This window comes from Arachis ipaensis, chromosome B6 (genome assembly GCF_059453495.1).
Source record: "Arachis ipaensis isolate K30076 ecotype BB chromosome B6, ASM5945349v1, whole genome shotgun sequence".
NCBI classification, from domain to species: Eukaryota; Viridiplantae; Streptophyta; class Magnoliopsida; order Fabales; family Fabaceae; genus Arachis; species Arachis ipaensis.
This window is the reverse complement of record NC_142441.1, coordinates 149,682,533-149,754,621: the sequence shown is the minus strand read 5'-3', so window position 1 is coordinate 149,754,621 and position 72,089 is coordinate 149,682,533. Positions and strand designations below refer to the sequence as shown.

Below are 72,089 nucleotides of genomic sequence, written 5' to 3'. Positions count from 1 at the left end.
GTTTGCAATATTATATTTGTCGCCCTGTTTAGTTTATCGACAAATTTGCGGTATTCGACTTACTAATTACAAATTAGGAGAGCTTTAGTTTTTAAAATAAGAGTTACATACGAGTAAAGACGAATAAATTGAAATTTAAGAGTAAATTAATTAAAGATTAAAAATGCTATAGACATAGTTCTTGAAATCATAGAAGGCTCTCCATAGAACTCACATATTGTTAATCATGCTTTGACTAATAATGTTTTATATAATTTCATTTAAAAAAAAATATAGGATTATTTGATCAATGTATTACAATAATAGAATATATATTTCGTACATTACAAGCCCTAACAAGTGAGAAATAAATTCAAGTTATTAGGCATATATATTAATTAAGGCCTGCTACACATACAAGTCTTTTTTATTTACAAATCTTACAAGTTGCTATACATACGGGCCTTTTAATGCGTTATTCAACCGTTTCCTATTTTCAAAATGCTACACTCACCATGTATTATCAACGACTCTTCCTCTTCCTCTTCCTCTTCTTCCTCTTCATCTTCCTCTTCCTCTTCTTCTTCTTCGTTTTTTTCGATTTTCATGGTTTCTGAAATCAAGCTTTGAAATCGTTTTGAAGATAATGAAACTTCAGAAATACACCCAAAGAATTACATAAATACACCCAAAGGATTACAGGAATTCACCCAAACGATTACAGAAATACACCCAAAGGATTACAAAAACTACACCGAAAGGATTTAAGAAATACACCCAAAATTCGTTGAAGTACACCTTATGCATAATTCAGAACTCTTTCTCTTTCTCCTCCTCATCTTCTGCTGCTTCTTCTTCAAAAACGATTTCAGAGCTTGATGTCAAAAAACAATGGAAATTGAAAATAACGAAGAAAGAAAACAGAGAGAAAAACACGTAAATGAAGAAGGAGAAAGAGAAGGCAAGCAACGAAAGAAAAGAAGAAGAAGAACGTGCAGCAAGAAAAAGAAGAAGGTGCAGTGAAAACGTGCAGTAACGGTTGAAGAAGGAAAAAGATAAGGCAAGAAACGAAAGAAAAGAAGAAGAGAAAAAAAAAACGTGCAGAAAAAATAAGAAGAAGATGCAGTAAAAACAGTTCGAAGCATGTTAATATAGATGACTTGTAAAGATTTATATAAAAAAACGTTTGTATGTGGAGAATTTCTCATTAATTAATAATTAATAGGTTGCATAACAGAAAATAAAATAACTTTTTTTTTTCAAAAAATATTAGCATATCATTTAGACTTTAATTTATTATTATTTTTTTCATTCTTTTGATTAGAGGTTGTACTTTTGTATTGGTAGGGTTTGAAGCACCCTTCCTTTGTGCCTGCCACTATCAAATATAGTAAATCCTAATATTTTGATAAAAGAAAAAGAAAAATGATTCAAGAATATATCCTAAACAAGAGATTATCCTTGGAGGACCCATGTCTGCCATTAAAATCATATCAAATATGTTTAGCAGCCAACTTTTAATTTCCTAATTTGATTAGTCATCATACTAAAACATCTTTGTTGCGTAAAAAAGACAAAACTGAGGAATTAACGGATAAAATGTTAAGTTGAATATTATTTATAACTGGTTAAGCCAACCAAATCGAACTTTGTAGTAAGAATCCGAGGAATTTTTTTAATTTAATTTATATAATATTTTTTTCACTATAGAAGTTTGTTTAGAAATATATATATTGTTATATTAACAAGAATTTTGATTTAATTTTTTATTATTTTCAAAGTTTAATAATATATAAATATAAAAATTTAATTAAATAATACAAATCTTTACTTACGTAACCATTATAACAAAATCAATCACATTCCTTAATTAGCAGGTTACAATATATAAATCAACAAACTTTATAGGTAGGGCTAATAATTTATACCCTATCTGCGGATATCCAATCCGAACCAATTCATTCAGATAGAACTATTTATCCGATTTGTTGTAGGTAGGATAGGGTGCGGTGCGAGTTCACCTGCGGGTAGAGTAAGGTACAAATTCAAGGTATACCTTATTCTACCCTACCCGCAATTATAATATATTATATAATATATATGTAAAAGTTATGCATGTAATAAAAAAGTGAATATAAATACACAATCTTCTTCTTATAAAAATTTGAAATAATCACTAAGTTAGTTGATGATCATATTATTTGTAATTTTATGTTAGATTTCTATAAAATTTTATTGTTTTTAATTTGAACTTAATTTTTTATTTTTTATTTTATTAATATGTATGAAATTTGAAATGATTAAATTTTATATTTGCTTGAAAATTTTTTATTTTTCTGTGGATAGGGTCGAATAGGAAATGGTTTAGAACTTTAGGGTGCGGATAAGATTAGAGTTGAAAAATTTTCAACTCGCGAGTAAAATAAGATAAAATTTTAAAAAAGTTTTCAACTTACGAATAAAATTAGGATAGAGTCTGAACCCTACCCTACCTTACTCATTACCAGCCCTTTTGTATGATAAGCAATAACCAACATTACAGCTGCTAAATATTAAAATGTAATAAAAGAAAAAGGCAAATTTTAAAAGTAATAAGGATTTGCTTTGCTTTATTAGGTATATTATTTGTTTATTCCGCTTTGCTGTCCAACAATGGACATAAAAGGAGAGTTTAGTGTCCTAAGCAACTTAATTATTAGTCAATTAATAAAAAGTGTCTTTATTTTTTTTGGTATAAAAGGTGTCATTCTTCTATATTAATCAATTATGAAAGGAAACTTGGGTGATTTAATCACTTAATTAAGTTAATATTTGTATACAGTAGCAAGCACTATCTATTATTTGACTATAGTGTATGGCAAAGACCTAATATGTCTATTTAAAGAGATAAGCACATTGATTTGAGGGAAAGAGACATGAAAAATTCGTCTTAACTCTTAACCAAACTTGGACCTGGATTTCAGAAAAAAGAATAGTGAAGAAAGGTGTTATTCAATTTGAATCAACCAATAATATACTTTATTTGCACAACAAAAGGTACTATTTATAAATGCTACATGGTATGGTGGTTATTATTATGGTAATTATAGTAATTATAAACTATTGATAATATTTAAAAATATTATTAAAATTAAAATAATATTTTTGAATTAAAAAATAACAGTATAAATATTTTAAAATATAAAAATATTACTTTAATTTTAATAACACTTTTAAATAGAATATAACCATGGTAATATATAATAATAGTCGTCATAGATTCTACCTTATTGTTTTAAAAATATCTCTGAGAATATTTTTTAAAGTGGCTTTTTTTTCATTGAAAGTTACTTTTTTTATTTTATTTACCAAATATACAGGTGCTATGATATTTTGAAAATCACCTTTGAAAAGCCACAAAAAACTTTTAAAAAGAAAAAAAAAAAAAGAAACGGCGAATACACCATAATTTTATGAAAAACTATATATATTGAAGACTCTAATAGTATTAGTTTTTAATTTATCAACGTTAACTATTACCAAAAAAAAATTACAATTTAGTTTTATAAAAGGATCGTCCAAATAAGGTCAAAGCATGGTTTTAATCATGTATGACTGGAAATATGACTAATTGAGACACTTTTGTTGACATAATTTTACTTCAAATCATACACTTTAAATATTAAGATGAAATTAGATAAATGAATTTTAAGATATTAAAACGCTTGTATCCGTGGCGGTTAACCGCTGCAAAATGAATTTCTGACATTTTAAAATGGCCGCAAAACCTACAACAGCTCGTTGCAAATTACAGTTGTTGTTCTTGTAGAAATATAACTTAGTAACTTCCATAACTCCATAAGTACTTAATAACTCCTTTAATTATATTATATAATTATAATGTCATAAAATTGTGTATCTTAAAAATTTAACTTGATATATAAATAAATACACATGAATAATTTATATAGTTAACATCCTTTCTTACACAAGAATCTCTTCTAACTTTAATTTGAAACCTGTTGATAGTAGATTCTTTTTCTTTTTGTTTATTTTATATTTATATTCTTTCTTTTTAGCTAACAAGAATCAAATTTTAGAAATGCTATTTGTACATTAAAATTAGCTATTAAAATTAACCACTAATATATTTGTATCTAAAATTATAAATATATACAATTTAATTTATTTTTAATATGTATTTATATTATATTTTAATATGTATTTTATATTAATGACTAATTTTAGTGAATGATTTTAGTGTACATATAATATAATTGTAAAACTATTTATTACATAAATTTAGATTGATAGATAAAGATAGATTAAATTATTCTATCATGCATTTTTTATACTTTCACTAAATTTATAATTAATTTTTTGTAATTTAAAGTTTTTAATTTGATCTTTATACAATTTTAAATTTTATAATTAAGTATTTATTATACAAAAATATTAGAATTAACAAAATATTTAAAAAATGAGAGGACATTCAGATTTAGAAATTTAATTTTCAAGTGTAAATATCTTTAATTTGAGAAAATTATTTTTATTAATTCTAATTTTTTTTTGTAAATCAATAATTTAATTATAAAATTTAAAACAATATAGAAACTCAATTAAAAATTATTTATTACAAAAATTTAATTATAAATTTAATAAAATTATAAGAATTGACAAATTAATTTAATCATAAAGATTGAAGAATATCAGGCTCAAGCAAGAGAGAGAGAGTAATAGAAAGAGGGAAGAGTTTAAGAATGAAGAGAGAACGAAGAGAGAGTAAGAGCAGAGAGAAGAGAGAAACAAATTTTAAAATGTCTCCTCCATTACTTATCAGATGCATGCATTATTATATCAGTACGGCACTTTGTGATGTAACGTCCTTTGACCAGGTGTCCTCCTTCAAAGCACGAGAAAGGCGATGAGACAAGATGCATTATTATTATTATTATTATTATTATTATTATAAGCTCAGCGTGCCAAATGTGTGTGGTTTTTAGAAAAGTCTCGGATGCATGCATTATTATATCAGTACGGCACTTTGTTTGGTTTTTAGAAACATTTTCAAAATCAGGCATCCTCCTTTAAAGCACGAAGAAGGTTCTGAGTAATTCTCAATTGAATTGGTAAAGTGAAATTGATCTTACAATAGTTACCTCTAGCCACTTATAGTAGAGGAGTTCTAGCTGTCACAAGCTAAACTAACCACTGACCAACTAATTGACATGTGCTTAATTACAGCTAACTAACTAACTAACAGATTGATCACAAGCTAACTACTCACTAGCTAACTGATTCTGTTTGCACTAATTCAACATCAATTAGTATATCTATCATGACTGCTACTTCTTGCACTTCTTGAGTTTTCAGGATTTTCTGGTTTCCCTTTATGATCCTCTCTGCCGAGTCTGTTTTCATCAGTGGATGTCTCCAAGTCTTCAACCATCAGTCCTGTCCTGAACTCAAGAAATGCACCATTGGGCAGTGATTTTGTCAACACATCAGCTAGTTGCACAGCCCTAGGAACATGACTTACGTGAATAACCTCCTTTGTAACATAATCTTTTACAAAATGGAGATCAATTTCAAAATATTTTGACGTAGAATGTAAAATTGGATTAGCTGCCAGCAGCATAGCACTTAAGTTATCACAGTAAACTGATAAGGCTATTGAGAGTTTTGCTCCTATTTCAACCATAAGGTTCTTAATCCAAATTAGTTCAGTAACTAAGTCAGCCATATCCCTTGTACTCTACTTCAGTACTAGACCTAGCAACAGCACCCTACTTTTTTTAGCTCCATGAGATCAGATTGCTTCCAAGAAAGATACAAAAATCTCCAGTGGACTTCCTGTCATTTGGGTCTCCTGCCTAGTCAGAATCACTATAGACTTTGATGGTTTGCACCCTTGTTTTGTGTAAGTGTAAACCAAAGTTAAGTGTTCTCTGCACTTACCTCAGAATTCATTTTACTAACTTCCAGTGCTCATCAAAGAGATTTTGCATAAACTATGAAATTTTACTCACATAGCATGCCAATTCTGGACAAGTGACTGTGAGGTATTGTAAACTGCCCACAATTGATCTATAAAGCTGAGGATTCTGGAATGGAGAGCTTTCGAAAGCAGAAAATTTAATTGAAGAAGGTAAAAGTGTATGGCAAGGCTTACAATGTTCCATTTCAGCTTTTTTGAGTAGATCTCCAGCATATTTCTCTTGTGATAGTAATAGACCTCCATTAGAAGTCTTGGTGACCTGAATCCCAAGAAAATAATGAAGATCACCTATGTATTTCAACACAAATTTATCATTCAGCTGCTTAATGACCTGAGAGATTACTTCATATGAGTCTTCAGTGATGATTATATCATCTACATATATCAGAACAAACAGTGAGGAGCCGTTTTTGAACCTGGTGAAAACAGAGATATCAGATTTTGTTGAATTGAAGCCAAGATGCTAGAGAGTTGTTAACAGCTTATAGTACCAGGCCCTTGGTGCCTGTCTAGGGCGGAGCCACATATAACAAAAGGGGGGCAATGACCCCTCCCAAACTTCAAATTTTCTTTATAAATTGTGTACAAATTTTATTTTAGCCCTCCTTAAAAATTTTATTTTACTCTTTTTTTATTACAAGATTAATTTTTGGCCCCTCCTTCAACTTCAACCTAGCTTCGCCCCTAGTGCCTGCTTCAGACCGTATAGGGCCTTAGTGAGTTTGCACACTAGGTTGCCATTCCCAATTTCATAACCTTTTGGTTGTTTCATATATACATCTTCGACCAAATCACCATGTAGAAACGCATTATTCATATCAAGCTGCCTAATTCTCCAATTCCTTGATAGTGCCAAGGTGAGAACAATGCGAATTGAGATTGGTTTCACTACTGGGCTATATGTTTCAGTGAAATCACATTCAGGTCTCTGAGAAAAGCCCTGAGCTACTAGGCGAGCCTTGTATTTTTGAAAGCTTCCATCAGAGTTATATTTAACTTGAAAAACCCAGCGGCTGCCCACAGCCTCTCTGCCTTGAGGAAGAGGAACCAGTTTCCGAGTTTGGTTTTGCATAAGTGCGGCATATTCAGCATCCATCGCGGCTTTCCATTATGGTTTGGATAAGGCATCATTAACAGTTCTTGGTTCAATACTAGCTAGAAAGGATATAGGCTTGAGAATTTCACTCTTGCTCCTCGTGATCATGGGATGAACATTTAGGTTGGGTATTGCTGAAGTTGAGTGATCATCATCAAAGGAAAGAACTATTTTCAGGTCTGGGATAGGAATTGGAATGGGTGTGGCTAATGGTTCTGTAGGTAATAGTGAGGATGAGGTGGGGGAGGTGGCTGTGATAGACAAAGAAGAAGATCCTGACTCTAGAGTGCTTGGTATAGGTTGTGGAGGCCTTGACTCTATGGTGTTGTGTAAGGTTGAGGTGGGTTCATATTTAGTAATGGAATGGTTGGAGTTGAGTGAAAGTCAGGAGACAGATCAGGTTTGGGTGTTGAAGAGGTTGCAGAATTTTTGAAAGGAAATTGTTGTTCATCAAAGATCACATTGCTTGATATCACTATCTTCCCTTTTGCAGTGAGGCACTTGTAACCTTTGTGCATTACACTGTAGCCCAAAAATGTACATGGTGCTGACCTGAATTCCAATTTGTGCCTATTGTATGGTCGCAATGTGGAAAACACAAACAATAAAAAATCCAGAGGCTTGTATAATCAAATTTCTTTTCAAACAGCTTCTCAAATGGTGACATATCTTGCAACACTGATGTTGGTAACCTATTTATTAGATGAACTGTTGTCATAAAGACCTCTCCCCAGTACTTAATTGGCATGCCTGCACCTGCTAGCATAGCTAAGCCCTTTTCAACTATGTGCCTGTGCTTCCTCTTAGCATTACCATTTGCTGATGCTCATGAGGACAGAAAAACATGTGCAATACACCTTGTATACTTGTAGATCCTTAGCTAAGCTCAAGAATTCAGTAGCATTGTCAGATTGAAGTATTTTAATTTTTGTGTTTAATTGCAACTCAACCATTTGTTGGAAACAATTAAAAACTGATTTGATTTGAGAATGAGTTTTAATAAGATAAAACCAAATGTATTTACTATAAGCATCAATAAAGACAATAAAGTAAAAGTGTCCATTTAAGTCAAGAATGGGGCAGGGCCCAGATATCTTTGTATATTAGTTGTAAGAGAGCACTGTATAAGGTATTTAAAGGAGGATAAGGGAGTGTGTGGGACTTTCCAATACAATAGAAAGCACAAGAATTTTTATTCAATGAAGCAACAATATTATAGGATTTCAAAATATAGGAAACATTATTTACAAGGTGACCTAATCTGTTGTGCCACAAGAAAAACTTATAAACAGTAGACACATTTGAGTCAAAAGCAGCTGATTTATTTGATGAAGTGAAAGATGGAGTGAAGTTGAGGAACTTGTACATTCCCTTCTCAACTTTTCCATGTATAACAATCTCTTTAGTTTCTTGAGATTTCACACAGCAGCCATTAAAATAAAATTCAAAATAGACATCATTATCACAACATAATTTATATACACTAAGTAAGTTCTTTGTGATGTCAGGCACATGTAGTAATTTGTTCAACTTCTCTGTTACTCAAATCAGTTTTAAAGAAATATTTTTCAATAAGGTTAATATGCAAACCTGATCAGTTGCCTACGATTACTTGGTGTGCACCTTCATACTTCTCCCTTTCAATTAGATTTTGCTGGTCTGAGGTCATATGGTGTGTAGCACCTGAGTTTGGATACCAGCTTTAATCTTGCAGTGTTGCAGGTGTGGCCAATACATTGCTCAAGTTGGCTTGTAATCCTTGCAGAATTTGTGAGTTTGTGCCTTCATATTGATTTAGGGAGCTTTCTGGTGGATCATACATATACCAGCATGCCTTGGCAGTGTGTCCAGGCTTATCACATACTTGACAAATGGGTCTATCACTATTGAATATTCTTGAACCACTATAATGCTGCTGCCTTTCATTATTGACCATTCTTGCCCCTTCAGCACCACCAAAACTTGGATTATAAGCCTGAGTTCCAAATCTAGAGTTGTTCTCACCAAATTGACCATTATAGAAGGTTCTTCCACCACCTCTGCTTCTATAGTCTCCTCTGAAACCACCTCTGAAGTCACCTCTTGTGTTAAAATTTTGAGAGTAACTTGGTGCATTTTGTGCTATATTTGCTTGTATGAATGACTTTGGTTTTCGAAACCTCTCCATCATACTTTCATGAGTTAATAGCAGAGCCCCTAGTTCTCCAACCGAGATGCTCATTGGCCTTTCCACTACTGAGGTTATTACCGAGCTATACTCTTCAGTTAACCGATTCAAAATAGCATTTACATGATCACTCTCACGCATTGGTTTTCCTACTGAAGCTAAAGTATCAATTGTTTCTTTCAGAGCTAACACATACTCATTTACGTAATTTTCTATCTTAATACTGCTCAACCTGTGTTTCAACTACATTATTTTTGCTTTAATTTGTGAAGAAAAGTGGTCTTCTAACCTTTTTCAGATTTCATACGAATAGATGCATCCTACCATTCGAGTGGTGAACGGCTTGATCATTGAAGAAAGAAGCCACGATTTGAGTAACACATCTTGTCTCTTCCAAGTAGCAAACTCTGGTGTTACTTTTTCCGATTCATCAAGCCTTAACGGGATTCCTTCTCCGGTGATGTGATGAAGCAAATTGTGGCCCTCAATTATTAATTTGGCCTGGTCTTTCCACTGCAAGAAGTTGTCATCGTTGAGTTTCATAGAAATTAGGGAAGAGTTAAAATTCGGAGCTGTAATTGACTGATTCATTGTGTTTTCAGATCTCTAACTTTTATTTGCCATTGAATTGAATGAAGAAGAGAGCTCTGATACCATGACAGATATCAGGCTCAAGCAAGAGAGGGAGTAGAAAGAGGGAAGAGTTCAAGAATGAAGAGAGAGTAAGAGTAGAGAAAGAAGAGAAAGAAGGTTCTGAGTAATTCTCAATTGAATTGATAAAGTGAGATTGATCTCATAATAATTAGCTCTAGCCACTTATAGTAAAAAAGTTTCAGCTGTTACAAACTAAATTAACTACTGCCCAACTAATTGACATGTACTTAATTACAGCTAACTAATTAACAAATTGATTACAAGCTAACTACTCACTAACTAACTGATTTTGTTTGTACTAATTCAACATTAACTAATATATCTATCAAAGATATATAAATAATTATAAATTTAACATGTGAATTAAATTTTTAGTGTTAAATGAGCTGTTTTGCTCTAGGTAATATTTTTCTTGTAACAAAAAAGTATTATATAAATTAAAAAGTTTTTAATTTTTTATATAAAATTTATAATTTTCCTTTTATTAATTGAAAAAGTATCACATCATAATGATTACTAATACATACAAAACAAATTATTCTTCAACGCATACAAATAAACACAACTTATTATAAGTTAATTAAAGAACTATTAAATATGTACAATCTACCATCAGCAATCGAATACAAAAATCAAATTTTATAAAGGTTCAGGGTTCAGTCAAGCGCATTGATCAATTGACGTATAAAAGGGTAGAATAATCGTATAGAGTTTGGAAAACTATGAATTAGAATTTATTTAAAAATTAACATTTTTTATTTGAGAATAAACAAAAAAAAATATTTAAATTTTTTTGAAAATTTTAATTTTAACTTTTTTTATAAATAAAGTAAAAAAATTTAAAATTATTTTTCATATTAAACAAACTCAATATGTTAAATATAAAAAATATTTCTATTTATATATTTTAATAATAAGTGAATATTTAATAAAATAATTTTGTTAAAAACAAAATTATAAAAGAAAAATTTTAACTCATATAAAAATTATTTTAAATTAAAGAATTAAATTTATTTTAAATAACTAAATTGAGTCTCAAATAAAAATAAATTATATTAATTTTTAAAAAAATATAATTTTTTTTCAATTCAAATAAGTTTTAAATAAGTTCGTAGCAAAATGTATTTAATAATTAAAGCATATTTATATTATTGATGTCATGCAACTTCATCGTTATTTAGCAATTTGTATGTAATTGATATGATGGCCAGGTCCCAGGACTACTATAATAATAATGGAGCCACAAGGCTCCAAAGATGATGATACTAACTTTTACAACTTTATTTCTCATCATTCTTTTCAATTGAAATAAAGGTTTTGCAAAATAATATTAGTTGAATTTTGATCTACTGATAATAAAAGTGTTTTATATAATTATACAGTTACAGTTGTTTTTTTTTTTAATTATTCACACAGTCAATATAAAAAATAATTATTTTATTTTATTAATATAGTATTACGTAATTAAAAATATATATAAAATTATTTTATAATATCAGTACATCAAAATTAAATACAAATAATATTAACATTCCTCCAAAATAATTGATAGTGCGTTACGTTGCTTTTAACTGACTTGTATATGTATGAACCTTGAAAATTCACTTGTATTGTTCATCATTACCCATATATAGTAGATTTAAAACTTATTTAGTCTTTCTCCAACAATTTGAATACTTAATAAAAAAACAGCTCTTAATTAATATAGGACTCTCTCCATAAAAGTGAAAATTAAATTTTAAGATATCTTAAATTAATTTTCATGAAACATTTTTTTAATGTACATTATATTCTTTTATTGGCACTTTTTTAGACGGATCGGATAACATGATATCTGAATTTCACTTTTTATTTAATATTTGTATTTTTTGTCAAAAATATTTTTATTATTTAATTTTATTTCTAATATTTTTTTATTTGTGTCAAATTTATTCTTAGATATTAACTACATCAAAAGTAGTATTAGAGGCAAAGTTGTAAATATCCAGCGATAATTTTGATAAAAATTAAAAATATTAAGGACGAATTTAAATAAATCTAAAATATTAAAAATAGAATTAAATAAAATTAAATATTATAGATATTTTAAAAATATTACAAACGTTAAGAATAAGAAAAGTATATTTTATCCTATATTTAAAAAAAAAAAACCAACATTATGAACTAACACGAGTGTTAAGTTTCTATGCTTAGGACATTTAAAATTAATACTTATTATTTTCATTTTTCTTAAAATTAAACAAATCTCGCCTAAAAGCATATATATTAGATATAAAACCACATATATGTTTTTAGCCAACAACTTAATTAAAAAAGGATAAATAAATAAATACTTATAAAGAATCAGCTTTTCATAATGGAAGCAACTATATATATATATATACACATACACTCGTCACTTCCAAAAGAATCTGAAACTCACACTTATTGGCTTGTTCTTTCAACAATATCCCGAGTATATTTTTTAAGTAATGCATGCTGAATGGATTATTTAATATTTAATAATGCTTGATACTCTCCTTGATTAGTAATTAATCAACTTGCATGTTCGCCACTTGTCATTTTGAAGGTGGAACTTGATTAAAATTGAAGTCATAGATAGATAGATAGATAGATGGCGATGAATGCAATGAACTTGCAACTAGTAATAATAGTGCATGCCCTAGTTAGAAGCTATAATATATGCATTATAAAATATTGTTTAATTTTACTCCTTGTTAAATCTTAATTTTATTTCCATTTTTATTTTTATTTTAATATTTTATTTTGTTCTATTTTAAATTTTTATCAAAACTACAAATTTATTTAAAAATTATTTTTTTATTATGATTTTTTTAAGTAGCAACAAATTATAATTATAATCGTCACAGTGATAATTGTAATTATTTAAAAAAAAAGATAATAGTAAAAAAATATTTTTAAAAAAAAGTTTTGCTTTTGATCAAGAGACAAAAATAAATGATATACTTATACTATACATTTAGAATAAAAATATAATATTTTAAATATTAAAAATAAAATCAAATTTAACTAAAATATTAAAGACTAAAATAATATTTTATTTATATAAAATTCTTTTTGCATTAATAATTATTTAAAACAATAAAATTAGGTATTTAAGTATTTTTTGAATTAAGTCTCCAACTGAGTCGTTGTGCTTTTTTTTTTTTTCTTGTTCACATAAGTACGCATTACTACTGTTGTTTTTTCCTTCCTTTTCTTTTATTATCTTCTTTTTTTGCAGGCTTCTTTTTTAATATTGTTATCATTGTCGCTGTCGTTGTCCTCTTCTTATTTTTTATTCTCATCCTTTTTTATTATTATTATTATGTTCAATAAAAATATTAGGTACATAAATTTTAATGTATAATACAAAAAAATTAATACACAATACAAAAAAATTTATGTGCTATATTCATAAGACTGTATTCTATATGTACAAAATTTTTTGTGTTGTGTTTTATAACAAAATTTTTGTGTTTTGTTATAAAATTTCTATACTGAATAAGTGTAGAAATAAAGAACCACGTGATGAATATGTGTATTTTTTTTTTAAATTTATACCAATTTAATTAACTTTAATTACCAAAAATATTTGTATATATAACATCATTATATTTAAAAAATCATGTTTACAAATTAACGTGGAGGAAAGAGACCTGATACATACTTTTATGTATTTAAATAAATTTTATACATAATAATAGAATAAAATGTAAATTCAATTTTATAAATATAATATTTCATCATTTATTATTTTAACTTATTTATTATATATTTTTTTATATTTACCACTCAATATATTAAAATACAATTTATATCTAGATAGAAATTACATAAATATTTAATTAAAAGAGCATTTAATTTTTTAAAATACAATAATAATTTTAATTTCTTTGATTTTTCTTTTATATTTATATATATTGTTTTTAAAACAAAAAGACAAGCCTATAGCGAAAAACAGTAAAAGATGGTAGTATTTATTGAAGAAAAAAAAAACAAATATAATTAAAATCCTTACATTCAAAATGTGTTTGGACTTTGAAAAATGAGATGAAATATGAGAACACAGAGACACTTGACTTTAATGAATCTGTCTACACAATACAAATACACTATTTAACTATGTGTTCCTTAACTTTTTCTTTTCTTCTCTTTTGTTTTATATGAATTTATCAGTGCCAAATATGCATTACATAGAGTATTCTTTAACTCCATATCAATCCATATATTATCTTTGCTAAACAAAATATAAAAGAAAAAACAATAAATAAAATTATTATTTAAAAAAATGGCAGATTAGTATTTTTGTATTTTAAATTAATTAAGATCTAAATGAAAGATAACGTTAATTTAAAAAAGTTAAATTAAAATTAACTCAAACATTGATATTTAAATTATAAAAAAAATTAATTTTTATATTTTATAAAATATCATACTGTCGATAATTATAAATATGACGCTACTTAAAATTAAATATCGTAACACAGATAAACAAATAAAAATAAAAAAAACCACTTAATCTTATATAAAATTAACCCATAAAATTTTGTACCGAAAAATGAATTTAATTTTAATATACTAATAATATAAAATATTTTAGAATAATCATTCAATTCAATCAGATTTATCTATTTAGATCATTATTAAAAATAAATTTAAGATACAGACATACAGTTACTTTAAATTAAGCAACAATTACATATTTATATAAAAATTTGTACTGAAAATACATCAAATAAAATTATGTCCATAAATTAACTCTATTATTGTTCTCAATAATCTAATGTGACATGTATAAAGTACTAGATAGTAAAATTTTAAATTAATTTTTAATTGTTTTTAAAGTGATAAATGATTAATCTATTTATGATTAAAAAAAAACTAAAAACTAATAGATAATGGTTTAAACAAACTTTTTATTTTCTCAATGAATACAAAAATCGTATTTTACAGAAATATGGATAATACTATAATAGTGTAATACAAATATAAACAGTGATAATTCGTCAGGGATAAAAAAAAATATTTTTGTTGTTGTTGATGGATACTTTTCACACTAACACAACTCAGTGCTAAAAATAATTTTCACAAAAAATTGCTCTATTTGTTAAAATTTTGAAATTCATTAAAATTTTATTTTCACTCCCATTGGAAAAAGAAAATCATCCCTACTAAAAAAAGAATTTTCATGAAATCACTTTTTTAAAAAATATTTAAGATAATAAAAAAAGACACATAAATATTATATCTTTTATATTTTTTCATATAAATTTTTTTATTTGTATAAATTTTTATATAAGCTTTATTTCTTTTTTTAATGGATATTGTAAAAAATTTTTTGAGATAAATAAAAATTAAATTTTAGGTCTTTAGACCATAAAATTCTAATATCATATTATAAAATCAATCATTTTAAAATTAAAAAAAACGGTTAATAAATGATTATATGGCTACCAATTGTATACTTGCATTAACCACATTATCAATACTATTTTTAGACATATACATTTCATAATTCTCCCACATTTAAACTTTTTCAGCCTCAAACAAAATTTGGTAACAAAATATGAAACTTTACAAAAAAAAATGACAAATCGATCTCTGACTTTTTAGTCCGCAAATATTTAAATTTTTTAGGATTTAAAAATACGTTTAAGTTATCGACCTCTTTAAAATCTGGACACAACTTTCATCCCTAAATTTAATTTCCCTAAATTTAATTTGTTTAATTTTAAAAATTCTAACACGTGTGCATTCGTGTCAATCAAGTCAGTATAACGGGAGTTACGTTTGATTTTTCTATTGAGTCTGGTAGACCTAAGTGAACATAAAAAACCAATATGTTCAAATTTTAAAAAAGTCAGAAATACTTAAATATACTTTTAAATTTTCAGAAACTTAAATATCTACAAATAAAAAAATTAATGACCTATTTGATTTAAAAAAAAAAAAACAAAAAGCAAAATCAATCCAGAAATTCACGTGAAATATGGGTGATAGAGAGAGAGAGTTGAGTTAAGTGCAGTTGTTGAGTGTGAGTTAAAGGTGAGTGGTTTTGAGAGTATAAAATGGATAAGTGTCACTGTCAGAAAAGAAAAGGGGTGGGACCCAGAAACGATGTCGTTTTGGAGCATGGCGCGCGAGAACAGCGCGGGGGCTGTTTCCCAATGAACCGCACGTCTCTTCAACTTTGACCCCACAACCCATCCATTGCTTCCACCACCACCATCATAAATATCATTCATTTTTTCAAACTTTTAATTATTTTTCATAACATATTTATTTTTTGTGAATGTTATGCTGCTTAAAAAATGTTGTTTATTTATTAAAAAAGGTTAAAAATTAATATTTAATTTAAAATATATAAAAATAAATTATTTTTAAAAATTTAAAACTTACCACAAAAAATAAGTTAGACAAAAGTTAGACAACAATTGATAGGCACCATAGAATTCTCTTTTATTTTTTCCCCTCTATTTGGAGAGCTGCGTTAGGGTAAATTATTAAAAATATTTTTACAAAATTAAATGAATAAAAAATTTTAAATATCATGTATAAATATTTTTAAAATATAATAAAAATAATAAAAGAAAATATTATTTTTTATAACTGACAAATAATTTGAATATTTCATTATAATTTTTATAGAAACATTTAAATAATTCTTTAGAAGATATATATAAATATAGGAGCAAATTTTGATTTTTAATTTTTTTATCATTTTAAAAAAAAATTGGATATTCGCAAAAAATAATTGCAAAAAAAATTACCTTAATATAAATTCGCCAAATTTTAGTAATGAATATGTCTCTTTTTTAATCATATTTATAAACTATAATATCAAACTAATCAAATTTTTTATTTTTATTATGTATATAACATTTAATTATTTCCATCATTTTTTTCAATTTAAAACAAAATCCTTCCTATAACTCACATTCTTGTTTTAAGACTAGTACTGTCTATCATCACACAAACTAATTATTTGCAGATTATATTTTTATTTTAGCAAATAAATAATGGACATAAAATGTACATCTTTTCGGAAAATTAGTAGCCTGGTTACGTCAATATTATTATATATCTTGCACGTGTGATGGACAATTAAAATGAAAGATTGTAATCTGTAAATGTATGTCTTTCACTTGCATTGTTACTTCTTAAAAACCATCAATAATTAATTAGTCATAAAATATCATAAAAGTATAAAGAGATGAGATGTGACTGAACACATTGTTAACAGGTATCTAGTTTGTTTCCTCTATTGTCCATTCATTTCTAGGTATATAGTACAGCGTGTCTCTGTGCACATACATATATGTTTAATTTGTTGTTTTGACTAATTTAAATGAGATAAAAACATGCAACATTTCAAAAATATATTTCTTTTTAATTATTTGGTAACTAAATAATTTAGAAGAAATAATTCAGCTCCATCTATCTCTTTCAGGTTTCAATGAAAGGAATAATTGAGAGAGTTGAAAGTTGAAGATTTGATAAAAACGTTTTGAGATATTGTCCATCCATGTCCCATTACTTAGGCCTGCTAATTAATTAAGAGGTTCCAATTGCCATGTATCCTATCAAAACTTTTATAATATAATACATAACTCAATGTGACATAGACCCATTTCTATTTATTTGAGAAGCAAAATTTATATATATAGGTAGGTGAGGCAAATGCAAGAAAATTAGAGGTCCGGCAAGGTCACTATATGGCCATGTGGGAAGTGGGCTCCATAGTAGGTTGAGAAGAAAACCTTCAAAGTAAGATAGAGGGAGGAAAATCATCTTTGGTTGATTGAGTAGCTAGTTAATTCACTCGTACATTTATAATAGGGGTGTGTATGGTCTAGATCGGTTCGAAAATTTGGTCTGGGCCCAGATATTTTAGTGGTTATTTTGGTGTGATTTTACTGGGTCTAGGGTCGGATAAGGGTTTTAAAAATAGACCCGATTATTATTTCAGGTTGGGTCCGGACCATGGTTCGGGTCGCTCGAAGTCAGCCCGGTGACCCGGTCATCATACACAATTAATATTTTGTGTTATTAGTGATGGATGATGACTATTCTTATATGGAATTTAAGTATTGTAAACTTTAATATTTTGTGTTATTAGTTATTATAAAACTATAAGTTAATGTTTTATGTTTAAAATGCATAAGATTTTAGACTAATGCATAATATTGTGTTATTTATATTGATTTAAATATTTGGTGTTATTAGACAATATTAGTATTGATTATGGTTATGCTTTAATTTTAGAGAAGAGTTGGTTCTTGTTATATTTTTCTAAGTGAATTTTACCATGTCAAATAATGGTTGGAGTCTTGAAAATTTAGATATTTTTACATGCTAACTTATAAGAAGGTATCAAGGTAATATAATGTTAACGGCGCGGTTTTCACCCGATTTTTACCCGGTATAATCGTGGTCCGAAAGTGTATAGGTTTTATCGGATCTAGGACCGAGTTCGGGTCTAATAAATAGGCTCGGTATATATTTCGAGTCGGGTCTGAATCACATCAAATCCGATTTCACCCGGCCATGCACATCCCTAATTTACATAAGTATCAAAGATTTGAATTTTATTTTACGTATGTAATAATTTATTAGTCAGTAATATATCCTTAATTAGAGTTTAAATTTGCCATATATTAATAATTAGTTTAGATTTGCCATATATTAATAATTAGTCTACCAGAGTAAAAAATATCGTGAACAATAAAAAGAAAAAAAAAGAGAGAAGGATATTCAAATGGCCAATAGGACAATAACAAGGGTCAAATCACCATCTTTGCAATGATCATGCTCCACATATATATTTTGCCATATGGTATCAATAAACCAAAGGATCGGATGTTAAGTTGGTAATCCTAATTATAAAATGCAAATTTTTTTGCTGAAGAGTAAAATTGGGCTCAAAAATTTTAATATGGGAAGTAAATTAGTGTTTTGGTTAGAAATGGGAAATATTGTATTTTACTCAATGGTGGATGTATATTCAACACGTAGGGGCGTGGTGATTGCAACGAGTGTCAGGTGAGATGACGTGGCGCAGGATGAGTGAGATACGGTGGCAAAATGTGGGGGCGTGCTAACTCAAAACGTGGGGGCGTGATATAGAGCAAGCCCGGTGAAGCAGCAGCCAGCAAGCCCTCCTTAAAAGAACGCTTCTGTTTATATAGAGCAAGCCCTCCTTCCCCTCACTAACATTCTTTTTATCTCATTGTAACAAAAGCTTCCGTTTATATAGAGCTGGGAATGTCCTGCACGCTGTTTACCGGGGTGAGACATGTCTCCTGCATGCCATCAGCTTCAGCACGCCCCCCGTGGTGCATCGGGACTCTGCCACGCCAGCTCCACCACGTCATATCGCCCCTGCGTGGTGGTACACGTTGCACCATAGCAGAGTCACCACGCCCCTGCGTGTTGACCGGCAGCTCCACCACCCGATAAATCTTCCCATCCTCCAATATTCTCCCAAAACACCAACTACTTTTCCATAAGAAAAATAATTTTCGGTAAAATTGAGTGAAAAATAATTTTTTTTATTAGATTTTAAAAAATATAATTATAGTATATAATATTTTTTTTATTTTTCACAAAAACTTCACTTTTTTATTATAGCATTATCTTTATAAAATGGCCAATTCTTTGGTGGCTTGTATTTTTATATTGAAATTGTCAAATTTTGTTTTTTTTTTTTTTGGTGACATTGTCAAATTTTGTTTGATATATAATATTTTGGGATCGGAAAATTTATCAATAAATTATATATCTAATTGTAAATTATACAGCTTGCTATGTTTTTTTAGATAATTTTTAAATGATTTTGTAAGTATCACACTGTTGTTTAGGCATTGTCAACAAAATATCACCTAACTATCTATATATGCATGGTAATGGTGATGACGAGTACAAGAACGTAGGACAATTACATTTCTAAAATCTATTGTTATTAGAGTTAAAGAACTTAAGTCCTAATATAAAAGATTTTTCATCTTATGCTAATTCTTGAACGAAATTCTAGAATGGAAGAAATAGTTCCATAACTCTAGCTAACATAACATATACATAACTAATCATGGATGCAAGAAAGAGGTGCAAAACCTCGGGTTATTTAAGAATAATTTAATTTGATTTAAATATTTATTGATATTGTTAAACTTTTAATACTATTATATAATTAATAATATCAATTCTCTTATTTTACTAACAATCATTTCAACTTATTTACCTAAATGTGAAACTTATAATTGCAAAAATAATAATCTTGAGTGAATTTCTCAAAATTAAAATAAATATATATACGGCATGATGAGACGGTAGATTATTTATTTTTTGGTTATTATATTGGTGATGAATTTTATGAATTTATTTTTATTATTCTTAATTTAACATGTACTAGTCCCAATATAAATTAGAAATTAGGAGATAAATTGATAGTGGAGGGTTGTCAAGTTGACGTGAGTGGTTACGGTGTCTGTACCCTTCTCATGTTTTCACTCTATAAAGTCTGGATATGGGCCATCATATTATCCCATTTGATAGCTATTTAAGTAATAATTTAACCGCTGGAGATGTGGAGTGGTGAGCTAACTCGTCCGTCAAGATTTGAATTTATGATCTGTATTTAATAATTTATTGGCCAATAATAAATTTTTAAATAAAACTCAAATTCACGACGAACCAATTTTTAACTTGTCGAGTTGAGAAATATTATAAAAAATAAAAAAATAATTAATAATTAAACCTTCCCTTCACGGCTTCACATCATATATATAATCTTTCTTTTTATTATGTTTAGCAACAAAAATCTCCATTGCAAGGTTTACTTTCCAGTTTTGAACCTAAACAAACACTACGTTAGATATAATATTTTTAGTGTAAGCAGTTTCATAATATAATATTAAAAATTATATGACAAAAATTAGAATTTGACTTCTCTATCTTGACCTCTAAAACAAATTTCAACATAAAAAACACTATAGAAAAAGTTTTGGTGTCAATACTTTTTAACTAACAAAGTAGTCAATAATTGATAACTAACAAATTATCTAAAATTAAAAGAATTAAAACATAAAAAAATCAACTTAAAAAATATTTAAAAGAAAAATAAAACTAATTTAGAATATAAAATGTATAATTTAGAATTTAAAATTTAAAATTTTTTATTTAAAACTTAAGATGACGGACAATAATTAGCTGATAGTAGTGATAGGTAATGGTGGGTAAAATTGTAACGATGAGAAGAAAAAGAAAAAAGAAAAAAGAGATAAAAGAATAATTTTATAATTCAATTACTTATAATTCAAATAACTGTAGTATATGCGATAAATAATTCGATATTTTATTATTGTTATAAGTTTATGTGAAGAAAAAACATGATTACTATATATTTTTGTGATTGATAAAATTTTTGAAATATACATATAAGTTCATGAGTTATGTTAGAATTTAGGACGAGATTTAATATTTATGATATTTTATTTATTATTTTATTAAAAAAAATTTTTAAGAATTTAATTTAGAAATTATCTTATTAATTAGGGTTTTAGCTTATTTTTTATGAGTCCTTGTTATGCACAAATGTATGTGTCTTTTTTTTATTGGATTATGCTACGTATATATTAAAATTAGTCACCAGTTAGAATATAAATACACATTACGAAAATAAATTAAACTACATATATATAATATATTTATACACAAATACATTAATAATTGATTTTAGTGGCTAATTTTAATATACGAATAATATTTTTGTTTTTGGTTTGTTAAGCTTGCACAATTATATTTGATTAATAAAAAAATTTGAGTTTAAGTTCTAATCTTTATAAGCATTTTTTTTTTTTTTAATTCTTGTTGATGTGTGATCGATATGAATTTTCATTAGTGATATCTTTAAATTTTTTAAGTGGAACTTTTTTTTTTAAGGTTTTGCCTCTTTTTAGAACAATCGGTATATTGTAGCTTTTTTTTTGGACGGTAGTACGTTGTATCTTATTTGCGACATTTAATATTATGTCCAGTGGATTCAAGTTTGGGCTTATCCATGGTGGCCCATTAAGTTTAAAAGAATTTCTCTAATTAAATAGATTGGTCTATCTTTACTAATCCACTTAAATAAGTATTAAAGGTTCAAATCTTGATTTATTGGCCAACAACAAATTTTTAAATAAAAATTTGAGATAAATTAATCATTGATCTTCTGAAATAGAAAATACCTAAAAAAAAATCTCCTCTAACAAATATTTATATATATTCTGATTGTAGTGGGATTTTTGGTAATTTTATTTCTTGTTTTAGGGTCTCTTTAGGACAAATAATAATAATAATAATAATAATAATAATAATAATAATAATAATAATAATAATAATAATAATAATAATAATTATATTATTATTATTATTATTATTATTATTATTATTATTATTAGCAGAAGAAGTGAACAAACAAAGTGTGACAAAAAATTTATGATCAAATTTTCTTATGAACTATGAAGTGTGAATATTTGTTTATAACTTTACATTAAGCAAACTTTCCTTCAGTATAATTTATTTTGCTGGAACTACTACCATATAATAATCATTCAACAAAGAAAGAAAAGTCAAGCAATAATGTTTTTTATATGTATGATATTTTTTTTTTTTTTACTAAAGATAGGAGACTCGAATCCGTAACCTCTTAATTGAGTATGGAAAGATTATGCCATTTGAGCTATAACTCATTGGCTATATGTATGATACTTGATACAATGAGGATAGTATATATTAATGGAATAAAAACTACTATCTTAGCAACCGAAAATAATTTATTATTAACAAAATATTTGAAGTAACAGATTTAGAAAACGAAAAAAGATTTAGCGGTGAGAGATTTAAATTAAGTCTTACATTTAAATTTTATTGTTTTATTTTTAAAGTCTTGCCTTTTTTCTAGAACCAAATATGTATGAATAATGTATTAATGTTTTCGTTTGATCTAGAGGTAATTTTAGAAATTTAATATTAATTATCACCACAATATTAATATTTATTATATTTTATTTGTTAATATTCAACTATGTCGTCTATTATATATATATATATATATTATTGTGTTAATTAATATTTTAAAATTAATTCTTTGTAAAAAATCATAATGTAATTTTTAAAATAATAGCCAAACATAATATATTCGAGTTAATTTTTTTTAACACACAACTAGGAATTTTATATGAATTATTTTAAAATTTATTATATATAAAAATTGAAAAAAAAATTGTTTAGTGCAAATTTAGTATTTTTTGTTCTTTAATTTTAAATATCTTTATTACATTACTAAAACTATCACTTTATCATAAAACTAATTTAGAGTATAAAATTTAAAATTTAAGATTTATAATTTAAAATTTATGGTGAGGGACAACTGGTGGCTGACATTAGTACTAGACTACCAGTGGTGGGTAAAATTGTAGTGCTGAAAATTAAAGAAGAAAAAAGAAAAAGAAAATAAAAGAATAATTTTTAAAAAATGTGGTTCTTATCTTTTTATTGCATTCTTTTTGTCAATCCAATACTGTTGACTAAATTGTTGGTTGAATGGTGGTTCTCTAATATTATTGTATTAATTTTTTTTTGGACACAAACTTTCATCTATACGTGTATATTCATCCACTCATCTTGTTCCTTTTTTCCTTTAATTTTGTTGATTGTATTATAGAATTAATATTTTTTAGTCGAATATAAACAATAATACTTTCTATGTTTAACTTTACAATCAAAGATGAGCTTAATTAATTTTATATGTATTTTAACTGTAACAAAATTAACATTTAATTGTTATTCTTCCTAAAAGAAAGTTATTAACAGCACATTATTATCAATAATATTATTTGTACATACTCAAAAAAGAATCGAAATTAATAAATATGTAATTGGAATGAATTGAATTGGATTTGTTGGACTCATCTAGGATGTGCATGGTTCGGGTAAAATTGGGTTTGATGTGACCCAGACCCGATCCGAAATATATATCGGGCATATTTGTTAGATCCGAACCCGGCCATAAACTCGATGAAATCTATACACGTTCGGGTCACGATTATACCGGGTAAAAACTGGGTGAAAACCGGACCGTCTACATTATCTTGATACCTTCTTATAAGTTAGCATGTGAAAATATCCAAATTTTCAAGACTCCAACCATTGTTTGACATGGTAAAATTTACTTAGAAAAATATAACAAAAACCAACTCTTCTCTAAAATTAAAGCATAACCATAATCAATACTAATATTGTCTAATAACACCAAATATTTAAATCAATATAAATAACACAATATTATACATTAGTCTAAAATCTTATGCATTTTAAACATAAAACATTAACTTATAGTCTTATAATAACTAATAACACAAAATATTAAGGTTTACAATACTTAAATTTCACATAAGAATAACCATCATCCATCACTAATAACACAAAATATTAATTGTGTATGATGACCGAGCCACCGGACCGACTTCGGGTGACCCGAGCCATGGCCCGAACCCGACCTAAAATAATGGCCGGGTCTATTTTTGAGACTCTTACCCGACTCTAGACCCGGTGAAATTACACCAAAATAACCGCTAAAGTGTTCGAGTATGAGTCGGGTCTTCGGATTGGGCCGGACCATGCACACCCCCTAGACTCATCCAATAGCTGGACTCGATCTCTTACATTTACCTCAAGTTACTATTTATTGAGTTTCATTGAATTTTTTGTGGTAAATTATTTTTCAATTTTGGTTAGTTTATTGTTAAACTAAGACTACTAGGTTAGGGCATACCCATGGGCCATGGGCTACTAATTCTTACGTTATAATAAAAAAAAATATTAGAGTTTAAATCTCGTCTTATATGTAGTAATTTAATTTATTGGTCAACAACAAATTTTTAAATAGAGTTCAGATACACATTAGATTAGTTCTTAAGTTATCGGATTATAAGACACTATAGATAAAACAAAAATATTAGTACTTTTTTTTTTAGTTTTGGACTAAATCCTAAACCTTTACGAAAAAAATATAACCCTAGAAAAAATAAGTCAAATTGTGAAAGTGCAAAATGAAAACAAAGAAAGTAACGGAATATTATTTATAAAGACTACAAATATATTTAATTTTTTTCCCATATTCTGGTACATATATTATTCTTATAAAAGAAATAAAATCTACATTATATATATATATATATGAATTAAATTTTATCCTAAAATAAATATAATTAAGTTCAATTTTTTTTAAATATACTCTTTGATATGAGTTCCAAATAAAGAAATATATTATTATATCTTAGATATAAAAACTTTCTTATTTTTGTATTATTTTTCTATTTTTTTAATTGTTTGCTTTATTTTCCATCATTCAACATAGTTGTTCTAATCTATTTGGTAATTTAACATTCCAATCTTTTTAACATTCATTTTGATTGCTGTTATTTTTTTTCCCTCAATCATCAATCAAATATCATCATACCTAATAATTCTTACTTGATATTTCTAAGTTTTAATATTATAAAATCTTCACTAGATATATTTATTTATGTCTTATAGATCCTTATTGTTTATACGTATGTATATTATATTTTTGTAGAATATATTTCAAATGGAGAAACTGAATCGAATCCTAAAAAACTAAGCATAATACTTGTTTTAAAATATACAAAATTTTTCTACTCTCTACTATATATATCTACTATACCATAATAGTTGTCCAATACATTCTTATTGTTTGCTTTACAATTTTCTTCTACATACTTTTCTTACTTGAATATTGAATATTATTCATCATGTCTGATCAAGAGAAGAAATACAAGTGTGACCAATGTGATGAAAAATTTTCTACCCCAAAAAATTTGCGTAGCCACAAGAGCAAATCTCACAATCCAATTATTTATAATCCAAGTCACTGTAATATATGTGGCAAATACTTCGACATTCAATCATTGTTACAAGTTCACATGAATGAAGAACATGGTTACTAATTTTCTATATACTTTTGTGATCGATGAAGTCTTTAAAATATACATATAAGTCTACAAGTTATGTTAGAGTTTAGGACAAGAGTTAATATATATAATATTTTATTTATTACTTTGTTATGAATTTTCTTTTACAATATAGTTTGAAAATTATTATCTTATTAATTAGAGTTTTAGAATTTTAGCTTATTTTATATGGATTCTTATTATGTACGGATGTGTCTTTTTTTTTTATTTGTTAAACTTGCAGAATTATATTTGATCAATAAAAATAAAATTTGAGTTTCAGTCTTAATCTTTATAAGTATTTTTCTAGATCTTGTTGATGTATGATCAATATAAATTTTTACTTGTAATGTCTTTGAATTTTTTAAGTGGAATTTTATTTTTTAAGGTCTTGCCTTTTTTTTAGAATTATATAATAATATAGTATATCGTATCATTTTTTTAAGCCATGGGTAGTATATTGTATCTTATTTACCTCTATTTAAGTTTTGCCTTTTTGGGACAAATGCCTCTATTCAAGCCATCCACGTGAATTCTATTACATAAATCTAATCCACGCAATTATTTTAATACACAACTATTATATTTATATGGAGCCAATGCTAAATCGAATTCAATTAGTTCGATAATACGGGTCTATGAAAAAAATTACATTTTATAAAGTTAAAAAATTTTTATTATGTGATAGATTAGTAAAGGAGTACATTGCAAATTTTTATAATACTCATCATAATAATATTTGATTTAAAAATTGTTATTTAAATTTTAGTTGTACTTATTACAAAATAAACAATTACAATAAAAATTTTTAAAAATTATAACAATATATAAATATAAAATGAATTGATTGATTTAAAAATAGGACAATTTAATAATTTTGAAAGTCATTTAATTTAAAAACGTAATTTAAAAAATAAATATTGGCATACTTGCATAATTATGAATTGATGATATGATAAATACTTCTCAAAAAGCTATTCTAATGCTTGACTTCTAAACACCGAATTATTTATTTAAATAGTTTAATTTTTATCTAACTTAATATAATAAAGTATGTTTAAACCTTATTATTATTATTATTGTAAATAATTTTATAAAATGTGAAATTTTTTTAGAAGGTTTTATGAGTATTATAAAAATTTGTAAGTCAATTTATGTAAATTAATTCAAGATACTTTTTATAATACTCATGGCATCTTTTAAGGAAGTTTTATAAAAAAAAAAATTATTGTAATTATTTATTTTGTAACGAGTACAACTAAAATTTTAATAACAATAATTAAATTAAACATAGTTACGATGAGTACTATCAAAATTTATAATGTATTCGTTACTAATCCATCACATAATAAAAATTTTCAAAATTTATAAAATGCAATTTTTTTCATAGACTCGTATTATCGAACTAATTGAATTCGATTTAGCATTGACTCCATATAGATATCATTGTTGTGTATTAAAATAATTGCATGAATTATATTTATATCGTAAAATTCACCTGGTTGGCTTGATTATTCGAAGCAGCCAACTTCGAACATACTCATGCACATTTTTGAATTACATATATATAATTCAAAGGAGTCAGATTCGAACTACACTTTGAATTGCTTTCCTCATAATTCGAATATGGCTAATTCGAACTACCTGTAACTTAATGCATGCATAATCGAACGGATTAAATTCGAATTAAACTTCCCTATTAATTTAAATTGATGTGATTCGAATTACTCTTGGTTTCTTAGTTTGAATTACAGAAAAATATGCTTTTGGAGAATCTTGTAATTTTTCCTAGTTTAATATTGTAATTTGTCCTAATATTTATGCTATTTTATTTATTAATAATTTTTGTTAAGTATTGAATTTGAGAATTTTCTATTATAATTAGGGTTTAGGATTTTGACTTAGCTTATACGAGTCCTTATATAAATATATGAGTATTTTTTATTTATTATGCTTGTACAATGATATTTGATTAATAAAAGAAATATTTATCGAGTTTATTTTTTTTTTATCTTTAGAAGCATTTTATTTTTGGTTGATATATGGTCAATATGAATTTCACTACTAATATATCTTTGAACTTTTAAGTGGAATTTATTTTTAAAGTCTTGCCTTTTTTTTAGAGCCAAATAACCTTATGTATGAATAATGTATTAATGTTTTCGTTTGATTTAAAGATAATTTTAGAAATTTAATATTAATTACCATCACAATATTTATATTTATTATATCTTATTTGTTAATATTCAATCATGCCATCTATTGAATATTAATAGGTAATTTTGTATATATAATATATAACTATACACACTATTGTGTTAATTAATATTTTAAAGTTAATTTTTTGTAAAAAAATATGATATAATTCTCAAAATAATAGCTTAGTATAATATATTCGGATTAATTTTTTTTAACACACAACTAGTAATTTTATATGAACTATTTTAAAATTTATCACATATAAAAATAAAAAAAAATATTTAGTACAAGTTTAGTATCTTTTATCCTTTAATTTTAAATATCTTTATCACATTATTAAAACTATCACTTCATTATAAAATTAACTTAGAGTTTAAAATTTAAAATTTAAGATTTATAATTTAAAATGTATAGTGATGGACAACTGGTGGCTGACAATAATACTAGTGGTGGCTAAAATTGTAGTGCTGAAAATTAAAGAAGAAAAAAAAGTAAAAGAATAATTTTTAAAAAATGTGGTTCTTATTTTTTTTTATTGCATTCTTTTTGTCCAATACTGTCGACTAAATTGTTGGTTGAATCGTGGTTCTCTAATATTATTGTATTAATGGATTTGTTAGACTCATCCAATAGCTGGACTCTCTCACATTTACCTCAAGTTACTATTTATTGAGTTTCATTGATTTTTTTGTGGTAAATTATTTTTCATTTTTGGTTAGTTTATTGTTAAACTAATACTACTAGGTTAGGACTTACCCATGGGCCATGCGCTACTAATTCTTTCATTATAATAAAAAAAAAAACAAGTATTAGAATTTGAATCTCATCTTATATGTAATAATTTATTGGCCAACAACAAATCTTTAAATGAAACTCAAATATACGTCAAATTAATTTTTAACTTATCGAATTATAAGATACTATAGACAACTAAAAAAAAACCAAAAATATTAGTACATTTTTTTTTTAGTTTTGGACTAAATCCTAAACCTTTACGAAAAAATATAACCCTAAAAAAATGAGTCAAATTGTGAAAGTGCAAAATGCAAACAAAGAAAATAATAGAATATTATTTATAGAGATTAAAAATATATTTAATTTTTTTCCATATTCTGGTAGATATATTATCCTTATTAAAAAAATACAATCTACATTCCAAATATATATATGTGAATTAAATTTTATCCGAAAATAAATATAATTAAGTTCAATTTTCTTTAAATATACTCTTTGATATGAGTTCCAAATAAAGAAATATATTATTATATCTTAGATATGAAAACTTTCTTATTTTTGTATTATTTTCCATTTTTTTTAATTGTTTGCTTTATTTTCCAGCATTCAACATAGTTGTTCTAATCTATTTGGCAATTTAACATTCCAATCTTTTTAACATTCATTTTGATTGCTGTTATTTTTTTTCCTCAATCATCAATCAAATATTATCATACCTAATAATTCTTACTTGGTATTTCTAAGTTTTAATATTACAAAATCTTCACTAGATATATTTATTTATGTCTTATAGATCCTCATTGTTCTTACGTATGTATATTATATTTTTGTAGAATATATTTCAAATCGGAAAAGTGAATCTAATCCTAAAAAACTAAGCATAATACTTGTTTTAAAATATACAAAATTTTTTACTCTCCATTATATATATCTACTCTACCATAATAGTTGTCCAATGCATTCTTATTTTTTGCTTTACAATTTTTTTCTACATACTTTTTTACTTAAATATTGAATATTATTCATCATGTCTGATCAAGAGAAGAAATACAAGTGTGACCAATGTGATGAAAAATTTTCTACCCCAAAAAATTTGCGTAACCACAAGAGCAAATCTCATAATCCAGTTATTTATAATCCAAGTCACTGTAATATATGTGGCAAATACTTCGACATTCCATCATTGTTACAAGTTCATATGAATGAAGAACATGGAATTTTCTATATACTTTTGTAATCGATAAAGTCTTTGAAATATACATATAAGTCTATAAGTTATATTAGAGTTTAGGACAATAGTTAATATTTATAATATTTTATTTATTACTTTGTTATGAATTTTCTTTTACAATATAGTTTGAAAATTATTATCTTATTAATTAGGGTTTTAGAATTTTAACTTATTTTATATGGATTCTTATTATGTATAGATATGTCTTTTTTTATTTGTTAAACTTGTAGAATTATATTTGATCAATAAAAATAAAATTTGAGTTTCAGTTTTAATCTTTATAAGTATTTTTTAGCTCTTGTTGATGTATGATCAATATAAATTTTTACTTGTAATGTCTTTGAATTTTTTAAGTGGAATTTTATTTTTTAAGGTTTTGCCTTTTTTTTAGAATTATATAGTAATATAGTATATTGTATCTTATTTACCTCTATTCAAGTTTTGCCTTTTTGGGACAAATGCCTCTGTTCAAGTTTAATGCTAACCTAACCCTACTTCATACAAGTTTGGTTAATTCTGAAAGAATTTCTTTAGTTAATTGAAAAATAAAAGAACTTGACCAAAAATAATTAAAACCAAAAATGTCCCTGGACCAAAACAAAAACCGAAAAATCTCGATTAAGATCTTGGCTGATTATAGTGGGGTTTTGCGTTGATTTTGTTTATTGTTCGGCCTTAGGGCATCTTCAGTACAAAAAAGAAACGGAAAATTTTTTTTTCCAAAAGAAGTGAACAAACAAAATGTGACAAAATACTAACTAACTTCAGTTTGTTCGAGCAGTTAGTTCACTCATCCACTTAAATAAGTATTACAGATTTAAATTCTATCTATCGGGATAGAGGAATTTGCATATTGAAGAGCTAGTAGCATTCGATTTCATTATATAAGTAAAATCGATCCACCAACGATCAGGACAATTTGCATATTAAAAAGCTAATAACATTTGATTTTAGTATATAAGTAAAAGGTTTAATTACTCTGTTGATCCCTATAGTTTCGCAAAATTGTAATTAGGTCCATATACTTTTTTTCCTTTTAATTGGTCCCTGCACTATTTTTTTTTCAATTAGGTCCTTCTTGGCAATAATTGGCTTAATTTTATAGGGACGTGCAGAAATTCAAATAAAAAGAAAAAAAAGTGTAGGGACTCAATTTAAAAAAAATTAGTGTAAGGACTCAATTAAAAGACAAAAAAGTACAGGAACCTAATTAAAAATTTGTTAAACTATAAAGACTAATAGAGTAATTAAACCTAAGTAAAATAATCGATCCACCAACGATCAGATAAAAAAGCGTTACAATATTGTAAAATTTAATGATAAGACCACATTAAACCTATTTAAAATTTTTGGAATAGAAATAGAATAATGAAAATATTAAGAACCAAAATAAAATTTGACCTAAACATTAAAAACCAAAATAATACTTTACCTTTTATTTTTTCAAATATAAGATCAAAATTTTCACAAATAACATCATTTGTTCTTAATTTTAAAATTACTCTTTGGAAACACTACAAGTTAAATTAACGACAAGAGACAAAAAATAAAAAAATAGAATATTTAAAAAAAGAAACTCAAATATTCCTAAAAGATACGAAGAAAAAATTCTCCAAAAATATATGCAAACACTTACATAAATTAAAATTGACATATATATATATATATATATATATTATTAATAAGGACTAAAAACATATTTAATTTTTTTTCCTGCTGCGAGATATATTATCCTTTTAAAAGAAGGTACATTCAAAATATATACAAAGTAATTTTTATACTAAAATACATATTCATGTTTAAATTTATTTAAATATACGCTTTGATATACGTTCTAAAAACATAACATATATTACTATATCTTAGATATAAAAACTTTCTTATTTTCCTATAATCTTTCCCTTTTAAAATTATTTGCTTGTCATAACATTCTTTGCATTCAATATGGTTAATTATATATATATATATATATATTTTACTAATTTTTCAGATCTTTCTAACATTCGTTTCGATTGATTGTTGTTCCCTCAATCAATTATATGTCATCATAAGTAATAATTATTGCATAATATTTCTAAATTTTAATATTGCAAACTTTTTTATTAGATTACATTTATTTATATCTTATGTTCATTGTTCTTATACACTTATATTATATTTTTGCAAAATATCCTTTAAATAAAGAAACTAAATCAAATACTAAAAAAACTAAGCGTAACACTTATTCTAAAGCCTATAACCTTCTCTTATTCACACTATATATACCCATGATACTATATACATAATAGTTGTCCAATACATTCTTATTATTTGTTCTACATATTTTATTCTATATAATCTTTTACTTGGATATTGAACATTGTTCATCATGTCTGATCAAGAAGAGAAATACGAGTGTGATCAATGTGATAAAAAGTTTTCTACTTCAAAAAAATTACGCAGTCATAAGAGCAAGTTTCACAATCCAGTTATTTATAATCCAAGTCATTGCAATATATGTGGTACATACTTCGAAATTCCATCATTGCTACAAGTTCATATGAAAGAAGAACATGGCTATTATACGTTTTTGTGATCGATAATGTATAAGTCCATGAATTATATTAGAGTTTAAGATGAGAGTTAATATTTATGTTATTTTATTTATTAGGAGTTTTTGTTAAGTATTTAATTTGAGAATTTTCTCTTATAATTAAGATTTTAACTTAGTTTATTCGGATCCTTATATATAAATATATGAGTCTTTTTTATTTGTTATGTTTGCACAATTTTTATTTGATTAATAAAATAAATATTTATAGAGTTTAATTTTTCATCTTTAGAAGTTTTTTATTTATTATTGATATATGGTCAACATAAATTTTATTATTAATATCTTTAATTTTTTAAATGAGATTTATTTTTAAGGGTTTGCCTTTTTTTTTAAGAATCAGATAACTTTATGTATGAATAATATTTTTGTTTAGTTTAAAAGTAATTTTAGAATTTTAATATTAATTATCACCACAATATTCATATTCATTATGTCTTATTTGCTAATATTCAACCATGTCGTCTATTGAATATTAATAGATAATTTTGTATATATATAATATATAACTATACAAGCTATTGTGTTAATTAATATCCTAAATTTAATTCTTTATAAAAAAATATCATGTAATTCTTAAAATAATAACTTAGAATAATATATTCTAATTATTTTTTTTAACACATAACTAGTAATTTTATAAAAATTATTTTAAAATTTATCACATAAAAATTGAAAAAAAAAATTGTTTAGTGCAAATTTAGTATCTTTTATACTTCAATTTTAAGTATCTTTATCACATGACTAAAACTATCACTTCATCCTAAACCGCTAACTAATAATACCTACCCAAATATCTATGACTTGAAAGTAGAAAATTTAAAATTCGAAACAACTATCATAATATCAGAACCATGAAGAACTGGTCTTATTTTATTTTTCCAGAAAATATTGTCCTCAACGTTTGGGGTAAATCTTATTTGTGTCCCTAACGTTTAAATCGTTCTATTTGTATCTTTAACGTTTGTAAAAGTGATTCAATGTTATCCTGCCATCAATTACACATCATGAGCGTTTTATTTTGAGTTTTAAAAATCTCTTCTTGAAGTTAGAATACAAATGTTTGGGATAGCTCCAAAAAATAGCTCATCAAATGTTGAAACTAATTCCTACAACATTTACATAATTCACTTTTTTAGGGACATAATTGAATCTAAACACAAATAGTGGGTATAATATTAAAATCGAACACATCCAAGTGAAACCTAATTGAAAATGAATACATCCAAGTAAGAATAATTGAAAAATATAATTTGATTTGTTAGTATAATTGATAGTAGGATAACATTGAATCACTTTTATAAACGTTAAGGATACAAATAGGACAATTTAAACGTTAAGGACACAAATAGAATTTACCCCAAACGTTGAAGACAAAAACGATACTTTACTCTACATAATATTAATATCATTACAACATCATCATCTTTATGTTTCATCATATAAGGTTATGTATAAAGACAATAATATTTATTTAACAAACCATATGAATGAATGACAGAATTCAAGATCATACGTTATAGTTAATTGAAGGGTTAAGTACTGTTTTTGTCCCTAAGATCTGAGGTGAAAATTAAAATCGTCTCCGATCTTTTTTTGTTATTAAAATCATCCCCAACGTTACAAAACATTATAAAATCGTCTTTTTTTATTTCAATTTTAATTTTTTTTATCAAATTACCCTTAATAATTAATAAAAATAATATTAAAAAAAAAATCCCCCTAACCCAACCGAACCCCCCTCTGCCGCGTGTATCTCTTCACTTTCTTCCCTCCCCAACCCCTCCTCCATCCCCCTCACTTTCTTCCCTGCTCTGAACAAGCTTCATCGGCCCACCATCACCGCTTGCTTCTTCTTCTTCTTCTTCTTCAGTTATGGCTCCAATGCAAACTAGGATTTCCAATTTCTCTTCAATCTTGAACAATAATGGTGGATTCAATGCTGTTCATCATCCACAACAGCAAGAACATCGGAACGATGCTTCTTCAACTTTTTCTTCTTTAATTTTTATTCAATCTTGAACAATAATGTTGGATTCAGCGCGGTCATCATTTACAACAACAAGCACATTGGAATTATTGGACCAATAATGGAATTGCTAGTAGTAACAACTCTTGCTCCCTTCTTTCTTCCTTTTACTTGATTTCTTGGATTTGAATTTGTTCTTTTTTTTTTTTCTAATTTTCTTTCTTCTGTATCATCTTTCTCTGATTCGCTTTTTCTTTGTTTCTGTTGTTGTTGTTGTTGATTTTGGGCAAAGCTAAAGTTAGACTTGTGATATTTTTTTGGTAGTAGAAAAAGAAAGGGGCAAGGCAGTGGTGTGATGGAGGTGGAAGGAGTGTTGAGGGTGGGGAGTAAATGACAGAAGTAGAAAATGGAAGGAAGAGATACTACAATTTTGAGTTCTTGTTCCCATTTTCTTCCGTTGTTCTCTTTCTCTCTTCTTCTTTCTTTTTTTTTTTCATTTTTGAAGAACATATGAGTTCTTTTTTAAATTTTTTAATTTATGTTGTTGCAAATTTTGGATATGAAATTATGGTTGATGATTGCTGAATTGTTTAATTTAAAATTTTTGTTGATTTATTTTGTGATTGTTGCTGGATTGTTGGTGGTTATGGTGTAGCGATGGTGATGGTGATGATAATGCAGAGGATAATGCAGAAGGTAGTGACGAAGGTGGAGAGACTTTTTAATTTTTGTTTAAGGACAAAATTGTCCGAAAAATTTTATTTATGGACAAAAAGACGATTTTATATAACATTTTGTAACGTTGGGGATGATTTTAATAACAAAAAAAAGTTGGAAACGATTTTGATTTTCACCCCAGACCTTAGGACGAAAACAGTACTTAACCCTTAATTAAATAATGAGAATGGTTATAACTTAGAAGTGTATGGAAACCGCTATTGGAAAGTCACCATTGTCAAGGACAAAGGTCTTGGAAACTTTCTTTGTATCATTGACAATATCAACCTTGTATAGTTGTATGTTCCATGAAAGCCTCTAATATAAGATATTTTAAACCATCATCACACTCTTAACTTAGATATCATGCAAAAAAATACATAAAAAATATCCCCCTTCTTTACATCTCTCACACACACACATTATTTTTAGCAAAAATCTTCATTGTATTGTTTACCTTCCAATTTTGGACCTAAACAAATGCTTCATCTAATATAATATTTTTAGTATAAGCAGTTTTATAATATAATATTAAAAATTTTGTTATAAAAAAAATTAGAATTTGACTTCTGTTGACCTCAAAAACAAAACATAAACAAATACCATGGAAAAAGTATTGGTGTCAACATAGACATTTCAATTAATAAAGTAGTTAATAATTGATAGTAAATTTAAAAAAATATCTAAAATTTAATTTAATTGAAACATAAAAACTTCAACTAAAAAAATATTTAAAAATAAAAAAATAAAACTAACTTTTCTACTTTCCACTATATATATATATAATTTTAGAGCCAAAATATGTCGTATGTCACTTTTTCATTACAATTAGAATCAAATCTTTTCCTCCAAAATTGAGGAATTCTCCTCTTTTCCTTACTAATTTTACAATCAAAATATGCTACATGTCACTCTTTCATTGTAATTGAAATTAAATCCTTTCTTCCAAAATTGAAGAATTATTTCCTCCTCTTTACTAATTTTACAACCAAAATGTATCACACGTCACTCCCTCGTTGCAATTGAAATCAAATCATTCCTCCAAAATTAAAAAGTTCTCCCCCTCCTCTCTCTTCCTTTCTCTATTTCTCTCATTCCTTCAATCACTCTATCTATTTTATATATCATTATCAATATCAATGATTAATTACTAATTTGACAATCAAAATGAGCAACATGACATTCTTTAATTATATTAAAATTAAAATTAAAATATTAAAATTGAAATTGAAATTGAAATATACATATATTATGTATCATATATTACTATCTAATTTAATAATCAAATATGCCACATTACACTCTCTTATTAAAATTGAGAGAAAATATTTTTTTCAAAATTAATAAACTTTCTTCCTAAATTCTGTCATCTACCTCTCTCCATTTTTCTATTGCTCTCTACTTTTTTTACTCTATATATAATTTATATTTTATATTTTATATTAGTAATTTGAAAAATCAAAATATGTCATCTGATATTTTTTTACAATTAAAATAAAAATGTTTCTTCCAAAATTAACAAACTCTCACTCTCACTTTCATTCTTCATCTTTATCTTTCTCTCTTTTTTCTCTCATTCTCTATTTTTCTATTTTGTCAAGGGTCGGAAGATTCATGATGGGGCGCTTATTGCATGTGAAACGGTACAGTGGATCAGAATGAGGAAGTTGAAAGCGGCAATAATAAAGTTAGACTTCCAGAAAGCATATGACAGAGTAAAGTGGAAATCCGTTGACCTAGTGTTGCAGAAGATGGGATTTGGATAGAGATGGAGGGCGTGGGTTATGAAGTGTGTGAGTTCGTGCTCAATGTCAGTATTGATAAACGGCTCGCCTTCTAAGCCGTTCAAGATGGAAAAGAGCTTTCAACAAGATGATCCTTTATCTCTGTTCCTCTTTATACTTGTTGTAGATGTGTTACATAGAATGCTTGAAGAAGCAGTTAGGAATGGTCGATTATCACCTCTGTTGGTTGGAAGAGATCATATAGAGTTGTCGCATCTTCAGTTCGCGGATGATACGATTTTGTTCTGCCCTCCTGAAGATGAGACCATTAAGAACTACAAGAGGCTGCTTCGGTGCTTTGAGTTGATGTCAGGTTTAAGTATTAATTTTGAGAAGTCGAGTTTAATTTCTATCAACTATGACGAGCAGTGGGTACGACGTATGTGTAATGTGTTAGGCTGCAAGCAAGACTCCCTTCCAGTTAAATATTTGGGCATCTCATTAGGCGCGAACACAAGATTGGTTAAGACGTGGAAGCCAGTAATAGACAAAGTGGAAGAGAAGCTCAGCCTCTGGAAAGCCAAGGTGCTCAATAAAGCCGGTAAGTTGGTGCTTATTAAATCTGTGTTGAATAGCCTTCTGGTTTATTATTTGAGTCTATATAAGATGACAAAGGCAGTTGCAGAGAAACTGATTTCTTTACAAAGAAGATTTTTATGGAGTAGGGAGGACGGAAGGCCTGGTATGGCCTTGGTGAAGTGGGAAGTGGTACATGCTCCTAAAAGGTTAGGAGGATTGGGAGTTGGAGACGCTGTAGTACGCAATACAGCCCTTCTGTTTAAAGAGTGTCCGTTGTGGAAGAAGGTGGTTTGCTCATGTAATAACTTGAATCCAAACGAGCTTCTATCCTCGCAGAGATTACCTATTCGGGGGTCCATGGAAGGACATTTGTCAACTACAGTTCAAAAATCAAGAAGTTAGGCAGAAGATGATTACTGGTTTGGCTATGGAGGTGGGGGATGGGAGACGTACTCGATTTTGGGAGGATATTTGGATTATTGGAGGGTCTTTAAAAGATCAGTTTCTCAGGCTCTTCTGTGTTTCAAACCAAAGAGGATCAGTGATTGAGGATTGTGGGTTTTGGGATAGGTTAACTTAGATATGGAACTTCCAATGGAGGCAAAAACTGTTCTAATGGGAGTTGGATCTAGTGAACCAGTTTCACAACACTTTGAGAGTAGTCAAACTTGTACTTGGGAGAGAGGATAGAGTTGTGTAGAAATATGATAGGCAAGGTGTCTTTTCTACTAACTCATTTGTACAGGTGTTACAGGTAGATATGGCTCCAGAGGATATATCAAGTTACAGATTTACTAGGTCTATTTGGAAAGGGCTTGTCCCTCCTAGAGTGGAGTTATTTGTTTGGTTTGGATTGACTGGCAGGGTCAATACGAAGGAGAGACTGCGTCGGTTTGGGGCTATTAACCAAGAAGATTCTCTCTGTGTCTTGTGTAAAATGGGCGATGAGAATGATTACCACTTGTTTCTTGGCTGTAATTTTTTTTGGCAGGTTTGGTGTGCTTGGATATCTCATGTTAGTTTGCATTGGATATACCCGGGTACAGTAAAGGAGCATTTCCAAAGCTGGACTGAGTTCTCAATTAACAAGGAGGAGCGCAAGAGATGGATGGTATGCTTTTGTACCATTATGTGGAACATTTGGTTGGAATGTAACCGGAGAATTTTTCAGAATAAAGAAAAAGGAGCACAGGAGGTTATAAGCTTAGCTGTTCAGAGTTACACTGAGTGGTTAGGTGCTGACCCCTTTAGTTGTTGATAGCAATGCCGGAGATGACAGAGGATTTTATGGTTAGATCAGTTAGTTAGGTTTGTTCCTTTATTTTGTGTCTTTGTTCTGTACTTGCTCCACTTCTTGTGTTGAGCTCCTTCTTTCAAAAAAAAAAAAAAAACAAAGTAGACCATAGTTTTATTAAATTTATATTTCTGTAATGTTATTACGGGTAAAAATACTAATATATATATATATATAGGGCAATTCACGTTGATAAGCCAAGGGAGGAAGAAATTTACACAAATCCGCCAAACCAAAATATACTTCATGAATCAACCAAATTACGTTTATATGTAGTTCGAATAAGCTAAATTCGAACTGCATTTACACATAATTCGAACGATGTTGATTCGAATTATACTCAAACGCACACACCACTAATTCGAATGAACCTGATTCGAATTACACACAGTAATTCGAATTACACTCACACAGGTTGCACATAGTAATTCGAATTGGCCAGATTCGAATTACTCATGATTTAATTCTGCCAATTCTTTTATTAAAAAATTAATAATTGATTAAAAAATTAATAATTTAAAAATTTAAAAATATATATTTTATTTCATGCATTAAAAAAAACTAACAAAATATTTAATTACGAGACTTTTTAAAATATTAATGAGCTATCAATTCGAATTTCATACAATACTCTTTTGCCCATTTATAATAGCTCATGAATATTTTTTTATAAAATTTTTTAATAGATTTATTTAAATTATACCACAAAAAAAATATTTTATTCTATACAAAATAATTTTAAAAAATGGCTTAAAAAATGTTAGGAGTACTATAAAAATTTGTAATGTCCTAATAACTTAGCACATTAAAGAAATACTCTACATAGTCAATAATAATTTAAAAATTAAAAAAAATAGTTATAACCAGTATTTACCTAAATTACTATAATATTACAAACTTTTATAGTACTACTAACATTTTTTAAGTCTTTTTTTTTAAATTGTTTTGCATAGAAAATAGCTTAAAATGGCTTAAAATACCCTTTATTCTGTACAAAATAATTTTAAAAAAATGACTTAAAAAATATTAGGAGTACTATAAAAGTTTGTAATATTCTAGTAATTTAGGTAAATACTGGTTATAACTATATTTTTTTTTAATTTCTAAATTATTATTGACTATGTAGAGTATTTCACATTACAAATTTTTATAGTATTCCTAACATCTTTTAAGCCATTTTTAAAAATTATTTTGTATAGAATAAAGGACATTTTAAGCAATTTTAAGCCATTTTCTATGCAAAATGATAAAAAAAAGGACTTAAAAAATGTTAGAAGTACTATAAAAGTTTGTAATATTATAGTAATTTAGTTAAATACTGGTTATAACTATTTTTTTTTTATTTTTAAATTATTATTGACTATGTAGAGTATTTCTTTAATGTCCTAAATTATTAGGACATTACAAATTTGTATAGTACTCCTAACATCTTTTAAGCCATTTTATAAAATTATTTTGTATAGAATAAATGGCATTTTAAGCCATTTTAAGCCATTTTTTTATGCAAAACAATTTTTAAAAAATGGCTTAAAAAATGTTAGAAGCACTATAAAAGTTTGTAATATTCTAGTAATTTAGGTAAATACTGGTTATAACTATTTTTTTAATTTCTAAATTATTATTGACGATGTAGAGTATTTCTTTAATGTCCTAAGTTATTAGGACATTACAAATTTTTATAGTACCCCTAACATCTTTTAAGCTATTTTTTTAAATTATTTTGTATAGAATAAAATATTTTTTGTGGTATAATTTAAATAAATCTATTAAAAAATTTTCTAAAAAAATATTCGTGAGCTATTATAAATGGGCAAAAGAGTATTGTATGAAATTGGAATGGATAGCTCATTAATATTTTAAAGAAGTCTCATAATTAAATATTTTGTTAGTTTTTTTTTTATTTTTAAATTATTAATTTTTTAATCAATTATTAAATTTTTAATAAAAGAATGGGCAGAATTAAATCATGAGTAATTCGAATCTGGCAAATTCGAATTACTATGTGCAGCGTGTGTGAGTTCGAATTACTGTGTGTAATTCAGGTTGATTCGAATTAGTGGGTGTGTGCGTTTGAGTATAATTCGAATTAACATCATTCGAATTATGTGTAAATGCAGTTTGAATTTAACTGATTCGAACTACATATAAACGTGATTTGGTTGATTCATGAAGCAGATTTTAGTTTGGCAGATTTGTGTAAATTTCTTCCTCCCTTGACTTATTATGATATATATATATATATATACACACACCATAATAGTTGTCCAATAGATTCTTATTATTTATTTTGTATATTTTATTTTATATAATTTTCTTATGTTTATCATGTCTAATCAAGAGAAGAAATACAAGTGTGACCAATGTGATAAAAAGTTTTCTACCTCAAAAAGTTTATGCAGTCATAAGAGTAAGTTTCATAATCCAATTACTTATAATCTAAGTCACTACAATATATATGGTACATACTTTGAAATTCTATCATTGCTACAAGTTCAGATAAAGGAAGAATATAGCTATTATACGTTGTGATCGATAATGTCTTTGAAATATACATATAAGTCCATAAATTATGTTAAAGTTTAGGATGAGAGTTAATATTTATACTATTTTATTTATTAGAAGTTTTTATTAAGTATTTAATTTAAAATTTTTTTCTTATAATTAAGATTTTAGCTTAGTTTATTCGGATCCTTATATAAATATATTTGTCTTTTTTATTTATTATGTTTGCACATTTATATTTGATTAATAAAAAAATATTTATAGAGTTTAATTTTTTATCTTTAGAGTTTAATTATAGGAATTTTATTTTTTAAGGTTTTGCCTTTTTTTAGAATTATATAGTTTTTATTTTTTTTTTTCGCCATGGGTAGTATATTGTATCTTTTTTTTTTGTCAGAGTATCTTATTTGCCTCTATTCAAGTTTTGTGTGTTTTTTTTTTTTTTTGGGACAAATGCCTCTATTCAAGTTAATGCTAACCTAACCCTACTTCATACAAGTTTGGTCTTATCCATGGCCCAATAATTCTGAAAGAATTTCTTTACTTAATTGAAAAAAGATCTTTGACCAAAAATAACAAAAAATGTCTTCTGACCAAAACAAAATAATGAAAAATTTCGATTAAGATCTTAGCTGATTGTAGTAGGGTTTCCCGGTGATTTTGTTTCTTGGTCGGCCTTAGGGCCTCTTTAGTACAAAAAAAAATGAAAAAAAAAATTCACAAAAGAAGGGAACAAACAAAGTGTGATACCTATCCCCAAAAGAAAAAAAAAGTGTGACAAAATACTAACGAACTTGAGTTGGTCGAATAATTAACTCACTCGTCTATTTAAATAAGTATTGTGAATTTGAATTCTGTCTGTCAAGAATGGAAAAATTTGCATATTGAAGAGCTAATAGTATTCGATTTCATTATATATGTAAAATCGATCCACCAATGATCAAGAGAAAAAGTGTTATAATATTGTCAAATTTAACGATAAGATCATATTTAACCTGTTTAAAAAATTTTAGAACAAAAATAGAAGACTTAAAATATTAAGAACCAAATTAAAATTTTACTTAAATATTAAAGACTAAAATGATACTTTACCTTTTATTTTTTCTACATCTACTACCTTATAATAATCATTCAACAAACAAAATAAAGTCAAACAATAGTGTTTTTATATGTATGATATTTGATACAATGAAGATAGTTTATATTAATGGAATGAAAACTATATTAACTAGCAACCAAAAGTAATTTGTTATTAACTAAATATTTAGAAAATGAAAACAAATTTAGCAGAGATTTAAATTGTCTAAATTAAGTAGATTTAAATTTTATTGTTGTGAGCATACCAAAAACGATGTAACTTATTGATCATCTGATAATATACCAAAAGAATATTTCTTTCCATATTTTGGTAGATATACATATTATCCTTATTAAAGAAATACAATCTACAGTCCATATATATATATATATATGCGAATTAAATTTTATCCTAAAATAAATATAATCAAGTTCAATTTTCTTTAAATATACTCTTTGATATACGTTCCGAATAAAGAAATATATTATTATATCTTAGGTATGAAAACTTTCTTATTTTTTGTATGATTTTCCCATTTTTTTAAAATTGTTTGCTTTGCCAGCATTCATCATAGTTGTTCTAATATATTTGATAATTTAACATTCGAATCTTTTTAACATTCATTTTGATTGCTGTTATTTTTTTCCCCTCAATCATCAATCAAATATCATCATACCTAATAATTCTTACTTGGTATTTCTAAGTTTTAATATTACAAAATTTTTACTAGATATATTTATTTATGTCTTATATATCTTCATTGTTCTTACGTATGTATATTATATTTTTGTAGAATATATTTCAAATGGAAACTGAATCGAATCCTAAAAAACTAAGCATAATATTTATTTTAAAATATACAAAATTTTTCTACTCTCCACTATATATATCTACTATACCATAATAGTTGTCCAATGCATTCTTATTATTTGCTTTACAATTTTCTTCTACATACTTTTCTTACTTGAATATTGAATATTATTCATCATGTCTGATCAAGAGAAGAAATACAAGTGTGACCAATGTGATGAAAAATTTTCTACCCCAAAGAATTTGCGTAGCCACAAGAGCAAATCTCACAATCCAGTTATTTATAATCCAAGTCACTGTAATATATGTGGCAAATACTTCGACATTCCATCATTGTTACAAGTTCATATGAATGAAGAACATGGCTACTAATTTCCTATATACTTTTGTGATCGATAAAGTCTTTGAAATATACATATAAGTCTACAAGTTATGTTAGAGTTTAGGACAAGAGTTAATATTTATAATATTTTATTTATTATTTTGTTATGAACTTTCTTTTACAATATAGTTTGAAATTATTATCTAATTAATTAGGATTTTAGAATTTTAGCTTATCTTATATGGATTCTTATTATGTACGGATGTATTTTTTTTTTTATTTGTTAAACTTGCAAGATTATATTTGATCAATAAAAAAAAGTTTGAGTTTAAGTTTTAATCTTTATAAGTGTTTTTTAGCTCTTGTTGATGTATGATCAATATAAATTTTTACTTGTAATGTCTTTGAATTAGTTAAGTGGAATTTTATTTTTTAAGGTTTTGCCTTTTTTTAGAATTATATAGTAATATAGTATATTGTATCATTTTTTTTAGCCATGGGTAGTATATTGTATCTTATTTGCCTCTATTCAAGTTTTGCCTTTTTGGGACAAATGCCTCTATTCAAGTTTAATGCTAACCTAACCCTACTTCATACAAGTTTGGTCTTATCCATGGCCCATTAATTCTGAAAGAATTTCTTTAGTTAATTGAAAAAAAAAAAGGAACTTGACCAAAAATAATTAAAACCAAAAATGTCCTCTGACCAAAACAAAAACCGAAAAATCTCGATTAAAATCTTGGCCAATGTTTTGAAAACCGGACCAAATCGGTAGCGTTTACAGTCCGGTCAGGCATGTAAAACCGGCGAACGAGAACCGGCCGGTTTAAGCAAAAAGGGGAAGCTCCTTCGTTTCTTTCTCCCGTTCTTTCTTTCAGTTAGAGAAATCACACAAACCCAACCACAGAACCCTAGCACTGTAAGCCTACACCACCGCCACAAGGAGTGGCATACTGCCGCCGTCCGTTGCACTCAAAGTTCGCCATCCGTCATCTAGCTTTCCTCGTACTCCAAGTCTTCAACCCCTGTTCGCTCTCACCGATCGCGGCTGCTTCCTCGAGCTCGGCGTCCGTCGTCTTTGTCTGCTCAGCCGCGCTTCCGTCGCCGTTTGTTTGCCGTTCACGTTCGCGTTCTTCGTCGTTCACGTTCGCTTGGCGTTTATCGTTCGCGTTCACTCGCTGTTCACCGTTCGAGTTCGCGTTCGTCTAGAAGCCACGTTGCTCTGCTTCAAACTCTGCGACCAACCCGCGCGCTCCACTCAGCCGTCGAACTGCTCTCTTTTGTCCCCGCCGTGAGTTCCCTAAACCCGCCACCAGACAATACACTCACACAACACCAATACTCTGCTTCAAACCCTGCAACTTCTGATTTCTATTACAATAAGGAATTATTTGATTTGGTAGTGTTTTGGATTTTTTCATAGACTGAATTAAAGTTACAATAGTTATGTTCTCTTTTCTATCACATTGAAATTAAACTTTGAATTCTCGTATTTCGTTTTAATTTTACCGCACTCAACATGTTTGATGAAATGCTTTAACCATATTTCTGGTTAGTTTTATAATTTCTTGCTTTTAGAAACTCAGTAAGTTGATTGCATGTGAAATTAGAATAATTGGATCATAGTAATTAGGAAATTTTAGGTGCACAAATAGCATCTTTGCAGAAAACATATTAGCATGATGATTCCACTTGCATTAGTGTTCTTCTGCTAAATTTTAACTGTTATTGTGAACTTGTTAATTTGCTAATTGTTCTTGTGTTCTTCTATTACTTTTAATTTTTTTTTGTTTTTGTTGTGATTTTCTTTTCTTGAATTTGTTAAGTTGATAATTTGCTGAATTGTTGGGCTGCTGTTGTTTTAATTTGTCAAATTGTTAGGTTGCTGCAACTTAATTTGTTGGATTTTCTATTTAGGTCTTGTTCTTGTTTATTTGCTACATTGTTGTTCTATATTTATCGTTTATTTGCTGGATATTGGTGATCATTGTCTTTGAGATTATTTACTATGCAGGTTTAGTGTCATCACTGTTTTGGAATGTTTTATAATGTACTAATGTTTGTTGCTGTTTTGTAATTGCTGGTTGCGGGTTTAGTGTGATTATTGGTTAATGTTTTGTAATGTTTCGTGCTGATTGTTGAGTTCAGATATGGTTGTTCATTTTGACTTGGATAAAGAGATTTATGGTCATTTTTTCCTGCCTTATACCGATTCAGATGATTATTTTCAGAGGATGAGCACTTATGTATCTTGAGAAAGACAACTTGAGAAACTGTCTTTCTGTGTGTTATGAGCATTTGGTGAAGCTTGTATTGTATCTATTCAAAGCTTAGTTTTACCAAATGGTCTTCAAAGCAACTCATCACAAAATGCTACTGCACAAATCCAAGTCTATTGTCTCTTAAAGCCTGTATGCACCTTCATTTGCTGAAACCTTTCTAGCACTAGTCCACTACCAACTTTGTTATTAATAACGTTATCAAATTTATTTATCGGAGTACTATGTTTAGTTTTTTAGTTGGATTTATGATAATTCATTTGATATTCTTCCTATTCTTGTTAGATATTTCTTTTAACATTTTGTGTACGGATGAGGAATTGTACTTGCTTGGTATCATGCTTTCATGTGGCAATTTTGCATTTAATATAAAAAAAGAAAAATCCTAAGAGAGTAATTCACGACTCCATTGAAAAAACTTCATACTACTTTATACCTTCAACTTAATACTTGCATATTTATATTTTATTTACAATTCTATTCTAAAATGGTTTTTCTGGTTGAACCACAGGTTAGACCGATTAGATCAGTAAATCAGTGACTAAAGCGATTTGATAACTGGTCTTGTTCTCAAAACCTTGATCTTGGCTGATTGTAGTGGGGTTTTCCGTTGATTTTGTTTCTTGTTCGGCCTTAGGGCCTCTTTAGTACAAAAAAAAAATCTCAAAAGAAGTGAACAAACAAAGTGTGACAAAATACTAATCTACTTGAGTTAGTCGAGTAGTTAGCTTACTCATCCATTTAAGTAAGTATTGTGGATTTGAATCTTATCTGTCAGAATGGAGGAATTTGCATATTGAAGAGCTAATAGCATTCGATTTCATTATATAAGTAAAATCGATCCATCAACGATCAGGACAATTTGCATATTAAAGAGCTAATAGCATTTGATTTCAGTATATAAGTAAAATAATCGATGAAAAAAAGTGTTACAATAATAGAACGCTTGAAACATTAAGAACCAAAATAAAATTTTACCTAAACATTAAGGAGCAAAATAATATTTTACTTCTTATTTTTTCTACAACTACTACCTTATAATAATCATTCAACAAACAAAGTAAAGTAAAACAATAGTGTTTTTTATATGTATGATACTTGATACAACGAGGATAGTTTATATTAATAGAATGAAAACTATATTAACTAGCAACCAAAAGTAATTTGTTATTAACTAAATATTTAGAAAACAAAAAAAGATTTAGCGGTGAGTGATTTAAATTGTCTAAATTAAGTAGATTTAAATTTTATTGTTGTAAGCATACCAAAGCATGTAACCTATTGGATCATTTGATAAAATTTACTTAATATGAAAATTATTTATCTGATTAATAATACATTTTTAGCATTGTTTTTCGTCCCATATTTTGCTAATGCGAAATCCAATCAAACTGAATATTCCATTGTCGAAGAAAGACTTCTGAATTTTAAATATAAGATCAAAATTCTCACAAATAACATCATCTGTTCTGAATTTTAAAATTACTCTTCGAAAATACTACAAGTTAAATTAACAAGAGACAAAAAATAAAAAAATAGAATATTTAAAAAAAGAGACTCAAATATTCCTAAAAGATATGAAGAGAAAATTTTTCAAAAAATATATGGAGAGACTTAAATAAATTAAAATTGGCATATATTTATTATTAATAAGGACTAAAAATATATTTAATTTTTTCTTTCCTGCTGCTAGATATATTATCCTTATAAAAGAATGTACATTCCAAATACAAAGTAATTTTTATACTAAAATACATATTCATGTTTAAATTTATTTAAATATACGCTCTGATATACGTTCTAATAACATAACATATATTACTATATCTTAGATATAAAAACTTTATTGTTTTCCTATAATCTTTCCCTTTTTTAATTATTTGCTTGTCATAAAATTCTTTGCATTTAATATGGTTAATTATAATTTTTTTCCTAATTTAACATTTCAGATCTTTTTAACATTTGTTTCGATTGATTGTTGTTTTTTCCCTCAATCAATTATGTGTCATCATAACTAATAATTCTTGCGCAGTATTTCTAAATTTTAATATTGCAAACTTTTTTATTAGATTACATTTATTTATATCTTATGCTCATTGTTCTTACGCCCTTATATTATATTTTTGCAAAATATCTTTTAAATAAAGAAACTAAATCAAATACTAAAAAAACCAAGCGTAACACTTGTTCCAAAACATATAACCTTCTCTTATTCACACTATATATACCCATGATACTATAATAGTTGTTCAATACATTCTTATTATTTGTTTTACATATTTTATTCTATATAATTTTTTACTTGGATATTGAACATTGTTCATCATGTCTGATCAAGAAGAGAAATACGAGTGTGATCAATGTGATAAAAAGTTTTCTACCTCAAAAAAGTTACGCAGTCATAAGAGCAAGTTTCACAATCCAGTTGTTTATAATCCAAGTCATTGCAATATATGTGGTACATACTTCGAAATTCCATCATTGCTACAAGTTCATATGAAGGAAGAACATGGCTACTATACGTTTTTGTGATCGATAATGTCTTTAAAATATACATATAAGTCCATAAATTATGTTAAAATTTAGGATGAGAGTTTATATTTATGCTATTTTATTTATTAGAAATTTTTGTTAAGTATTTAATTTGAGAATTTTCTCTTATAATTAAGATTTTAGCTTAGTTTATTTGGGTCTTTATATAAATATATAAGTCTTTTTTATTTGTTATGTTTGCATAATTATATTTGATTAATAAAAGAAATATTTATAGAGTTTAATTTTTTATCTTTAGAAGTTTTTTATTTTTTGTTGATATATGGTAAATATGAATTTTATTATTAATGTCTTTAATTTTTTAAGTGGGATTTATTTTTTAAGGTTTTGCCTTTTTTTTTTTAAGAATTAGATAACTTTATGTATGAATAATATTTTCGTTTGATTTAAAAATAATTTTAGAAATTTAATACTAATTATCACTATAATATTTATATTCATTATATCTTATTTGTTAATATTTAAACATGTCGTCTATTGAATATTAATAGGTAAATTTGTATATATAATATATAATTATACACATTATTGTGTTAATTAATATCCTAAAGTTAATTTTTTATAAAGAAGTATGATGTAATTTTCAAAATAATAGTTTAGCATAACATATTCCAATTAATTTTTTTAACACATAATTAGTAATTTTATAATAAATTATTTTAAAATTTATCACATAAAAATTGAAAAAAAATTTGTTTAGTGCAAGTTTAGTATCTTTTATCCTTCAATTTTAAGTATTCACGTTATCAAAACTATCACTTCATCATAAACCGCTAACTAATAATACCTACGCAAATATCCATGACTTGAAAAGTAGAAATTCTGAAATTCAAAACAACTATAATAATATCAGAACCATCAAGAACTGATCTTATTTTATTTTTCCAGAAAACATACATAATATTAATATCATTACATCACACAACAAGGCATGTATAAAGACAACAATATTTGTTTAACAAACCATATGAATGAGTGACATAGAATTCAAGATCATAGATTATAGTTAATTGAATAATGCAGAATGGTTATAACTTAGAAGTCTATGGAAACCACCATTGGAGAGTCACCCTTGTCAAGGACAAAGGTCTTGGAAACTTTCTTTGTATCAATGACAATATCAACCTTGTATGTTCCATGAAAGCCTCTAAAGTTGTATTGACCTTGCTGATCAACATTTCCATGGCTATGAGAAAGCCATTCTTGCTTAAGAGCAAGGAACCTTTTTCCAGCTTCATTGATTTCACCTTCTGCATTAACCAAGTGAGAGTTGTCCCGGCTCATGAACAACTCCCAAAATCCCCACAGCATTAGGCCTTCGACGGCCGGGTGAGCCATGGCTTCCCTCAACATAACTTCCAAATCGTCTGCTCTAACATATTCGTTAGTCGACGACACATCTAGCTCGGTGAACCATATAGGTAAGCCAAGAATTCCCAGTTTATCAAGGGATGAACAAACGATAGGCCCAACCGGACTATCTATATGGCCTTGAATTCCAATTCCACCAACAGGGGACCCCTGTTCTTGCAAATCAAGAATATGTTCAATGTATTTTTCCGGACATGATCTGGTGTCACATCCATCTTCCACGTGATAATCATTCACGAAAAGGGTAGCGGCCGGATCAAGTTGATTCGCAGTCTTAAACATGTTGGCCCTTATGTCCTTACCTAACCTGTCCTGGTAAAATGAACCATGCAGCATTTCATTGTTAACATCATAGTGATTGAACTTGCCTTTATACCGAGTAAGCAGGCCGTTTAATCTGTTCTGGACGGCCGCCATGAGGTCAGTTTTGTTCAGCGCTTTAATCCATTGCTGGACGGTTCCATCCACTTCCCAGAAGATACAATGGCCGCGAGTTTCTATCTTGTTCTTCTGACACAAGTTTAAGAGATCATCTGCATCCTTGTAGTTGAAATTCCCCTGTTGCGGCTCGGTCCAGTACCATTTCAACTCATTACCAAACACAGCCCAGTTAAAATGTTTCACAAAGAAGTCTACAAAATCCTCATTGTCAATGTTCATCCTGCTGATGCATGTTCCAACTGGAAAATTATTCTGAATTTGTCTGACTTGCACTGAGGTTTTCGAGTAGTTGCTTGCATCCAGTCCGGAGAATTTCAGGGTAACATCACGCTTTCGGATCTGTAATGCAGCAAGAGGATACAAAGCAAAACTTTGAATTACATGTCTTCTCAATAAAAGAATGGATATGATTAAAATCTATATATATATATATGAAGCATTCAATTTTGATCTTTGTTTGTTCATAATAGTCGTAGAATTTAGAAATCTGATGCAGGTTCTAAAACCTGAAGTAATGGTGCTATATGAAACAAATCACTTGGAAAATCACAAAGGAAACAGAATAGGATAAGACATGGTATCAGAGCTTCTACGACAGAGAAGTCTAGAGTTCAATCCTTGTTATCCCCCAAAAAAGAAAAAAATAGCATAAGACAAATAAAAAGAGAAAAAGAAGGCCTATTCAAAAATTCAAGCAAACCCAAACAAAAAACTCTTGCTTGAGGATATGTGTTTATAACCGTTCATGTGTCTCATCCTATCAGCTTAAATTTTTGGAAGAAGTGGTTTCATGACATGACATGTCTATTTCTACTTTCACTTTTTTCTTCACAAAATTTTGAAACAGAAAACGTTATAAAAGAAAACAACAATGAAAATAGAAATCAAACAGGTCCTAGATCTTACCTTGTCTGTTTGAGACTTTAGATATTTAAACCTTGCATGTCTATCAACAGGAAAAATTTGAAGTCCAGCAACCATTAAGTCAACACCTGAAGCAGGACCTTGGACATAAACCATAACCTTTGATGGCTGCTTTTCGATTCTAAACGACCCACCGATTTCATGCCATCTTTGATCGGATACCTCAGTTTGTCCTCCATTGACCCACTGGTTGTCAACACCAAGGGCAACATTCACATTCTGTGGCCCGGATGATCCTGAACCAAGCCGAACCCAAGCCGATACTTGATAAGTCACAAAGAGTTTCAATTTATCAGTGATAGTCTGAGCAGGACCCATCCATGTTTGTGTGCGGTTTGTTACAAGTATGTAGCGTCCACTTAGAAGCTCATGTGGTCCTAGAGAGTCTCTTGCCATCGGCGGCATTATATGTGGCGAGCCGGTTTTAACACTCAATGTGCAGTTACCAAGGGGATACCATCCATTAGTGCCATCAGCCAGATTGCTGTTCTCAATTACATTAACCCCAAAAGCAACACCCTGCAAAAAACAAGATGCAATTAAAGTTCTTAAAATATTAGTGTGTATCATTCGTGAAAGAACCATCCAGAAAGTTCAACCTTTATGTCCGGTGGTGTTGATGGAGGTGTCTTAGGCGCACGCTTTACAACCAAACTATTAACAAGAATGTCAGTACCCGGCGGAGGACCCTCTAAATAAATTACCACTTTTGATGGGGATCCATTTAGAAGGAACTTTCCCTGCATATCAATCCAATCTTTGTCTGTTGCCTGCACACTTTAGAACATACTATCTTGGTTCAGCACTCGAAAAGAAATTAAGCGAGCCTCAAATCTCATTGTTGCGCAATATCTTTTATTGAATCATACTATAACAAATTCTGTTCTGTTCTTGTCATCAAGAATCAAGAATAATAACTAGGAAAACGTATAGTAATAGAAAAGGATAATTAATTCTAAATTTTGATTCATGAATTTCATAAAACTTTTCATTTCCATATTTTAACTATTTGTGACTGGTTTTAAACTTTCGCACTGTTTTGGTAACTTGTTATTCAAGCTACCAAACTAGGCGTGTATAGAAAAATAAGATAGAGACTAACTTGGCAATGCCGATGTACTGGTCTCGAAGATCTGATGTTTGGACATACAAAGTAGCGCGAACATCAGCAGTAGTGACATTGTTTCCAAATATTCGAACTGAAGTAGTGACCTCGTAGGCGAGCTTGCGCTGCACTCTTCCGGTGATATCCTGCTGAATTCCATTCCAGCTTTGTGTACGTTCAGTCGCTGATGCAAAGAACTTGCCAGACTTAGGTAGAATTTTCCCATCTCCCATGGAATCATGCAATGCAATCTTACAGCCTCTTCCGGACCAATTGTTCAAGCCATCATCAAATTGCGGGTTTATTACGATATTATCTTCTCCAGTAGAAACACATCCAGTTCTTGCAATCTTTTGAAAGAAGACAAAAACAAATCACAAATTCATAAGTTAGTAACAATTACATAGATAAAGAATGAAATGCAGATACCGCAATTTCATGTTAGCCGTTGAAACAAAAACCATGCTCATGTATCACTTAAGTTCCAATATACAACAACATACATTGTTGTTCGGATTTGAACAGCCGATCTCTACTGGGCGAATGAGTATATCAACTCCAGGAGCAGGTCCTTCCAAATAAAATACAACTCGTTTTGGCATAGTTGACAATGAAAATGTCCCTTCCAGCTTTTTCCAGTTTCCCCTTGTAACAGAAGTTCTGTGGAAAAAATGGTAAACAAAGAGAGCATTCTACTCTGAAACTCTTGAACAAGGAAGGTGAAACAACAAAACTATAAAATTATGTACCTTCCAATGAACAAGTAACTAGTAGCCGAATCGTGATATTCAAGTTTCAGAGTAGCTTGGACATCATTAGATCCCTGAGACAGGCCGGATATTCCAACAAGAGCTGAAACTATGTAAGTGGAGCCAATGGAAACTCTGCTTGTGATGTCTTGCTCGAGACCTTGCCAGCATTCTTTTCGGCTGGTGATAACAGCACAATTACCATCTGTCTCCATTGATATTCCTAATTGGGAAACTTCTTCAGCTGAAACTACATAGCCGTCGCAGCAATTGACATGCCAAGAATCCAACCCTCCGGAGAAGTCATGATTCAGTAAAATGTTAGCGGCATTGCCCCCACTCGGACCAGAGATGCTTCCCGCCATGATCTGTCACATAAAGCAATATATCAGGAGACAGCTGGAGCTATATACCAAGAAGAAAATCGCTGCTCGGTTGACCCAAACGCAATGATTTCAAATGCATATTTAACAAATTTGAAGGAAGGAACTTCCCCCATCTCTGATCTTCCATAAACAGCAATCCTAAACTAAAGTATCTAAACAGTTGTACATAATAATTTATACATATCATCAAATGTAACAAAAGAAACTCAACAAAACAAAGTAGCAGTAACCTACAATCTACTTCAGTGAGGGAAAATACAATGAGCTAAAATCTGCAATGAAGCTTGAAAATTTAACAACTATGAGGCAACAAAATTGTGCACTCTTCACTACCAAGAAAACAGCAACGGAGCACAATTCATTGAGATTAATGCAAAAGGACCCTTTTTATTAACAAAAGTAAAAAGCTTATTAAGGGGAAATGAATCTTTGATCAATTTCAACACTATAAGACACACCACTCATTAGGCTCTTTTTTCTTTTTCTGAATTATCACAATATCCCAGTTGGATGGGGCGAAGACTAGTTTGTCAAGCTCCATTTAAGGTTTACTATTGGCCAATCAGTTACTGCATATACAGGACAGAATTCGAATTCCGCCACTTGCTTATGCAGACGAGTGAATTAACTAATCGACTAATCCAAGTTCTGTAATCTAGTAGGCTAAGGGAGAAGTGAAAACTATGAAATGACATTAGTACCCCCAAATGCAGCCAAAGTTACCTGAGATTGAGAATGAGAATGAGAATGGTTATGGTTCCAGTGAGAGTGGGAGTGAGAGTTGAAGACACTGCTTGTGAAGAAGCAAGCACACAAACTCTTCATTTATATATTGCCACTGAGCCACTGTGCCACCAAATTTGAGAGTGAAGACTACGGAAAATTGGGGCCAACCAAACAAATTTTCTTCCCCAATTACCACTATCCAAAGTCCAAACTTTAGGATCAAAGAAATTCATAACAAATTTTCATCAACGACCCATCATTAAAAAAAAATCCCTAACACAGAAAAATAAATCAATCAAATAGAATAAAGGGTATTATGGATTATCTTACTTTTTTGCTTTGGCTTGCAGATTAGTAATGCTTGAATTGGAATGGAAGGCTAAGTAAGGATCTTGGGTTAAGGAAGGATAATGGTTTGGTTCCTTAATTTTGCACAAAAATGTATGATCCATTTGAGAGAGACTTTGATTGTAAGGATGTTGTAGTGTTAGGTGGAGATGGCTTTTCTGTCTGTACGTATATGACATAGTTTGTTCCAATTTTCTACGTACAGAAACATTGCAAACTGGAACTGAAGAGTGAAGATAACAATTCCAGCACACAAAATCCAAGAGTAAAACTCCTTTTGATGTGTTTGGTTTCTGACTTTTATCTTCTTTAAAGATAAAAATTAAAATAATGGGATTAACTATTTTGATTATTATTGAAAATATTCAAAATACATATTTAATTCTAATTGGAGCTGATAAAAAAAAATCAAGTCTAAAATAGAAAACTAAAAGGATCAAATAAAATTAAAAAAGAATTGAAAAAATACTTCACCTTTTCAAAAGAATGTATATATAAATTGGAGGTAGATAATAAATACCATAACAACAAAACGTGTAAAGAAGGAAGGAGTTGACATTGAGAACTCATGGTAGAGAAGGGAGGAAAAGAACTAGCCTAGAAGTACACTGATGAATGTGACGTGAGAAAAAAAAGTATAGAAAGAAGTAGGAGAGGTTCAAATGTTAAATTTGGATCTTCTAAATTTTGAATTTTTATTTTAGAGGGTAAAGTGTGATCTCACTTTTTTAGAATGAAATTCAAAAATTTAGAAAATCTAAATCCTTTAACATTTATCTCAAAACTAAAAACACCTATTTTGGATTGAAAAGGTTTTCAAAAGTTAAAATTGAAAATACTAAAAACATGAAAATAACGTTTTTAATTTGTTATGTTTTTTTGAAAATGTTTTTCGTTTCAAAATATTAATGAAAACACTCAAACCAATCAGCCTCTTAAATTTTTTATATTGTTAATAAAAAAATTTTTAATTTATAAATTTAACATGTATCCTTAAAATATAAAATAGATAAATTCATTAAAATAATGGGATTAAGTATTTTGATTAGGATCCCGCTAGGAGACAATTGACTATTTGTACAATATGTACAATGGACTATTGAGTTACAAAATGAACATCCCCCATACTAACTAGTATAACCATCTTCTCAAAAGCTTAAATTGATTTTGGTGTTCATCACCAAGGATCAAACTCTTGACTTTTCGGATCTAGCGTTCTAATACCATGCATGATACCACTCATCCCAAAAGTTTCAGCTGATGGGAAAGGATAACACTAATAATTATATTTCTAATATTTCCTAAACCTCCATTGTACACATTGTATAAATATTCCATTGGCTTCTCATACTTTCTCTTTTGATTATTATTAAAAATATTCAAAATATTATCAATTTATCATTGATAGGCTAAATTTTTCTGTCAGTTTAATAATAATACGTTAAAACAATTGAATAGTTAATTCACTCATATATTTAAACAAATGTTTTGAGGGTTCAAATTGCATCTCATGTGAGCAAATATGATGGTACAAAATTTTATGCCGTGTTATTAAGTAAAATAAAAAAAAATCAATTTGACTATTTTTTAAGAAACAATTTAAAACGTTTACATTTTTAACGACAGAACTAAGCCACACCGTAAGTTGTGGAGACCCTTTTCACTATAAACCCAAAAGATTTTACATGTAAATATTATTCTAGTAAATTGATTATAGTGATCTTTGTCTTGATCCCATGAAAACAAATCATAAGTATGAACCCTAAGAATACAAGACCACTGTTAAAAACTCTTACAGTCTTACTCCTGCTATGAAACTTACATTAAATAAAACCAAATTAGTTAAATTTCAGTTAATAACATTCAAATACAGTTGGTTTTATAAATAAAAACGAAAAGAGTATGTATCTGACAAACACATTACCATTAAATTTTATAAGATATAACACTAACACGAGAGATCAAATCCAATATTACCAATCAAAAGTAGTGTATAGCAATAAAAGGACAATTACTATGCCGAAATGCGATATTATTTTGGGTCCAACAAAGATGGTTAAGTTCCTTTTTTCAGCCTAAAGGTGGTTTTGGTCACAGTGATGCTCCAGTCCAAAAATGCTAGTTGACTTCTCACTTGATAATTTAAGAATAGTGATGTTATTTGAGCATTGAAAAAGGATATCATAGTAGATATCTAGGCCAATCAGCCTGAGATTCGAACCATAACCATCGTAAGTTTCCGAACTATACTCGTGCGAATGCATTGTTGCCACAAAGTGAAGATTGAAGAACAAGCCTTTCTCTTTCTATGGATGTCCACTTTGTATGTTCAAATAACATCACTCATGAGTTAATCAATTCCATCTTGCACTCTTATCAGACTAAATATGATGACATAAGATTCCAACTAATTTTCATATGCGATGGCATTGTTGCCACAAAGCGAAGAACATCAGGTTCTGCGCTAAGCGAACGAGGCAGTTCTTCTGAACTCTTATTGAAAACACGAAGAAACTTAGCTATGTTGGGAAGTACAAGTTCTCTGCAGTGAAGATGCAATAGGGGGACCTTGGATAATACACTTCCCTTCTGAACATCTAGGCCTTCTGGTCTCCTCATCTTGTATGGTTTTCCAGTCGTTGGCTCGACATCAACTCGGGGCATTTGTTTCCAACGACTGTGTACAAACCAACCATACTTGTAGTCGCCCACTATCGGAGTGCCAAGTGCTTCAGCACAATGGACACGCAACTGCATAATTGGGAGAAGAAATAACATGAACAAAAAATACATTGCTTAACTCAGCAAGATTATAGATTCACCATAAATTAAGGAGTCTGAATAATAAAGATTGCAAATTCATTTTTGACAATGTAAAGAATTCAACATACAGTTAACATCTGAGAATTCTATAAGTAACAAAAGAAGTCCGATTGTACATTAATAAGGATCATGCAATTATCAGTAGCTTCGTAATAATCGAAATTCCATATAAGCATCCAATATACCTGATGCTTCCGGTACGTAAGTGGTCGCAGCTCCACCCAGGAGCATCCATTTATCTTTGGACCAAGGACTCGATATTCAGTTACAGCCTCTTGGCGCGGTTCCATACTTGAATGGTGAGCTAATACGACCCTCTCTGTCTTCCCATCATCCAAGAGCACCTGAAACAAGAAGACAATGGAACAAAATCAATTTCAAAGTTGGAAGATAGCACTGACATAAAACATGACATTGTTGGATTAACACATATATAAAGAAGAAATTAAGAAAGAAAGGACATGAACCTTTCTAAGGGGAGCACAAATTACACCTTCCTTCTCCTTGGGAGTCCCTATGACTAGTGCCCAATACCTCTGATATGTAGATTCACATGCATCATTCCAAACCTATTTCAATTTTCAAATGAACCATAAATTAAATGTAAATGATAGGAGGTTGTTGATGGTGGGTATAAAAAGACAATATCTACATTCGCTAATAGAACACGAGGATTGGAAACAGCAGTTCATCACTTCATGTAAATAAGGCACCTTACTAGAAGATTTTGCATTGTTTATGTTACTGAACAGCCACTGCAGGTGAGACACACTTTCTTCTTTTCTGCCAAATAAAATGATGCCACTGGTCTCCCTGTCAAGACGGTGGACCTGAATTTCAACCATCAAAACTATTATGTTGAACAATAGTTTCAATAACTATCAATAAGTTCTAAATTACGATAGAGCAGAGATGAACAATACTCAAGAATACCATTTGTCTTTTGGCATATTATCGAGAGAAAAATTTCAGTTGATGAAAGAAACCCTTAGCAGGGCAACCTTCAAATTTGAAAAGCCTTACATTACAGCAAATGTCAAAGTAGTGATCCTTAAATTTGAAGGACAACCAGGTATTTTCAGTAACATGCTAAAGGCAAAACATACGAGGACAACCTAAAATCCTATAAGAGATAAAGGTCTTCCCTTTAAAGGGAGACCAGGGTAAGAAACCAAGAAATTGGCTTAACCGAGTCACTATCTATTCCTTTTTTTTTTTTTTTTCGAGATTTTCTAAAATGGGAGGTACTACCATCTATTTACAAACAGAAATTTGCTTATTACATGATGATTCATTTTACTTTCTAGTACAAACCAATTTTTTTCAGTGTAATGATGCATGGAAAGAGTATTTTACCAGTTTAGGACCCTCATCATAATCATAGGATAGTGCTGCAGCTGCTAATGCATCCATGCTGTTATGAACTGGCAGATTCCCCTAAGAAGGTCATCAGCAAGAAATGAAAATCCCACTAAACTCATACTCAATGAATTTCTGTATATCTGAAAAATGGTTTACAAACCTTAACCGGCAATTTTGGGGGTTTATTTAGCACCATGATAGCCAAGTCCTTCGAATAATACATTGAACATAATATGCAATCAATAAAATATATTACCATGCATTTGAAGAATGAGAATAGTAAAAAGAAATTGTAAAATAAAATAATTTTGACATTGGATGCAAGACATGCCTTATAAATGACAAGCCTTTGCAGATACTTAATTTCATCAGCATTGGGATATAGTGTTCCACTTGGTATAGCATCATATCTTTTGGAAATTCTAGCCTCGGCAATTGACACAGGGATATGAATTCTTGCCCCTTGCTTCATTACTTCATTAGGTCTAATCTGTAGTGAAGCTGTATTGTTGTAGTATTATTAAACCCAAAAGCAAATCATATTATCATAAGCAATTGACTCAGAAAAATAAACATACATATATGAAACTATCAAAAGCAAAGTTTGTCATACAAAATGGAAAAGTACACAGCAAAATTAATACCTTTCGCAAGGGTCTCCTTGGCTCTTCATTCTGAGATAAATTATTGTCAGAAATTGGGTCCTCCATTTGGACCTAGTATAGGAGAAGTACAAATAAAGCCTGTGAGCACATCTTTTATTTTCCATATCTATTTCCGACCATTAAAAGAACTAAGAACAAAAACAAAGTGGAGGTAATTACTTAGATTAAACAACACTATTGTGCTTTACCATAAAACATATCAAGAGACACTTCAAATTAAATCTATGCTTTCCTAAAAGTTTTGTCCACAGTTTTTATTAAAGATTATATAAATGTTAATCATCACAGAAAGCATAGATCCAACTACCTTGTAACAACTTGTAAGTAAATAGAAGAACTTTGTAAGCATTTATTCACATTCTTGTAGCACAGCATGCCAACAAAATATTTATAAATGTGAACAAATCAATAATCTTTTTGGGGTTAAAAGATGTTCAAAAGCATCATATAAACTATCCACCATTCAAATATAAATGAGAGTAGTTTTTCATATTTAGAGATTAGAATAAAAGAAGAATATTACTAATACAAAGGCAAGAATGAACAAGAAGATAGAAAAATTAAACAAAGATTAAAAAAAAAGCTATCAGTGAAGCATAGCTTTTCAATTTCTCACCATGTCTAACAGGGAAAATCCAATAAAAAGATGATAAGCATTACACCAAATCGATGTTTAAAGACAAGTAAATTAAATCTAGGGAAAATTCCAGAAATTCATTGTCCACAATAAAATAGACAGTATTGCATCAAAAACAAAATGGAACAACAAGGAATGCAAATGAAAGTGTAACAGAGCAATGAATTCTTACAAGACCCTCCCTGAAATGAGACTCAATGACAGAACCCAATATGCCCTTGAAGTAATACTTGATCCAATTAACAGCAGTGACATAACCATCATGTTGCTGCCCATCTTGAAAACTTTCATTTGAGTTCCTTCCGGGCAAAGGGTGACCAGGAAAAGGTGGCAAAGACAGTAGCTGCCTCGGCTTCGGGCCTTCTTTCCGAGAACCCAAACGAGCAACGTTGTTGGACACCCTGATCACTGATTCAACAGGGACAGGCTTTGGAGGACGAATCCTAGAGTAGTGCCTCGCCACAAACCACAGCCATGAATGGCTACTGTTATTTATGTTGTTCAACATGGTTCAAACATCTGAAAAGGAGGAAAAACACGAGGTTTCAGTGACAGGAAATGGGGATTTGTAGTATTTTGTCATTGAGACTTTTTATCAAACATGTTGTATGCAACACATAGCAATGAGCTAAGTATCAGGTGATTGATGTGATTTTTCATCAAACAGATTGCATACAAAAACATTACCAACTATAATGAAAAAATTCGTTGAGGCATTTCAGCAAACATGTTACATGCAGTCAGCAAACAAAATTTTAAAAACTCGTTAAAATAATGAAATTGTGAGAGGATAGTAAGGGAAAGAGAAACAGTTACAATGGGACGATTAAAGAGAAGAATTAGATGAAGATGAAGATGAAGTTGAAGGAGAAGCATGAACTCTTGAAAATGCCGCGACCCGCAAATGTAACTTGGAAGAACTTGAATTATTATATTTGGTACTGTTAATTGGCATTCCCCTCTTAATTGTTATTTTCAATTTTAATTATTATTTTTACATGTAGATGAAAACGTGATTCTACCTTATATTTTTTATAATTAACTACAAATTTAAAAAGAAAAAAGTCCCCCCTTATTATTCACTCCTACAATGAATAATTGTTAATAAAAAAAATAAGTATAAAAAATTAATTTTTAATAGTTAATATTAAATATTTTTTATTATAAAAAAATTATTCTTGGATAATTTAGTTTTTAAAATTTGGAGGTGAAGGTTTGAAATTTAGATTTAAGATAAAAATAAGAAAAAAGGACAAATACTTTTTGAACTTTCATATACATTAAAAATAATAGAATTAGTATTGGGCTAGCTCAATTAGAGGATTATACTATAAATAAGAGAATGATGTAATAATATAGGGATATACATGACGTAATAGAAATTCTACTTTCTCTCTTTGACCCTAATACTAGAAATTTTCTTATATTCTCTCTAATTATCTCTAATTTTCTCTATTCTTGATACAAATTCGTATCAAATGGTGCTTTCAACACCTTGCCAAATTTCTATGGTGATTCACCGGACTCAATTTGGGATCAGATTCAAACTAATTTACAACGCTTGAATTCAAATTATCAAAAACAGACACAGTTACTTTAAGATATTAAAGCAACTTGCGCCAGAATTGTGCAACCTTGAACACTAATCAACATCTCCAACAGCATCTAATTGTCCAGATTCAAGCCAAATCAGCAGTAGGTTTTCAATCAATCAACAATACTTTAACAAATCCAGAAACAACAACTTCAACACTTCCAGTTCTGCAATTCCAAAATTCAGATTCGGTTTATGAGAATGCATGATTAGAGAATGCAGCGACAAGAATTCCAGAATCAGCAATGCATCCAAAACACACAGACGAAAAATCAACAGAGCAACAAATGGCAGCAACATCAACGAAATTTCAAGAAAAACAAGAGGCAGGAGTCTATGCAAATTCAGATCCAACTAGCAATTCAGCGACATATAACAACTATAGAGCACAAATTCAATTTCACAGGCTCAGTTCCCAATCCAACAAGTCCAGCTTGTGCAATTTCTGAAGAACATGTAAGAACTCATAATTCCAGAAAAATTGCTAAGCTCTCAAATAGAATCAGCAACTTACCAGAAGTTGCATATGCAAAATTCGAAAAACACCTGGATCTACAATTGGCGCATTTGGAGGAAACGGCTCTGGCCGAGGAGGAAGTTGCCGTCCGGGGCGGCGGAGCAGCAGCGGCGAGGTTGAATCGCCCACCGCCAAAGCCACCTTACTCGTTTATAAAGGCGGCGGTTGGCCTGGCGACAGCGAGCGGCGCTGGCGCGGCTTCAGTCCAGCACAGCGGCAGTGGCGCCGAGGACGGCGCCCTCACGAGGGGAGAGCGGACACTCGCGAAGGCCTTGGTTGGTGGAGCAGGGAGGGGGAAAGGCTAAGATCTTCACTCTCGTGGGTTCAGTCGCGGACTTCCGATGGCGGCTAAGCCACCACCGCTCATGGCGGCATCGTTTCCCTGGGATCGTGCTGCAGTGGCGACAAGCCTCGAGTTCTCCAGCGGTGGCGATATTGATGGCGGCACACGCGGTTGTTGGCTCGTTTCGCAGTGGGTGGCGGGCGAGGAAGGAGCAAGGAAGAAGCGCGAGGTGATGACAGAAGGGGAAGAAGTCCTGGCGGCGCCGGTAACCACAACCCCTGCTCCAGTGAAGGCGTGTTTGGGCGGCGAAGGAGTGGCTCACAGTGTTGGAGGAAGGTTCTGGAAGGAGTTTGAAGGTGAAGCCTTATGTTTTAGAATTCTGGGCTTAACTATATTTGATTTGGGCCCAAACTCTAATGCAGAACAGAATTTTGCAAGTAGTGTGCATGTTTTACAAAAATTTGGTATACAAACTTACTCTAAGTGGGCTCATGGAATTTTTTTACCAAGTTGGGTTGGTTTAGTGGTTAGCTCACTAGTCCGCTTAAGCAAGTGTCGGGGGTTCGAATCCCGCCTTGTGCATGCAGCAACTCATTGGCCAGCACCAAACCCTTAAATGGAGCTCAGTACCGCGACGGATTAGTCCTTGGCATGTCGGGCTGGGGGATACCGTGGAAAACCAACAAAAAAAAATATGTTTTGTCAGCAGTGGTTATAGAAAGTATTATTTTAGGATTGTTTAGTTTCTTTTAGTAATTATAATTAGTTTTTATAATTTTTATTAGGATTTATATTTTTCTGTAATTTTGAGTACAAGATTTTTGTTTTGGTTGTCTACGGTCCCAACTCGACAGGTCAAGAATTAATCTGTCGCGGATCTGAACTCCATTTAAGGGTCTGATGATGATAAAATTAGTATTGAGCTAGTCCAATTAGAGAATTATACTATAGATAGGAGTATGATGTAATAATATAGGAATCTATATAATGTAATAAGAACTCTACTTTCTCTCTTTGATTCTAATCCTAAAAATTTTTCTTCTATTCTCTCTTATTATCTCTAATTCTCTCTATTCTTGATATAAATTTGTATAACAAAAATAAGTTGAATTATACATATTTATACACAGATTACATATATATTTATACATAGTAATTTTATTAAATGAAGAATAGAAAGTGAATTAGAAAAAAAAGAGCAAATATAAGAATATGATAACTAAATAAAAGTTATTTATTATGAAAAATCACCCATTTAAAATCATTTACCTATGCCTTCATTTTCTACATAAATCTGACGATTTACTAGAAATTACTAGTAATTGTTTTTTTTTTTTTTTGGTGACTACTAGTAATAATCGTTTTAGCTCAAAAAATTTGTATATGACATATTAGTAACGAAAGTCAATTCAGAACAAACGAACGAATAATATTGGACAAAATTTATTTTAAACGGGTGATTTATCTTATTTATTATGTTAATTTTTATAATTTTATTAAATTTTAATTAGAATCTTATAGTTTAAAAATTATAATTACATCTTTATATTTGATAAAAATAATTCAATTAAGTTTCTGTTAATTATTTTTTTTAAATATAAAATATTTACTTTTTTACTTGATATAAGATGAATTGTAGAATAATATTTTAAAAGTAAATATTCTAAGATTATTATATATTTTAATCTAAGGATTTAATTAAAAAATTTAATATAAAATAAGGATCTAACTATACATTTTTAAATTATGAGTAACCAATTAAAATTTTTGTAAAATTATAAGAACTAACAAAATAATTAATTAATAACTAATAATAATAATTTTGAATACTTATTTAAATTTATATCAAATCAAGATGCTTTTTTTAATCCGTGTATAATTATAATTATATTTTGAGTATAACGGGACAATTATTTGGGAATAAAAGTAAAATTGATCATACTATTAATATAAATTAAAAGATAATATTAATTACATATAACTATAAATTAATATAAACTAATTAATTTTCATGTTATCCTCGTATATATATTACTTTATTTTCACAATCCATACCATATATATATAACATATAATAACGATACATGATTGATTAATCATAATGTTTAATAAGTTCTTGTTACTTAGCTAAAATTTATTAAAATTAAATAGTCAATGTTAATTATAAGCTCCAATAATTGATAAGAACGAATTATTTGAAAAGGAAAAAAAACGAAAAAGAAAATTTGTTCTTTTTTTTTTTTCACCACTCGATCGCTGACTTATTCAACTACTATTATACGTACTATACTTAAATATCTTTTAAAAAAAAAATAGGAAAAGAAAAGAAAGACGAATTCCAGACCAAAAAGAAAAGATAAAATGATTCTTTAAGATTTAAAAACAATAAATTACTTTTTAACAATTATATTTACAAAAGAGTGGTTAATATTAATTCTTTTATACAAATTTCATGCATATATAAAATATTAATTTTGGGAATCTTAATTAAAAAAGTTTCTCAATGAAGAGCATTATTCATGAACATATAGCCAATTCAACCACCAACTATAACAAGAAGATTAGAATAATTAGAACCGAAATTTAATTGTACCAAGTATTAATAACTTTAGGTTTCTCGTCATATTATCTATAATCTAATAATCTAATTAAAGGTAGAAACTCAGGTGCAGTCGATTTCACGTGAAGTTGATAGTTGAGAGTCGTTAGATAAAAATTTAGTCAAATCAGTCAAATTATCTAACCGCTCTTAACTATCAACTTCACGTAAAGTCGAGTGCACCTGAGTCTTCACCTCTAATTAAATATTCAATCATACTTCTTGTATATAAAAATTAATTATCAATTACTTATCATATTTAAAAATACATATTGAGTATCTCAAAAAAACATTTCATAATATTATAAATAAATTTAATTATTCTAATAGTTAATTATTTAATTAAAAGTATTAAATTAATATATAATATACAATAATAGCTTATTTAATAGTTGATATTTATCATATTTTTTTTAGTATTATACTATTTACAATGTCCTGTCCCCAATAGTTGACTGGGTCCCCCTCTAGGGTACCACCACCAACTTTATAAGTTATAACCACCTTCACTAGATAGATAGAAGCCTCAAATCAAAGGGTCACTATATTACTATCATTATTTTATTATTACTATTATTATAAATTATTATTGTTATTTCATTTGAGAATAGTATAGTGTTGCGGCCATGGGAAGAGCTCCTTGTTGTGACAAAGCAAATGTGAAGAGAGGACCATGGTCTCCTGATGAGGATGCAACACTCAAGAACTATCTTCACACTCATGGCACTGGAGGAAATTGGATTGCATTACCAAGAAAAGCTGGTTCTTTTTCTTTTCTTTTCTTTTTCTTAAATTGTTATGTTTCTGTTTGCATAGAATTTGAGTAGATCGTATATTATAAATTAAACTTTTTTTAAGAAAAAAAAATCATGGGGTGTTGTTTTGATCATTAATAATTTTGGTGGTGATCTTCTTTCTTTCGTTCTTGAGAAAGGAAATAAGTGAATTTTTCTCCCCTATAATGAACATTATGATCAGTGGGGATTGGAAGAATTATTGCTTATTAAGTGTAATTAAGTTAAAGGTTTTCAAATCTGTATCTTTAATTTGTCTCAATATTGTGCTTTGATTGAATTCAGTGTTTTACTTTGTAAATTTCAATTCAAATTGCAGAGGTAGGTGCATTCATCTTCAAACATATTTTTAAATAAAATTAGAATAAATTTCGAACAAATTAAAGACAGATATATATATATATATCATATCAAACACTACAAGAATTCCGACAGATAATAGCAGTTTTTAAAACGGATATATAGCGACGGTTTTCGACTAACGCAAAACGGATATCACATATACATAGATGAGATTGATCATGATATGATGAAACAAATATATGCTTTAATTTGATATTTTCTTCCCCCCCCCTCTTCTAATTTTGTGTTATACAAATTAAAATTTGATTAATTGATGATGTGATATAATTAATATATGTAGGTCTAAGGAGGTGTGGGAAGAGTTGCCGTCTAAGGTGGCTGAATTATCTAAGGCCAGATATAAAACATGGAGGATTTACTGAACAAGAGGATCAAATCATTTGCACTCTCTATACTCAAATGGGAAGCAGGCAAGTCTATCTATAGCTTGTAAATTATTAATTTCATTACTACCACTAGTGGTATATTTATTAGTAATACTAAGAAGACAACAAAAAATTAGTTCAAACAGCTCAATTTTCTCTTATTTAGCATGTATTTATTTTAAGGTGTATTAAATAAAATAAAAAATAAAAAATTTTGATAGTTTTTAGCTAAAATTTTGTTTTTAAAAAATTTTCATATATTTAAAGACACTAAACTTGTTTATTAATTATTTTTTCTAAATCAAAAGCGTGTATTATAATAATAAATATGAGTTCATTTAAACAGACGATTTATGATATAAAACGTGACAATAATGAGACAAAAAATTCTCTCGTTGACTTTGTTGTGTATAATTTTTGAAAGAGTATTCGTTTCAAGATATTTATTTGAGGAAGGTTAGAGAGTCAGTAGAATTTATTTTTTTATTTATTAATTAGTTAATAATATTTAAAAGTATGGACTAAAAATATATTATTAAATTACTAAACTAAAATAATTGAATTAATTTCTAAAAGTACGTGCAAAATAAAAATCAATACATTTTGCTTGCTCTTGAATATTTTTCTATTTATTTTTCTGTATATATATTATTTATGTCTTGACATAATTACCAAATCCATTGTAAAAATATTAATTACTCAACAAATAAAAGAAAAATTTTAAATTTTCATGAGTTAGTTGAATGTTCCAAAAGCTTGATACTTTTACTTTTTTCTTTCAAATGCAAGTATAGTAGTTATATATAAATTCGGAAAAATTTCAAGTGTACCGGGAATACCGATGTTCCAATTTTTTTAACAGTTGATTTCAATTAATATATATTATATATATTTTTAATAATTTAAATCAACGGTTAAAACAACTGAAACACCGGTGTTCCTAGTATACTTGAAACTCTTCTTATAAATTCATTATTGTATTATTGTATGTCTATTGATATTCAAATTAAAAAAAAAAAAAAAAAAAAAAAAAAACTATGGGTATTCACATGAAACTTGTGTGCTTGTCCTAGATGGTCTGCAATAGCATCTCAACTTCCTGGCAGAACAGACAATGATGTCAAAAACTATTGGAACACCAAGCTCAAGAAGAAGCTAATGGCAGGAAAAGTAATTTCCCCTAATAATAATAATAATAATAAAACATTATTGACTACTCAACAAAACTCAGATTTTCAAGATAATAAAAATTGTTCACCACCCTCATCATCATCATCATTAGTGCATCTTCCAATTTTAAGCAATGATATTAATAATTTTAGTTCTAACCTAAGTCTTGACCTAATTCATCAACAACTCTATAGTCCACAATTTATGAATTTAGAAATTGATGGTGCAAATTCAAGGAGCAACAAGAACAATAATAGTAGTAATATTGAAGGTTCAACTTCTTCTTCATCACTTGCATTATTGGACTACAAGGGTGGATCATCACTTCTAGAAGAAGAAAAACAACATGGTGTTGGTGATGATAATGATGAATCTAATAAGGAATTCTTGATGGATTTAGGGTTTGATGGAGTTCCTACTTATTATGATATTGTTAATGGTCTTAATTGTCATGAGAGAGTAGTTGGTGAGTTTTCTCAAAGTATTAGTAGTTGTTGTTACTCTGAGTGGGTTGATTTCAACTGTGCTGAAATTAAGCCACATTGAGTAATTAAATTAAAAATTAATGTTGTATTATTGGATATACTCTTCTTTCTATTTTATGTATTTATGTATTTATTTTTGACAAATTGACATATCTAGATATATTCATTTTTTAAAATATATGTTAATTTTGTCTAAAGTGATGCATGTTTTATTTGAAACAAAAAAGAATTTGACTTTGTGGAATTTGTAAAAAGAAAAAAAATTAAAAAGCACTAATTATAATTAGGGAATAATAATGGAATAACACATGTATTGAAGGAGAGAACAAGCAATAAAAGGGAACATTTTTTTTAGTAAGTAGCACTATAGGTCAAAAGAGAAAAAAAATGAAAATTTATGGGCAGAAGTTAGTTGAAAATTATTAAATAATTTGATATATTTATTTAAATTATTATTTAACGGTTCTCAACTATAATAACTTTACATAAAATTAACTGCATCTGAGTTTTTAAAAGAAAAAATTAGGTTTAATTATTTTGTTGGTCCCTATAGTTTCACAAAATTTTTAATTAGGTCCCTATACTTTTTTTTCTTTTAATTGAGTCCTTGCACCAATTTTTTTTTAATTGGGTCCCTACACTTTTTTTTCCTTTTATTTAGGTCTTTGTACCAATTTTTTTTTTATTTGGGTCCTATAAAATTAAGCTAATTACTACTAATAGGGACTTAATTGAAAAAAAATTTGGTAGAGAGACCCAATTAAAAAAAAGTATAAAGACCTAATTAAAAATTTCACGAAACTATAGGGACCATTACAGTAATTAAACAAAAAAATTATTAAAGATTATCAACATGTAATGCATGCATGATGCTTTCTTCTCTTTGTCTTTTCTAAATTAAAGGTTCATCATTGATCATACATGATTCATGCATGGTGGAATGTGGGGTCAATGAGAAAATAATTAAATTCAGCGCCTATTACATTATATATAGGGAAACAAGTTGTCATATTATTCTGTCTCATTAAATTTTTTCAAAATATAATTATTATTAATTATTTGCCTATTTAAATTATTTGTTATTTGTTCTTGTTAAAAGCTTTTTTGTCTATTAATTTATTCTTCATAGCAATATCGAAAAGAATGACTAATATTCATGAAAGTCCGTTTTGCTATCTCTTATTTTTGTGTCGCATCATGAAAATATCAAATTAAAATAACATTTTATCATTCACCTAAATTATAAGTTTATTAAAGAGAAAAATAAAAATGTAGTCACCATCAAATTTACCATTTAATTAAAGCAGATAAAGAGCTTTTCATGAACTTTTGAAAGAACATTATTTTCAATTCAACGATATATATTACATACATATATACAAAAAATTAATTATTAAATTAATTATTTGATCCATATAAAATATATTTTAAAATATAATATATTAAAAATAAATTAATATAATATAATTCTTAAAGCTTTTGTTAGTTTGAACACATGCATGCACATAGACTTGAATAATAATTTTAATATAATATAATAATTTTAATGACATAAGCATGTTTGTTTGTTTGATCATAGTGGTCACGAAAGTTGCATGGGATGGTGGCCAATTCAAACCTAATAATAATATATAAGAATTGAATAATATTTAAATCATTTTAAATATTTATGTGATTATGTCCCTCTCATTCATGAGCCATAAAAGATTCTGTGTCTTTTTCTCTCTTTCCTCGCTTCTCTCGTGAAGGAAGCATTTCTAGCTAGCAGAAGCTGAAATAATATTCATTCATGTTGTAAAAAAAATAATATTAAAATGAAAAAGAAAAAAGAATCCTAGTAAGAGTTCTCCTTCCACTCGCATATAAGGATTTTTCATACACATGGATATCGAAATAATATATAATATTTTATTAATCCTAAAAATTCTTATTTTTTTAGAAAATTTAGAGTTTAAAATTAAGAGTTTATAATTTAAAATTTAAATAAATAAAATAATTTAAAAAAATTAGTTGAAAAAAATAATTTTTTTAATATTATTCTATTTTATATAAACGGGTGATTGTGCTATTCTTTAATTAATAATATTTTATTTTTAATAAAAAAATTATGAAAAATAAAATAATGAAAATAGGAGTAATTAAAAAAATACATAATTAAAAAAAAGAGTGACATTTTTCTATTGTAGGATTTGAAAAAATTACTCTACTATCTTATGTTGATTAAAAAAACTAATATAAACATATACTTAAAATTGAAGATATCAAGCTATACATTTTTATCAAGTTAGTATTGTTTCAATCAATTTAATTTGGACATTCTAAACATTCAAATTGCTCTCCTCAATTTTTCATCTCAGAATCAAATTGATTAAAATGATTTTTCTGCCGCAACAACTTATATATAATACGTGACAATTTAGAAACTAGAGGATTAACTTAATTTACAATTTAAAATTAGAGTCTAATTTTAATTGATTTAAAAATTGAGGAACTATTTTAATCGCTACGTAAAAATATGTCATCAATGTTATACTGAAAAAACATTTTTAGATTGAAAGATATCAAGCCTCTGAGCAGTGAAGCAGAGAAAGAAGAGAAGGGAGAGAGGAAAGGGAAGAGAAGAATTGAGGTTGAGAGAAAATCTTGAGAGTAATTTTGATATTGATTGAATTGCATCAACGGGGATTAGTTACACTGAATGATATATATATATATATATATATAAACTTTAAGCTAACTAATTGAATGCTAAGTTGCTAACTAATCTGAAGTCTAGCTTGGCTAACTGCTTAGCTGAATCCTAACAGAATTCTAAGTTCCCTGAATGAAAGCTAACCATAGTTCTAACTTCCTTTCTTAACCAGAGTTAATCATTACTCTATCATGCTCCCTGCTTTCAAGTTCTTCTAATTCTTCTGCCAGTTTTAAGTCTGTTCTGCAAGTTAATTTTGCTGCATGACTCCATCTTCTAACTCTTCTAACTTCTTTCTTGTCTCTTCACTGTTGGACCCATTTTCTACCACATTTAGCAACATTCTAAACTTTAAAAATGGAGTGCTTAGCAGTACTTTTGTCAACACATCTGCTATCTGTACTGAGCCAAGAATATGGTTGATGGTGACTATCTTCTTTGTCACATAGTCCCTGACAAAGTGAATGTCAGTTTCAAAATGTTTTGATTAGTGTAGAATGGGGTTTGCTGCCAACAGAACTGTACTAAGGTTGTCACAATACATCAAAGGAGGGGCTGAAATGACAAATTTTAACTCAATCATCAAGTTCTTGACCCATATCAATTCAGCTACCAGGTCTGCTAAGGCTATATATTCAGCCTCAGTGCTGGATCTTGCCACAACTGTTTGTTTCTTTGCACTCCAGGAAATGAGAATTTTTCCTAAGAACACACAAAAAATTTCTGTAGATTTTCTATCATCTGGGTCACCCACTCCAGTCTGAATCACTATATGCAGTGATTTTCATGGAGCTGTTCTTATGCAGGTGTAATCCATAGCTACAGGTTCCACTGACATACCTTAAAATTCTTTTCACCATTTTTCAATGTTCAAGCAGAGGGTTTTGAAGGAATTGTGAGACGTTGCTAACAGCATAGGCTAATTCAGGTCTTGTAATAGTTAAGTATTGCAGGCTTCCTACTACTGGCCGATACATTTGGGATTTTCAAAGCTGGCTCCCCCGAACGCAGAGAACCTAACTAATGAGGGAGGGGAGTTTGACAAGGCTTGCATCCAACCATTCCAGCGTTGATGAGTAGGTCCTTGACATATTTTTCTTGACTGAGTGGCAACTCATCCTTGTTAATTTTTGAGACTTGAATCCCCAAAAAATAGTGCAAGTCACCCAAGTCCTTAAGTGTAAATTTGATGTTTAGTTGGTGAATCACGTGATTG

The 72,089-nt window shown here is 28.5% G+C and overlaps 3 protein-coding genes and 1 long non-coding RNA gene across 11 annotated transcripts; 2 read left to right on the top strand and 2 right to left on the bottom strand.

The window, feature by feature from the left end:
* Positions 1–33,483: 33,483 nt before the first annotated feature.
* LOC107605561 (endo-1,4-beta-xylanase 1) lies at positions 33,484–55,058 on the bottom strand. 6 transcript variants are annotated; one of them, XR_015886000.1, is made up of 9 exons: positions 54,507–55,058; positions 54,174–54,296; positions 53,065–53,432; positions 52,819–52,975; positions 52,313–52,665; positions 51,810–51,987; positions 51,193–51,729; positions 49,341–50,625; positions 33,484–33,509 (listed from the first exon to the last, which is right to left on the bottom strand). XR_015886000.1 is itself a non-coding variant. In XM_016307475.3 (8 exons), the coding sequence occupies exons 2-8, from the start codon at positions 54,273–54,275 to the stop codon at positions 49,510–49,512; spliced, it is 2,811 nt and encodes a 936-aa protein (XP_016162961.1). In that variant the 5' UTR covers positions 54,276–54,387; positions 54,507–55,058; the 3' UTR covers positions 49,319–49,509. The 6 variants fall into 6 exon arrangements, 3 of the variants coding, with proteins under 3 accessions (XP_016162961.1, XP_088347540.1, XP_088347541.1); XR_015885999.1 differs by having other exon boundaries at positions 54,174–54,387; positions 54,507–54,803; XR_015886001.1 differs by lacking the exon at positions 54,174–54,296 and having other exon boundaries at positions 54,507–54,776.
* Positions 44,415–46,154, top strand: LOC148563124 (uncharacterized). The gene is made up of 2 exons (XR_015886004.1): positions 44,415–44,933; positions 45,791–46,154. It is a non-coding gene; the product is annotated as an uncharacterized LOC148563124 (long non-coding RNA).
* Positions 55,059–56,429: 1,371 nt separating the features above from the next.
* Positions 56,430–62,763, bottom strand: LOC107605562 (Pseudouridine synthase family protein). Of its 3 annotated transcripts, XM_088491219.1 has the most exons (11): positions 62,120–62,746; positions 61,646–61,772; positions 60,184–60,530; positions 59,354–59,425; positions 59,041–59,199; positions 58,870–58,917; positions 58,704–58,784; positions 58,061–58,177; positions 57,815–57,916; positions 57,533–57,691; positions 56,430–57,275 (listed from the first exon to the last, which is right to left on the bottom strand). In XM_088491219.1, exons 3-11 carry the CDS (start codon positions 60,517–60,519, stop codon positions 56,901–56,903), a joined length of 1,449 nt encoding a protein of 482 aa, XP_088347345.1. In that variant the 5' UTR covers positions 60,520–60,530; positions 61,646–61,772; positions 62,120–62,746; the 3' UTR covers positions 56,430–56,900. The 3 variants fall into 3 exon arrangements, with proteins under 3 accessions (XP_088347345.1, XP_088347344.1, XP_088347346.1); XM_088491218.1 differs by lacking the exon at positions 61,646–61,772 and having other exon boundaries at positions 62,120–62,763; XM_088491220.1 differs by lacking the exons at positions 61,646–61,772; positions 62,120–62,746 and adding an exon at positions 60,828–61,126.
* Positions 62,764–65,539: 2,776 nt separating this feature from the next.
* Positions 65,540–68,325, top strand: LOC107605563 (uncharacterized). The gene is made up of 3 exons (XM_088491407.1): positions 65,540–65,766; positions 66,442–66,571; positions 67,600–68,325. Exons 1-3 carry the CDS (start codon positions 65,631–65,633, stop codon positions 68,240–68,242), a joined length of 909 nt encoding a protein of 302 aa, XP_088347533.1. The 5' UTR covers positions 65,540–65,630; the 3' UTR covers positions 68,243–68,325.
* The last annotated feature ends 3,764 nt before the right edge of the window (positions 68,326–72,089 follow it).

Bases quoted from the DNA above. Each gene is read 5' to 3' on its own strand.
- LOC107605563 (XM_088491407.1), top strand. From the start codon at position 65,631: ATGGGAAGAGCTCCTTGTTGTGACAAAGCAAATGTGAAGAGAGGACCA. The intron at 65,767-66,441 runs GTTCTTTTTCTT...TAATATATGTAG, and splicing joins TGCATTACCAAGAAAAGCTG to GTCTAAGGAGGTGTGGGAAG. The intron at 66,572-67,599 runs GCAAGTCTATCT...TGCTTGTCCTAG, and splicing joins TATACTCAAATGGGAAGCAG to ATGGTCTGCAATAGCATCTC.
- LOC107605561 (XM_016307475.3), bottom strand. From the start codon at position 54,275: ATGAAGAGTTTGTGTGCTTGCTTCTTCACAAGCAGTGTCTTCAACTCT. The intron at 51,988-52,312 runs GTTAGTCTCTAT...TATGTTCTAAAG, and splicing joins CAGTACATCGGCATTGCCAA to TGTGCAGGCAACAGACAAAG. The intron at 51,730-51,809 runs GTTGAACTTTCT...TGTTTTTTGCAG, and splicing joins CAACACCACCGGACATAAAG to GGTGTTGCTTTTGGGGTTAA.
- LOC107605562 (XM_088491218.1), bottom strand. From the start codon at position 60,519: ATGTTGAACAACATAAATAACAGTAGCCATTCATGGCTGTGGTTTGTG. The intron at 57,692-57,814 runs GTTCATGTCCTT...TTCTTGTTTCAG, and splicing joins TTTGTGCTCCCCTTAGAAAG to GTGCTCTTGGATGATGGGAA. The intron at 57,276-57,532 runs GTATATTGGATG...CCAATTATGCAG, and splicing joins TTACGTACCGGAAGCATCAG to TTGCGTGTCCATTGTGCTGA.